This window comes from Syngnathus floridae, unplaced genomic scaffold (genome assembly GCF_059516105.1).
Source record: "Syngnathus floridae isolate MCC-2025c unplaced genomic scaffold, RoL_Sflo_1.0 HiC_scaffold_58, whole genome shotgun sequence".
Lineage (NCBI taxonomy): Eukaryota > Metazoa > Chordata > Actinopteri > Syngnathiformes > Syngnathidae > Syngnathus > Syngnathus floridae.
Genome location: NW_028284087.1, coordinates 59185 through 131273, shown reverse-complemented (window position 1 = coordinate 131273; position 72089 = coordinate 59185). Strand labels below are relative to the sequence as shown.

At 46.5% G+C, this 72089-nt stretch overlaps 2 protein-coding genes across 2 annotated transcripts; both read left to right on the top strand.

The window, feature by feature from the left end:
- Positions 1 to 41031: 41031 nt before the first annotated feature.
- Positions 41032 to 41776, top strand: LOC148378196 (janus kinase and microtubule-interacting protein 3-like). Its single transcript, XM_088367977.1, has 2 exons — positions 41032 to 41283; positions 41363 to 41776. The coding sequence occupies exons 1-2, from the start codon at positions 41071 to 41073 to the stop codon at positions 41477 to 41479; spliced, it is 330 nt and encodes a 109-aa protein (XP_088224103.1). The 5' UTR covers positions 41032 to 41070; the 3' UTR covers positions 41480 to 41776.
- A 19243-nt stretch (positions 41777 to 61019) lies between these two features.
- On the top strand, positions 61020 to 61764 carry LOC148378195 (janus kinase and microtubule-interacting protein 3-like). The gene is made up of 2 exons (XM_088367978.1): positions 61020 to 61271; positions 61351 to 61764. Exons 1-2 carry the CDS (start codon positions 61059 to 61061, stop codon positions 61465 to 61467), a joined length of 330 nt encoding a protein of 109 aa, XP_088224104.1. The 5' UTR covers positions 61020 to 61058; the 3' UTR covers positions 61468 to 61764.
- Positions 61765 to 72089: the final 10325 nt, after the last annotated feature.

Genomic DNA, 72089 nt, shown 5'->3' with positions numbered 1-72089 from the left:
GCCTGAGCTTCCGCAGGAAATACAGGCGGCGCTGAGCTTTCTTTGCCAGTGACGAGGTGTTCGCGGACCAGGAGAGGTCCTCACTGATGTGCACCCCCAGGAACTTGGTGCAGCTCACCCTCTCCACCACAGCACCGTCGATGATCAGCGGCAGGTGTGTCGTGTGACCCTTCCGGAAGTCCACAATGATTTCCTTGGTCTTACTGACGTTCAGCAGGAGGTTGTTGTCCCTGCACCACGTGGTCAGAAGGTCAACTTCCGACCTGTACCGAGTCTCGTCGCCCTTCGTGATGAGACCCACCAGAGTCGTGTCGTCAGCAAACTTCACTATCCGGTTGTCGCTGTAGGTACTGACGGGACAGAGAGTGGCCGCTGCGTATGCACGCGCCGCCATCTGGTCAACGGTTGTAAATGATTGTGTTGATTAAAAAAGAAAACTTGATGTAACTCTACTTTTAACTGCCGTTTCAGATAGATTTGGAATTGCATCACATCCAATTTTGCCTAGAGCGTACACGGTAAGTAACACTCGTTGTGTTTAAGGAGATTTACGTTTGTAATAGCAGAAGTGTAGCCGCGTTGCGTTGTACGTGTGAATGTTGGTCCGGGCGAAATGTTAATGTTTAATTTCATTCCTTTAGGTTCCACGGTGTTTGTTGGCTGCAAGTTTTCCACTGCAAGAAGAGGCTCATATCATTGACCAGGAGCGAGCTACAATGGTGAGTAGCCATAACATTTATGTTAAACACTTCCTATTTCATGTCTAACAGTACTTGATTTAACAAATAACCATAAATAAATACAGTGTGGGCACTGAAGTTAACATATGTGATTATACTGCCTAATCTGTCACCGAGTAGATTGTTGCAAAGTAATATAAGATCCAAAGTTGTAATTCAGAATAGTTTTCAAAAGAAGGCCATTAGAATTATATACAAGTCTGATTACCCTGAACAAGCTATTAATTAAATCACAAATTCTTCAATTCAAAGATTTGGTAGATTATCAGACAAATAATGTCTAACAGTAATTGATTTAACACATCACGATAAGTAGATTGAGTGTGGGCACTCTCAAGTTAACATATGTGATTATACTGCCTAATCTGTTACAGAGTATGTTGTTGCCAAGTAATGTAGAATAGATCCAAAGTAGTAATCCAGAATAGTTTTGAAGAGGCCATTAGAATGATAAACAAATCTGATTACCTTGAACATGATAACAAGCTAAGTGTTTAATATGTCCTATGAAGTCAAAATTGGGCACCATCATGTGGTGAAATTTGGAATTGCATCACATCCAATTTTGCCTGGGAACAAACAGATTAAATAAATCTTAGTTTTGAATAAGCCACTCCTTCTCAAACAAGTAAACTCTGCCCATTTCGCGCAGTAGATGTTCTGTTAATATCTAGTATTTATACAAAGTCATAATTTAAATTGCTTTCAACCTTCATTCATCGGTTCAACCAACATTACTCGCTCTTATTACCAACTTGTATTGATTTAACTAAGCGTTTAATACTTCCTATCAGGTCTCAAGGCAAGATTTGGCAAAATACAATTTCAGCAAATCCAATTTTGCCAGGGAACAAAAATAGATTAAATAAACTAAATAAGTCTTCTTCCCATTAAATAAATCAGAAAAGTCTGTCTTGTAACCAGTCCTCTTCAAACAAGTAAAGTCTGCCCATTTTGTGCCGTAGATTTTGTGTCTATGCCTAGTATTTAAACAAAATCATAATTTAAACGACTTCTTTCCTTCATTCACTTTGGAAATTTGGAATTGCAGCAAATCGAATTTTGGCAGGGAACAAAAATAGATCAATTAAACTAAATAAGTCTTCTTCCCATTAAATAAATTAAAAAAGTCTGTCTTGTAACCAGTCCTTTTCAAACAAGTAAAGTCTGCCCATTTTGTGCCGTCGATTTTGTGTTAATGCCTAGTATTTATACAAAATCATAATTTAAAGGACTTCATTCCTTCATTCACTTTGGAAATTTGGAATTGCAGCACATCAAATTTTGCCTGGGAAGAAAAGTAGATTAAATAAATTTAATAAGTCTTACTACTTCCCATTAAATAAATTAAATACGTCTTACTTGTTCCCACTCCTTTTCAAAACAGTAGTTTAAAACGAGGGCCCTTCACTCAATCTTTAACCTCAACCCCGCACGTTGTGTTGTATCTGTGAATGTTGGTTGTGGCCAAATGATAGTTTTCTTTCATTCGTTTAGGTTCCAAGAAAACTTGATGTAACTCTACTTTTAACTGCCGTTTCAGATAAGCGGGTATTACGTCGCAGTCATGTGCCGCGGATATGACGTAATTGCCCGAACCTCCGATTCAAATCTGTTGGCGCGATGGCCGTGAGCCACTGAGCAGCGACGATTATCAACAGAAATATCTTTATTTTCTGCTTGCAACTGGACCGTCTAGAGCGTACACGGTAAGTAACACTCATTGTGTTTAAGGAGATTTACGTTTGTAATAGCAGAAGTGTAGCCGCGTTGCGTTGTACGTGTGAAAATTGGTCGAGGCGAAATGTTAATGTTTAATTTCATTCCTTTAGGTTCCACGGTGTTTGTTGGCTGCAAGTTTTCCACTGCAAGAAGAGGCTCATATCATTGACCAGGAGCGAGCTACAATGGTGAGTAGCCATAACATTTATGTTAAACACTTCCTATTTCATGTCTAACAGTACTTGATTTAACAAATAACCATAAATAAATACAGTGTGGGCACTGAAGTTAACATATGTGATTATACTGCCTAATCTGTCACGGAGTAGATTGTTGCAAAGTAATATAAGATCCAAAGTTGTAATTCAGAATAGCTTTCAAAAGAAGGCCATTAGAATCACAAATTCTTCAATTCAAAGATTTGGTAGATTATCAGACAAATAATGTCTAACAGTAATTGATTTAACACATCACGATAAGTAGATTGAGTGTGGGCACTCTCAAGTTAACATATGTGATTATACTGCCTAATCTGTTACAGAGTATGTTGTTGCCAAGTAATGTAGAATAGATCCAAAGTAGTAATCCAGAATAGTTTTGAAGAGGCCATTAGAATGATAAACAAATCTGATTACCTTGAACATAATAACAAGCTAAGTGTTTAATATGTCCTATGAAGTCAAAATTGGGCACCATCATGTGGTGAAATTTGGAATTGCATCACATCCAATTTTGCCTGGGAACAAACAGATTAAATAAATCTTAGTTTTGAATAAGCCACTCCTTCTCAAACAAGTAAACTCTGCCCATTTCGCGCAGTAGATGTTCTGTTAATATCTAGTATTTATACAAAGTCATAATTTAAATTGCTTTCAACCTTCATTCATCGGTTCAACCAACATTACTCGCTCTTATTACCAACTTGTATTGATTTAACTAAGCGTTTAATACTTCCTATCAGGTCTCAAGGCAAGATTTGGCAAAATACAATTTCAGCAAATCCAATTTTGCCAGGGAACAAAAATAGATTAAATAAACTAAATAAGTCTTCTTCCCATTAAATAAATCAGAAAAGTCTGTCTTGTAACCAGTCCTCTTCAAACAAGTAAAGTCTGCCCATTTTGTGCCGTAGATTTTGTGTCTATGCCTAGTATTTAAACAAAATCATAATTTAAACGACTTCTTTCCTTCATTCACTTTGGAAATTTGGAATTGCAGCAAATCGAATTTTGGCAGGGAACAAAAATAGATCAATTAAACTAAATAAGTCTTCTTCCCATTAAATAAATTAAAAAAGTCTGTCTTGTAACCGGTCCTTTTCAAACAAGTAAAGTCTGCCCATTTTGTGCCGTCGATTTTGTGTTAATGCCTAGTATTTATACAAAATCATAATTTAAAGGACTTCATTCCTTCATTCACTTTGGAAATTTGGAATTGCAGCACATCAAATTTTGCCTGGGAAGAAAAGTAGATTAAATAAATTTAATAAGTCTTACTACTTCCCATTAAATAAATTAAATACGTCTTACTTGTTCCCACTCCTTTTCAAAAAAGTAGTTTAAAACGAGGTCCCTTCACTCAACCTTTAACCCTATTTATTCACCTTCTAGGCTAAGTGTTAAAGGCTAAGTGTTAAAGGCTAAGTGTTAAAGGCTAAGTGTTAAAGGCTAAGTGTTAGAGGCTAAGTGCCAGAGGCTAGGCGCCAGAGGCGAGTTTTTGTGGGCTGAAGTTTTAGTGGGGTTAGTGTGAATACAATCCAAAAGAATACAACAGAATACAATACAATAGAATATAATACATAGATTAAATTATATAGCTCTTACTACTTCCCATTAAATAAATTAAATACGTCTTACTTGTTCCCAATCCTTTTCAAAAAAGTAGTTTAAAACGAGGGCCCTTCACTCAACCTTTAACCTCAACCCCGCACGTCACATTGTGTTGTATCTGTGAATGTTGGTTGTGGCCAAATTATAGTTTTCTTTCATTCGTTTAGGTTCCACGGTGTTTGTTGGCTATGTTTTCCACTGTCAGAAGGATGAAAATACAAAGTACAACGCTTGGACGTGGGCGAAGGCGTCACCGGTGAGTCCTTCCTTCCTATTTATTTACCTTCTAGATGCTAGAGGCTAAGTGTTAGAGGCTAAGTGTTAGAGGCTAAGTGTTAAACACAATACGAACAACACAACGATACTGCACTGAACAACACGATACCGCACTGAGAAACACGATACCGCACTGAACAACACGATACCGCACTGAACAACACCATGCCGCACTGAACACCATGCCACACTGAACAACACCATCCCGCACTGAACAACACCATGCCGCACTAAACACCATGCCGCACTGAACAACACCATGCCTCACTGAACGACACCATGCCGCACTGAAAGACACCATGCCGCACTGAACGACACCATGCCGCACTGAAAGACACCATCCCGCACTGAACACCATGCCGCACTGAACAACACCATCCTGCACTGAACAACACCATCCCGCACTGAACAACACCATGCCGCACTGAACAACATTATGCCGCACTGAACATTATGCCGCACTGAACAACACCATGCCGCACTGAACAACACCATGCCGCACTGAACAACATTATGCCGCACTGAACAACACCATGCCGCACTGAACAACACCATGCCGCACTGAACAACACCATGCCGCACTGAACAACACCATGCCGCACTGAACAACATTATGCCGCACTGAACAACACCATGCCGCACTGAACAACACCATCCTGCACTGAACAACACCATTCCGCATTGAACACCATGCCGCACTGAACAACACCATCCCGCACTGAACAACACCATCCCGCACTGAACAACACCATGCCGCACTGAACAACATTATGCCGCACTGAACAACATTATGCCGCACTGAACAACACCATGCCGCACTGAACAACACCATGCCGCACTGAACAACACCATGCCGCACTGAACAACATTATAACGCACTGAACAACACCATCCCGCACTGAACAACACCATGCCGCACTAAACAACATTATGCCGCACTGAACAACATTATGCCGAAATGAACAATACCATGCCGCACTGAACAACACCATGCCGCACTGAACAACACCATGCCGCACTGAACAACACGATCCCGCATTGAACACCATCCCGCACTGAACAACACCATGCCGCACTGAACAACACCATGCCGCACTGAACAACACCATGCCGCACTGAACAACACCATGCCGCACTGAACAACACCATTCCGCACTGAACAACACCATGCCGCACTGAACAACATTATGCCGCACTGAACAACACCATGCCGCACTGAACAACACCATGCCGCACTGAACAACACCATGCCACACTGAACAACACCATGCCGCACTGAACAACACCATCCCGAACTGAACAACACCATGCCGCATTGAACAACACCATGCCGCACTGAACAACACCATGCTGCACTGAACAACATTATGCTGCACTGAACAACACGATCCTGCATTGAACAACACCATGCCGCACTGAACAACACCATCCTGCACTGAACAACACCATCCCGCACTGAACAACACCATCCCGCATTGAACAACACCATCCTGCACTGAACAACACCATGCTGCACTGAACAACATTATGCTGCACTGAACAACACGATCCTGCATTGAACAACACCATGCCGCACTGAACAACACCATCCTGCACTGAACAACACCATCCCGCACTGAACAACACCATGCCGCATTGAACAACACCATCCTGCACTGAACAACACCATGCCGCACTGAACAACACCATGCCGCACTGAACAACACCATTCCGCACTGAACAACACTATGCCGCACTGAACAACACCATCCTGCACTGAACAACACCATCCCGCACTGAACAACACCATACCGCATTGAACAACACCATCCTGCACTGAACAACACCATCCTCCACTGAACAACACCATGCCGCACTGAACAACACCATGCCGCACTGAACAACACCATGCCGCACTGAACAACACCATGCCGCACTGAACAACATTATGCCGCACTGAACAACATTATGTCGCACTGAACAACACCATGCCGCACTGAACAACACCATGCCGCACTGAACAACATTATGCCGCACTGAAAAACACCATGCCGCACTGAACAACACCATCCCGCACTGAACAACACCATGCCGCATTGAACAACACCATGCCGCACTGAACAACACCATGCTGCACTGAACAACATTATGCTGCACTGAACAACACGATCCTGCATTGAACAACACCATGCCGCACTGAACAACACCATCCTGCACTGAACAACACCATCCTGCACTGAACAACACCACCCCGCACTGAACAACACGATCCCGCATCTAACAACACCATCCCGCACTGAACAACACCATGCCGCACTGAACAACACCATTCCGCACTGAACAACACCATGCCGCACTGAACAACACCATGCCGCACTGAACAACACCATGCCGCACTGAACAACATTATGCCGCACTGAACAACACCATGCCGCACTGAACAACACCATCCCGCACTGAACAACACCATGCCGCATTGAACAACACCATGCCGCACTGAACAACACCATCCTGCACTGAACAACACCATGCCGCACTGAACAACACCATGCCGCACTGAACAACACGATCCCGCATTGAACAACACCATCCTGCACTGAACAACACCATGCCGCACTGAACAACACCATGCCGCACTGAACAACACCATTCCGCACTGAACAACACCATGCCGCACTGAACAACACCATCCTGCACTGAACAACACCATCCCGCACTGAACAACACCATGCCGCATTGAACAACACCATGCCGCACTGAACAACACCATCCTTCACTGAACAACACCATGCCGCACTGAACACCATGCCGCACTGAACAACACCATGCCGCACTGAACAACATTATGCCGCACTGAACAACATTATGCCGCACTAAACAACATTATGTCGCACTGAACAACACCATGCCGCACTGAACAACACCATGCTGCACTGAACAACATTATGCCGCACTGAAAAACACGATCCCGCATTGAACAACACCATCCCGCAGTGAACAACACCATGCCGCATTGAACAACACCATGCCGCACTGAACAACACCATGCTGCACTGAACAACATTATGCTGCACTGAACAACACGATCCTGCATTGAACAACACCATGCCGCACTGAACAACACCATCCTGCACTGAACAACACCTTTCCACACTGAACAACACCATGCCGCACTGAACAACATTATGCCGCACTGAACAACACCATGCCGCACTGAACAACACCATGCCGCACTGAACAACACCATGCCGCACTGAACAACACCATGCCGCAATGAACAACACCATCCCGCACTGAACAACACCATGCCGCATTGAACAACACCATGCCGCACTGAACAACACCATCCCGCACTGAACAACACCACCCCGCACTGAACAACACGATCCCGCATTGAACAACACCATCCCGGACTGAACAACACCATGCCGCACTGAACAACACCATTCCGCACTGAACAACACCATGCCGCACTGAACAACACCATGCCGCACTGAACAACACCATGCCGCACTGAACAACACCATGCCGCACTGAACAACATTATGCCGCACTGAACAACACCATGCCGCACTAAACAACACCATCCCGCACTGAACAACACCATGCCGCATTGAACAACACCATGCCGCACTGAACAACACCATCCTGCACTGAACAACACCATCCCGCACTGAACAACACCATGCCGCACTGAACAACATTATGGCGCACTGAACAACATTATGCCGCACTGAACAACACCATGCCGCACTGAACAACACCATGCCGCACTGAACAACATTATGCCGCACTGAACAACATTATGCCGCACTGAACAACACCATGCCGCACTGAACAACACCATGCCGTACTGAACAACACCATGCCGCACTGAACAACACGACGTCGCACTGAACAACACGACGCCGCACAGAACAACACGACGCCGCACAGAATAACACAATACCGCACAGAACAACACAATACCGCACAAACAGTTTTAGATAATATTACGTCGCAGTCATGTGACGCGGACATGACGTCAATAGGCGGAACTCACGGCAAAATTATAATCCGTGGGCGTGGCTTGCAACAGGAAGTAGGAAAGCGGCAATTCTGGCAAACAAGACACAGCGGTTAGTAACACGATGACTAACAAGGCAAATATTTTTGTTTTCAGCTTGCAACTTGACCGTCTAGAGCGTACAAGGTAATTACAACTGTTTTTTTTTTAGCCCTGAAAAGCGAGGGAGTGTGGCGTTTGGGAGGAATGTCGAACTCGGCGTCTGCTTCCAGCCACAGACGCCAAATTTCGACGATTATTTCGACTGGTCAACGGTTGTAAATTATTGCGTTGACTAAAAACTTTATTTAACTCTACTCTTAACTTTGCCGTTTCAGATATGCGGGTATTACACCGCGGAAATGACGTCAATAGGCTGAACTCTCGCCAAAATTCAAATCTGTGGGCGCAATGGCCTTGAGCGAGACACCGGATACAAACACGACGATTATCAACAGAAATATCTTTATTTTCTGCTTGCAAGTGGACCGTCTAGAGCGTACACGGTAAGTACAACTCATTGTGTTTAAAAAGATTTACGTTTGTGTAGTTTGCGTTGCGTTGTATCTGTGAATGTTGGTTGAGGCTAAATGTTAATGTTTAATTTCATTCCTTTAGGTTCCACGGTGTTTGTTGGCTGTATGTTTTCCACTGCAAGAAGAGGCTCGTATCATTGACCAGCAGGAGCTACAATGGTGAGTACCCCTTTCGTCTTCCATTTATGTTAAACACTTCCTATTTCATGTCTAACAGTACTCGATTTAACAAATAACCATAAATAAATACAGTGTGGGCAGTCACGTTAACATATGTGATTATCCTGCCTAATATGTTTATCACAAATATGTCACTAATCACTAATATGTTTATTTGTTTATCACAACACCTTTGGACCTTCAGCAATCGATTATTTCCCTTCATCTACATAGAGACAGAACGATGGTGTCTTAAACATCTCATTCATTTCACCAAATAACTTCACGCAGGTGGATAACGGCCGTCTCGGTCACGCTATGTTGCGTGATGCAGTTTTGAAGAACCAAATGCATTTATTCAATGAATAAGTCAAGCTAGTTCTATGTTTATGATGTTGTAAGTTACGGTACCGATTGAAGTTGAGTTCGAAGCCAGTGGAAAACAGCGCTGCGTTTGTGCTCTCCAGGTACAAATGTTGTGATCTCTGACTGACGACCGGGCGAGACTCGAGTAAGAGATGTCCAAACGAGCTCCGGCAGGGCGGGCCAAGGCGGAGCGAACGGACGCCCTTCAGGCCGCCAATGACGAGCTGAGAACCAAACTGATGGACGTCCAGTTAGAACTTCAGCAGGAGAAGAACAAGGTGAAAACCTCAACAGACAGACACTGCCTGCCTCCCTGCCTGCCTCCCTGCCTGCCTCCCTGCCTGCCTCCCTCCCTCCCAGTTTTCCCGATGTAGATTAGACATGCGTGTGCCATGACTGTGTCAGCCTACATCAACAAATGCACCGAGGACGTCAGCACCACTAAGAATATCATCACCCGGGGCAACCAACGACCCTGGATGACTGAGGAGGTACGTCAAACGCTACGAGCGCGGAACTCTGCCTTCAAGTCTGGCGACAAGGAGACACTGAGGACAGCGAGAGCCAACTTGAACCGTGCCATCAGGATAGCGAAGCGAGACCGCAGTCGAAAATTTCAGGATCGTTTCCACGACGTCAAAAACATCAGGAGTATGTGGCAAGGCATACGGGCGATTACAGACTACAACTCACCCTCCCCCCCCCCCGGTGGGTGTAGTTGATGTTGACTTTCTAAATGGTCTAAATAACTTCTTTGGGAGGTTCGAGGCACTAAACGGCACTCCAGCAGTTAAAACTGTCCCCCATCAGGAAGAGGAGGTACTCTGCCTTGACTCCGCCGATGTGTTGAAGACCCTGAGGAGAGTCAACCCCTGTAAGGCCCCTGGCCCCGACAACATTCCTGGGCGTGTGTTCAGGGAATGTGCAAGTCATCTGGCTGGGGTCATCACAGACATTTTTAACACCTCGCTGGGCCAAGCCACAGTGCCGGCGTGCTTTAAGACTGCCTCCATCATTCCGGTGCCGAAGAAACCTCAAATCACCTCATTTAATGATTACCGGCCTGTTGCACTGACTCCGGTTATGATGAAGTGCTTCGAAAGGCTGCTTAAAGGTCACATCGTTTCCAGACTCCCCCTATTATTTGACCCGTTCCAGTTTGCCGACCGGCAAAACCGCTCCACTCAGGACGCCATCTCCTCCGTTCTTCACCTGAGCCTGGCTCACCTGGAGGAGAAGAACACCCATGTGCGGAGGCTGTTCCTGGACTTCAGCTCAGCGTTTAACACCATCATCCCACAGCATCTGGTAGGAAAATTGGAACACCTGGGCTTCAACACCCCCCTTCGCAACTGGCTGCTAGACTTCCTCACCAACAGACCTCAGTCAGTCCGGGTCGGACAGAACACCTCTGATGTCATCACCCTCAGCACAGGCTCCCTTCAGGGCTGCGTCCTGAGCCCCCTGCTGTGCACCCTGATGACACACGACTGCGTCCTCAGGTTCACCACCAATCACATCGTGAAGTCAGCAGACGACACAACGGTGGTGGGGCTCATCAGAGACAACAACGACCTGGACTACAGAGAGGAGGTGGAGCAGCTGGTGGGCTGGTGCAGAGAAAACAGCCTGATCCTGAATGAGGAGAAGATGAAGGAGATCATCGTCGACTTCAGGAAAAAACAGCCTCACCACGCTCCACTGATCATCAACAGCTCAGCTGTGGAGGTGGTCAGCACCACCAAATTCCTGGGGGTCCACATCACAGAAGACCTCACCTGGACTATGAACACTACGGCACTGGTCAAGAGGGCACAGAAGCGCTTGTACTTCCTGCGGAGGATGAGGAGAGCCCACCTGCCCCCACCCATCATGAGGACGTTCTACAGGAGCACCATAGAGAGCATTCTGACAAGCTGTCTCTCTGTGTGGTGTGGAGGCTGCACCGCCTCCGATTGGAAGAACGTGAGGAGAGTGGTGAGGACAGCAGAGAGGATCATAGGGGCTCCTCTTCCCTCCATTCAGGACATTTCATCTCAGCGCTGCATGTCCCGTGCCCGTAACATCATCAATGACCCATCACACCCCCACCATGGACTGTTCTCCCTGCTGCCCTCTGGGAAGAGGTTTGCAGCATCCGCTGCAGGTCCACCAGGTTCTGCAACAGCTTTTTCCCTGCTGTCATCAGACTGTTGAACACTAGAACTGTTGAGCTCTAAACTGAACTCTGCATCACACATTCACAGAACTGTACTTTATGACACTACGGACCTCTATCTTGCACTATCTCGCACTACCAACTTTACTGAACTTGTATAAACCCTTTAAATAGAAGTTTAATACATGGTTTAGCATTCCTCTGCACACTCTTGAATACTGTTTTGCCTACTTGCACTATTGCATAATTATCACTGCTGCACTTATTTTTAATATATATATATATATATATATATAGTATATATGTATATATATATATATTCATAGGATATGTTACTTCTATTCAACTGCAATATCACTACTTTGTTGTAAGACGTATGCAACGGAATTTCGTTTTGTATGCACCATGTGCAGACAAGATGACAATAAAGTTTGTCTAAGTCTAAGTCTAAGTCATGTCAGGTCAGCTGTCTGGAGAGAGAGAGAAGTCAGGACCTGCGGGCGGAGCACCACCGTGCCACCGCCGCCATGACGGAACTCAAAAGCAAACTCCATGAGGAGAAGCAGAAAGAGTTAGCCATTACCAGGGAGACATTACTGCGGCAGCATGAAATGGAGCTGATGAGAGTGATCAAAATCAAAGATGGAGAGATCCAGCGACTGAATGCCTTGGTCCTCAGCCTGAGGGACGGCTCCATGGACAAGGTGATCCGCTCTATCCGTGTCTGACTATCCGCACGCCACGTCGGGCTTCGATGCGGCCGCTACCGTATTGTGTAGCTTGTCCCCAGTAAGCGTCGCGGCGCTCCGTTGCGGTCTCAACGGCCCGGTGTGGCGCAATGTCTGCTCAGGTGAGGAGGGGGGGCGCTTTGCTGGCGGAGGTGGAGGAGACGCGGCGGTGTCGGGAGACCGAGCGGTGTCGCCTCCACCAGGAGCGCGGAAGAAGCCCTGGCAGCGGCCCAGCAGGCCTGGCAGTCCCGAGCGGCCGAGCTCCGATCGGCTCATCACCAGCATCGGGAGGAGCTGAGCCGAACCAAGAGAGACTGCGAGAGGGAGATCCGCCGACTGGTAGGACTGATCAGATGCGCGGTGCGTGGCTATGTTCCCAATTTCGTTGTATACCTGCAGTGCAATGACACCTAAGGCATTCTATTCTATTCTATTTCACAAGAAGAAAATGTCCGGTTGCTCGCTTCGCTTTTGTCACAGCAAAGGTGTTCTAGTCGATTCAAGAAAAAAATTGGCCGGTTGCTCTCTTTGTTTTTGTCACAATTCTGGCAAATGAGTTTGCCCGCCTGCCTGAGCGCTCCCCGTTTGTACATCCAGACGGATGAGATCAAGCTGAAAGACAGAGCGGTTAGTGTTTTGGATGAAGCCCTGGGGCCGGCCACGTCCACCGCCTTCAGCTGCAGACTCAGGCTGCCGAGCAACAGATCGCTGCCCTGAGGGATTCCCAAAGGGCGGGCCTAAACTACCCTGGAAGTGGGGTCAACGCCGCTACTAGCAATCCTCTTTATTGCGTAAGCCACCTCATCACACACTTGCAGTACGCATGACTTAGTTCGTTGCTGGAGGAAGGTAGCACAAAAACAGTTTTGAACTTTGAACGAGTGCTTATGTGTGTGTGTTGCGGGGCGTTTTCAGTCTCAGGAGGATCGGGACACGCGACGGTTTCATCTGAAAATCGCTGAGCTCAGCGCAGTCATCAGGAAACTGGAGGATCGAAACGCCCTGCTTTCTGAAGAGCGCAATGAACTGGTAATTTATTGACGGCACGCTTGAAGGTTTGCGCTACGTTTGATGCGCGCCATCCAGCGAGGCACCCATTGCGCTTGCTTATTAGTTGAGCGGCGCGGCGAGTCGGTTGCCTGGTAGATGTCTTTTATTGGGAGCCAAAGCCACGATTCCGTTCAAACCGATGCAAAAGGAATGGATACGTTCTGGCCCGCGTGTTGTGCGTCTTTCACATCCCGCACTTCATGCTTGCAGCTAAAGCGACTGAGAGAAACAGAAAGCCAGTTTCTGCCACTCCTGTACAAAAACAAACGCCTGAGCAGGAAGAATGAAGAACTCTCGCTGGTGCTGTGTCGCCTTGAAAACAAAGTGCGCTTTGTCACCCAGGAGAACGAGGAGATGGCAAGCTTGGTAAGTCGACGCGGACAACGGCGGCGTGCCAACAGAGTCCACTGCATTTGTGTTCCACAGAGAAGGCCTAGTTCGCTCAATGACCTGGACCGCGGTTGCGGCCAGCAGGACGGTGAAATGGAGTTCCTTCAAGTTGTGGAGCAGCGGCACATCATCGACGACTTGTCCAAGGTCTTCAGGCAGGCGACTCGGTGCACGTACGGCAGCGCCGCGCTCGCTCGCTGTCGCCAGGAAACCTTTTCCGTCCAAAGCTTGGCCGGCGGCCGCCATCCAAAAAATTGGCCCCTTAAATTCCGACCTTTCAAGCAGGAGCATTGTGCGCACGCGTTTGAACACGCTTTAGACTTGTTTTGCCGTTTTCAGCAGCTCAAAGCTCCCGTTTTGTCAGCGCCTTTGCCACTCGCTGTGCGCTGAAAACGACGGACTTGCCCGGCTGCTCAGCCCGTCAACCATGAGCCGCGAGCGCGACGTCATTGTCCGTAGGCAGCTAGTGGCAAAATGCACCCTGTTAGAGTTGCGCTCGCTCCAACTTATTTTGCAAGAACCACACGGGAGACAAGTAAGTTCTTTTGGACACCTGCAGGTGGAGAGTCCATCCGTTGTACGAATGAAGTCTGACTCTCGGCTCCTGCACGAGCATTTTAATTAAGAGAAACAGGGTGGGTGTAAGAGTGGATTGAATAGAGGAAGCCCTTGACCTCTAGTCAAAACATAGCAAGGGGTGTTTTACAACTTTGTGTAGGAAGGGATAAGCGATAGGGATAAATAGGGGATAAATAATATTATTTATTACAGGTCGCAGTCAAAGTCAAAGCAACACAATGATACGATAAAGATAATCTGGAAAACCCTGACACACCCTGTAGTTGTCACTTTTGGAAAAGACGAGCGTCCCTCCAATCATCGCCGGTGACGTGTTTTTCAGGCTCTGGAGACAGGAGCTCATGTCAGAAATGTCATTGTGAGTCGCGTTTGTTTCTGCGCCGGAGCCGTTCGTTCCCTTTGCATCCAAAGAATCTCAAAGGCGGATTATTTGTGTCGACAGGAGAGAGATTTGCTGCTACGATACCGACGTCGAGAATCTCTGAGGAGGAACAAAGCGTGAGGTCCTGCAAGGTGAGTCTGTTTGTTTGCGGCTGCTTGGTGTTGCGCAAGATGAAATGGCCTTTTTCTCGCTATCGTTCCTCTCGTCGATTCATCGTGAGGTGTCGCTTCAGTTTGTTCAGAGAGATGTTTGCTTCCGCGCCCGCAGGTCATCGAAACATTTTACGGCTACGACGAAGACGTGTTGGTGGACTCGGACGGATCGTCCTTGTCTTTTCACACCGACAGAACCCCCGACACGGAACCCGAAGAGGTAGCCCGCCATTTCTGCCAGCGTATTGGCACCAAACATTCCTCTTCAGCCTGGAATCGGACTCGTCTTTGCGTCGCGGGTGCTTTGTCGCCGGTCTGACTGATTCTGGTACTAGTGCTGTGTTGCATTGGTGTGTGCATGAAGAGGCGGAGCTTCGCTACCGCCAGCTGACGCAAGAATATCAAGCGCTGCAACGAGCCTACGCTCTGCTAGCCCAGACCAGCGAAGGGGACTACGACGCCGAGAAGGAGATCAAGGTGGCGCCCCTTCCCGCAACCCCCGGCCGGGTCGCAGCCTCCCCGTTCTCACCCAGCCTCGGGTGTTCTCTGGTCTGAAAGGAGGAGGAGGAGCCTCCCTCCTCCTCCTTTCAGACCAGAGAAAAGCTGATGGTAGAAATGGGTCACTATCAAAGCAGAGTAGCAGATCTGGAGTCAGCGCTGAAGCAACAAGGACAGGTAAGCTCATCAATGAGCACACCTTTTTCTCAGACAAAATAGCTACATTCTTCAGTCACTCATCCGTCTGGCATTACTGGACCAACCCCCCCCCCCCCACCCCGAACGTGGCTGGGAAAATGCGGAGAAAAGCAAATGTCATTTTCCAGTCAACCAAAGAATTTGTGGATGAAAATGACACAACATTCCAAAGCTGTCCACGCGTTTGTCTCTTCTAGAATGTCAAGTGGGTGGAGGAGAAGCAGCTGCTGCGTCAGAGCAATCAGCAGTTGGCCGAAAAGGTGACGGAAAGAAAGGCGCTGGGCGGAGTCGCTTGGCGTCACACCTGTCGGGAAGCCCCGCAGATGAGGTCTGACTGTCTTTTCAGGTCAGGCGGATGGAGGCGGAAGAAGCGCGTCTGAAAGAGCACATCCAGGATATCCGAGACCAAAACGAACTGCTTGAGTTCCGCATCCTGGAGCTGGAGGTGGGAAGACTCGCACAAGCGTGTTGAGGCCAGAGATGTGACGGACGGACGGACGGACGGACGGATGCATGCCTCTGCCTTTCAGGAGAGGGAGTGGCGCTCCCCCGTCTTGAAGTTTCTGCAAGTCCGTTTCCCAGACGGCCTCAGCCCTTTGCAGATCTACTGCGAGGCCGAGGGCGTGAGCGTACGTAAGGCGTCCCTCGCAACCCTAACCTTAACCCGAGGTCCCAGAACACCTTACATTGCTCCTTGCGCCTTTCCCCCGGACATCGTCATCAGTGATCTGATGAAGAAGCTGGACATCCTGGGCTATAACGCCGTAAGTGTATGTCGAACTCCTTATGTTCGCACTCCACGAGACTCGGCGGCTCAAATGTGACTTTTGGAAGGCTTTGCGCTGAAAGAAGCTTGTTGACGCTGTGCCTTTGGGCTCTTGCAGAATCTCACCAACGAGGAGCAGGTGGTCGTGATTCACGCCAGGACCCTTCTCACCCTAGCCGAGAAGGTAACGCGCACGTCCACGCACGCTCTCGCATTCTGCTTATGTGACAGCAGCCTTTCCTCAGTGGTTAGAATACATCAAAGTGACCAAGTCAGCACTTCAACAGAAGATGTTGGACATTGAAAGTGAGAAGGTAGACAGACACGCGACATCAGCCAAGGGGAACTCCGGCAATGTGCCCCAACAATTCTGACCTTGAGCTGTGCTAGGATATGTTCTGCAAGCAGAAGGGCTACCTGGATGAAGAGTTGGACTTCAGGAAGTGTTCCATGGACCAGGCTCATAAGGTAAGCCGCCCTCAAATCTCCCGCCGGACCACTGATGGACGAGGATTGCGGCCCAGAGGATCCTGGAGCTGGAGGCCATGTTGTACGAGGCGCTACCGCAGCGGGACTGCCCCGCCACGGACGGCGAAAAAGCCAGCCACGCTGGCGTGAATGACGTGCTGACGGCGGATCAGAGAGAAGAGCTTAGGAGCGCCGTGGACCAATGGAAGCGAGCCCTGATGTGCGAGTTGAGGGAGCGCGACGCTTGCATCCTCCAAGAGAGAATGGATCTGCTGCACAGCGCGCAACAGGTAAGGGCCCAAAGCCAGCCCGGCACTTACTTGCACGCTTACTGGCTTTTGAATGCCACTTTCCATTTGTCCGTCCTAGAGGAACAAAGAGCTGAAAGAATTCATCGAAGCTCAGAAGAGACAAATCAAACAATTGGAGGAGAAGTTTCTGTTTCTCTTTCTATTCTTCTCCTTGGCCTTCATTCTGTGGCCCTAACACCAGCTGGTGAGTGAGCTCCAGCGGCACCGCACTCGACACCTCCGATACACTGCCAGCCGGTCTCAGACGTTGGCAGACGCTCCGATGCCAACGTATACCCCCCGCCACGGTGACAGAGGCACCGCGTCACACCGGCGCTCATCCAATCAGAAGGCAGGAAAAGCAAATTCACATGCAGGGCACTTTTGAACCAGAAGAGAGCGCCACAAAAAACGGTTGTTGCCCCAAACGCGCACTAAAAAGGGTCAGAATAACAAGAGTCCCACTGGCCAGCCGGGGCCACCCGTCCAGCTGTTTCTTCAGGGGGGAAAAAATTTGGAGTCACCGGTGAGTACATTTTGCATTTAGCTCTGATTTTCTGCTTCTGTCTTCAAGTGTGTGGCATCCTGCGATCAAAGATTCAGCCAACCCCAAAGCGGTTGACCTCAACGTCCCACCACCATGCCTACCAGAGCAGGTGACGTGATGCTTTGGACATCCTTCCGTCTCAGATGCCCAAAAGTACTCTTTGCCACATCTGCGGCAATACGGTGTCTTTTCAAAGGTGCAAATAAATCCAGCGTGGGCGGAACACGCACGTCTTCGGTTTTTCCCGCTTTGTTTGTGTGACAGCTGTTGTGAAAATTTTATACAAATAAAGTTGTATAGTACAGGTTTGGCCAAGCCGCAACTCCCGAACCGCATGCGGCTCTTTTATGTTCATATCAACATTTGTGTGTGTGTGTGTGTGTGTGTGTGTGTGGGGGGGGGGGGGGGTTGTGCGTGTTGGCTTCACTTGAGTTCAATTTGGTATTTTGGTCAAAAGCGCATGTGGTGAAATTCCACAAAGTAGGATGGGCAAACACATTTCTTTAAACTATGAGTGTCAATTGGGCTCTCGAAATGGCAGGGAAAAGATGCACAGCAAAACGAAAATACGTAGATGAACACAGGACGTTTTAATCAGAGTGGGAAAGTTTCTATTTTTTGTTGAACGTGATGGCAAACCATTCTGCCTGATATGTCAGACCTCAGCGCATTTCAAAGATTCAAATCTTCAGCGCCATGCACTTCAGCTCACTCCATGCTAACATTGATCAGGCGTCGAACCCGCATCATCATGCTTAAGAGGTGGCCATGCTAACCAGTGCGCCATTATGTCAACGCATAATAACTAAGTCTACTGGTCAAAACAGCGGTTACTATATGACGTCGCTACGTCGTGGTCACGTGACGCAGACAAGACGTCAATGGACGTGGGCAGAGTTAACTTGTTTAAAAGGGAGTAGGCAGAAGAAATATTTAATTTATTTAAATCTATTTTGAGTGCACACCATTATGCCAATGCATAACAACTGTAAATCTACTAAACAAAACAGCGGTTGCTATATGACATCTGCCACGTCGTGGTCACGTGACATACGTGACGTCGATGGGCGTAACTTTCGCCGGAATTCAAATCCGCGGGGAGAGTTAACTTGTTTAAAAGAGAGTGGGCAGAAGAATTATTTAATTTATTTAAATCTATTTGGTGTGTGCGCCATTATGTCAATGCATAACAACTGTAAGTCTACTAAACAAAACAGCGGTTGCTATATGACGTCTGCCACGTCGTGGTCACGTGACGCGGACGTGACGTCGACGCCTACTTTACATCCCACCGATCACAGGACCCCTCGGCTGCATAACCGTGCACCCTTCCCAACCAATCGGATTTGCTATACGCGAAAACGACGCCAATGGAAAGAGCTTCCGCCCAAATTTAAATCCGTGGGCGTGGCTCGCAGCAGGAAGTAGGAAAATGGCGGCGATGTTGACAAAGACACGGCGGATGGTAACATACGACTAACAAGAGAAATATTTTTATTTTCTGCTTGCAACTGGACCGTCCAGAGCGTACACGGTAAGTACAACTCATCGTTTTTAAAAAGAAGTACTTTTGTTGCCCTGAAAAGCGAGTGAGCGTGGCGTTTGTGGGGGACGTCGAATTTCGACGATTCTTTCTGGTCAACGGTTGTAAATGATTGTGTTGATTAAAAAAGAAAACTTGATGTAACTCTACTTTTAACTGCCGTTTCAGATAGATTTGGAATTGCATCACATCCAATTTTGCCTAGAGCGTACACGGTAAGTAACACTCGTTGTGTTTAAGGAGATTTACGTTTGTAATAGCAGAAGTGTAGCCGCGTTGCGTTGTACGTGTGAATGTTGGTCCGGGCGAAATGTTAATGTTTAATTTCATTCCTTTAGGTTCCACGGTGTTTGTTGGCTGCAAGTTTTCCACTGCAAGAAGAGGCTCATATCATTGACCAGGAGCGAGCTACAATGGTGAGTAGCCATAACATTTATGTTAAACACTTCCTATTTCATGTCTAACAGTACTTGATTTAACAAATAACCATAAATAAATACAGTGTGGGCACTGAAGTTAACATATGTGATTATACTGCCTAATCTGTCACCGAGTAGATTGTTGCAAAGTAATATAAGATCCAAAGTTGTAATTCAGAATAGTTTTCAAAAGAAGGCCATTAGAATTATATACAAGTCTGATTACCCTGAACAAGCTATTAATTAAATCACAAATTCTTCAATTCAAAGATTTGGTAGATTATCAGACAAATAATGTCTAACAGTAATTGATTTAACACATCACGATAAGTAGATTGAGTGTGGGCACTCTCAAGTTAACATATGTGATTATACTGCCTAATCTGTTACAGAGTATGTTGTTGCCAAGTAATGTAGAATAGATCCAAAGTAGTAATCCAGAATAGTTTTGAAGAGGCCATTAGAATGATAAACAAATCTGATTACCTTGAACATGATAACAAGCTAAGTGTTTAATATGTCCTATGAAGTCAAAATTGGGCACCATCATGTGGTGAAATTTGGAATTGCATCACATCCAATTTTGCCTGGGAACAAACAGATTAAATAAATCTTAGTTTTGAATAAGCCACTCCTTCTCAAACAAGTAAACTCTGCCCATTTCGCGCAGTAGATGTTCTGTTAATATCTAGTATTTATACAAAGTCATAATTTAAATTGCTTTCAACCTTCATTCATCGGTTCAACCAACATTACTCGCTCTTATTACCAACTTGTATTGATTTAACTAAGCGTTTAATACTTCCTATCAGGTCTCAAGGCAAGATTTGGCAAAATACAATTTCAGCAAATCCAATTTTGCCAGGGAACAAAAATAGATTAAATAAACTAAATAAGTCTTCTTCCCATTAAATAAATCAGAAAAGTCTGTCTTGTAACCAGTCCTCTTCAAACAAGTAAAGTCTGCCCATTTTGTGCCGTAGATTTTGTGTCTATGCCTAGTATTTAAACAAAATCATAATTTAAACGACTTCTTTCCTTCATTCACTTTGGAAATTTGGAATTGCAGCAAATCGAATTTTGCCAGGGAACAAAAATAGATCAATTAAACTAAATAAGTCTTCTTCCCATTAAATAAATTAAAAAAGTCTGTCTTGTAACCAGTCCTTTTCAAACAAGTAAAGTCTGCCCATTTTGTGCCGTCGATTTTGTGTTAATGCCTAGTATTTATACAAAATCATAATTTAAAGGACTTCATTCCTTCATTCACTTTGGAAATTTGGAATTGCAGCACATCAAATTTTGCCTGGGAAGAAAAGTAGATTAAATAAATTTAATAAGTCTTACTACTTCCCATTAAATAAATTAAATACGTCTTACTTGTTCCCACTCCTTTTCAAAACAGTAGTTTAAAACGAGGGCCCTTCACTCAATCTTTAACCTCAACCCCGCACGTTGTGTTGTATCTGTGAATGTTGGTTGTGGCCAAATGATAGTTTTCTTTCATTCGTTTAGGTTCCAAGAAAACTTGATGTAACTCTACTTTTAACTGCCGTTTCAGATAAGCGGGTATTACGTCGCAGTCATGTGCCGCGGATATGACGTAATTGCCCGAACCTCCGATTCAAATCTGTTGGCGCGATGGCCGTGAGCCACTGAGCAGCGACGATTATCAACAGAAATATCTTTATTTTCTGCTTGCAACTGGACCGTCTAGAGCGTACACGGTAAGTAACACTCATTGTGTTTAAGGAGATTTACGTTTGTAATAGCAGAAGTGTAGCCGCGTTGCGTTGTACGTGTGAAAATTGGTCGAGGCGAAATGTTAATGTTTAATTTCATTCCTTTAGGTTCCACGGTGTTTGTTGGCTGCAAGTTTTCCACTGCAAGAAGAGGCTCATATCATTGACCAGGAGCGAGCTACAATGGTGAGTAGCCATAACATTTATGTTAAACACTTCCTATTTCATGTCTAACAGTACTTGATTTAACAAATAACCATAAATAAATACAGTGTGGGCACTGAAGTTAACATATGTGATTATACTGCCTAATCTGTCACGGAGTAGATTGTTGCAAAGTAATATAAGATCCAAAGTTGTAATTCAGAATAGTTTTCAAAAGAAGGCCATTAGAATTATATACAAGTCTGATTACCCTTAACATAACAACAAGCTATTAATTAAATCACAAATTCTTCAATTCAAAGATTTGGTAGATTATCAGACAAATAATGTCTAACAGTAATTGATTTAACACATCACGATAAGTAGATTGAGTGTGGGCACTCTCAAGTTAACATATGTGATTATACTGCCTAATCTGTTACAGAGTATGTTGTTGCCAAGTAATGTAGAATAGATCCAAAGTAGTAATCCAGAATAGTTTTGAAGAGGCCATTAGAATGATAAACAAATCTGATTACCTTGAACATGATAACAAGCTAAGTGTTTAATATGTCCTATGAAGTCAAAATTGGGCACCATCATGTGGTGAAATTTGGAATTGCATCACATCCAATTTTGCCTGGGAACAAACAGATTAAATAAATCTTAGTTTTGAATAAGCCACTCCTTCTCAAACAAGTAAACTCTGCCCATTTCGCGCAGTAGATGTTCTGTTAATATCTAGTATTTATACAAAGTCATAATTTAAATTGCTTTCAACCTTCATTCATCGGTTCAACCAACATTACTCGCTCTTATTACCAACTTGTATTGATTTAACTAAGCGTTTAATACTTCCTATCAGGTCTCAAGGCAAGATTTGGCAAAATACAATTTCAGCAAATCCAATTTTGCCAGGGAACAAAAATAGATTAAATAAACTAAATAAGTCTTCTTCCCATTAAATAAATCAGAAAAGTCTGTCTTGTAACCAGTCCTCTTCAAACAAGTAAAGTCTGCCCATTTTGTGCCGTAGATTTTGTGTCTATGCCTAGTATTTAAACAAAATCATAATTTAAACGACTTCTTTCCTTCATTCACTTTGGAAATTTGGAATTGCAGCAAATCGAATTTTGGCAGGGAACAAAAATAGATCAATTAAACTAAATAAGTCTTCTTCCCATTAAATAAATTAAAAAAGTCTGTCTTGTAACCAGTCCTTTTCAAACAAGTAAAGTCTGCCCATTTTGTGCCGTCGATTTTGTGTTAATGCCTAGTATTTATACAAAATCATAATTTAAAGGACTTCATTCCTTCATTCACTTTGGAAATTTGGAATTGCAGCACATCAAATTTTGCCTGGGAAGAAAAGTAGATTAAATAAATTTAATAAGTCTTACTACTTCCCATTAAATAAATTAAATACGTCTTACTTGTTCCCACTCCTTTTCAAAACAGTAGTTTAAAACGAGGGCCCTTCACTCAATCTTTAACCTCAACCCCGCACGTTGTGTTGTATCTGTGAATGTTGGTTGTGGCCAAATGATAGTTTTCTTTCATTCGTTTAGGTTCCAAGAAAACTTGATGTAACTCTACTTTTAACTGCCGTTTCAGATAAGCGGGTATTACGTCGCAGTCATGTGCCGCGGATATGACGTAATTGCCCGAACCTCCGATTCAAATCTGTTGGCGCGATGGCCGTGAGCCACTGAGCAGCGACGATTATCAACAGAAATATCTTTATTTTCTGCTTGCAACTGGACCGTCTAGAGCGTACACGGTAAGTAACACTCATTGTGTTTAAGGAGATTTACGTTTGTAATAGCAGAAGTGTAGCCGCGTTGCGTTGTACGTGTGAAAATTGGTCGAGGCGAAATGTTAATGTTTAATTTCATTCCTTTAGGTTCCACGGTGTTTGTTGGCTGCAAGTTTTCCACTGCAAGAAGAGGCTCATATCATTGACCAGGAGCGAGCTACAATGGTGAGTAGCCATAACATTTATGTTAAACACTTCCTATTTCATGTCTAACAGTACTTGATTTAACAAATAACCATAAATAAATACAGTGTGGGCACTGAAGTTAACATATGTGATTATACTGCCTAATCTGTCACGGAGTAGATTGTTGCAAAGTAATATAAGATCCAAAGTTGTAATTCAGAATAGTTTTCAAAAGAAGGCCATTAGAATTATATACAAGTCTGATTACCCTTAACATAACAACAAGCTATTAATTAAATCACAAATTCTTCAATTCAAAGATTTGGTAGATTATCAGACAAATAATGTCTAACAGTAATTGATTTAACACATCACGATAAGTAGATTGAGTGTGGGCACTCTCAAGTTAACATATGTGATTATACTGCCTAATCTGTTACAGAGTATGTTGTTGCCAAGTAATGTAGAATAGATCCAAAGTAGTAATCCAGAATAGTTTTGAAGAGGCCATTAGAATGATAAACAAATCTGATTACCTTGAACATAATAACAAGCTAAGTGTTTAATATGTCCTATGAAGTCAAAATTGGGCACCATCATGTGGTGAAATTTGGAATTGCATCACATCCAATTTTGCCTGGGAACAAACAGATTAAATAAATCTTAGTTTTGAATAAGCCACTCCTTCTCAAACAAGTAAACTCTGCCCATTTCGCGCAGTAGATGTTCTGTTAATATCTAGTATTTATACAAAGTCATAATTTAAATTGCTTTCAACCTTCATTCATCGGTTCAACCAACATTACTCGCTCTTATTACCAACTTGTATTGATTTAACTAAGCGTTTAATACTTCCTATCAGGTCTCAAGGCAAGATTTGGCAAAATACAATTTCAGCAAATCCAATTTTGCCAGGGAACAAAAATAGATTAAATAAACTAAATAAGTCTTCTTCCCATTAAATAAATCAGAAAAGTCTGTCTTGTAACCAGTCCTCTTCAAACAAGTAAAGTCTGCCCATTTTGTGCCGTAGATTTTGTGTCTATGCCTAGTATTTAAACAAAATCATAATTTAAACGACTTCTTTCCTTCATTCACTTTGGAAATTTGGAATTGCAGCAAATCGAATTTTGCCAGGGAACAAAAATAGATCAATTAAACTAAATAAGTCTTCTTCCCATTAAATAAATTAAAAAAGTCTGTCTTGTAACCAGTCCTTTTCAAACAAGTAAAGTCTGCCCATTTTGTGCCGTCGATTTTGTGTTAATGCCTAGTATTTATACAAAATCATAATTTAAAGGACTTCATTCCTTCATTCACTTTGGAAATTTGGAATTGCAGCACATCAAATTTTGCCTGGGAAGAAAAGTAGATTAAATAAATTTAATAAGTCTTACTACTTCCCATTAAATAAATTAAATACGTCTTACTTGTTCCCACTCCTTTTCAAAACAGTAGTTTAAAACGAGGGCCCTTCACTCAATCTTTAACCTCAACCCCGCACGTTGTGTTGTATCTGTGAATGTTGGTTGTGGCCAAATGATAGTTTTCTTTCATTCGTTTAGGTTCCAAGAAAACTTGATGTAACTCTACTTTTAACTGCCGTTTCAGATAAGCGGGTATTACGTCGCAGTCATGTGCCGCGGATATGACGTAATTGCCCGAACCTCCGATTCAAATCTGTTGGCGCGATGGCCGTGAGCCACTGAGCAGCGACGATTATCAACAGAAATATCTTTATTTTCTGCTTGCAACTGGACCGTCTAGAGCGTACACGGTAAGTAACACTCATTGTGTTTAAGGAGATTTACGTTTGTAATAGCAGAAGTGTAGCCACGTTGCGTTGTACGTGTGAAAATTGGTCGAGGCGAAATGTTAATGTTTAATTTCATTCCTTTAGGTTCCACGGTGTTTGTTGGCTGCAAGTTTTCCACTGCAAGAAGAGGCTCGTATCATTGACCAGGAGCGAGCTACAATGGTGAGTAGCCATAACATTTATGTTAAACACTTCCTATTTCATGTCTAACAGTACTTGATTTAACAAATAACCATAAATAAATACAGTGTGGGCACTGAAGTTAACATATGTGATTATACTGCCTAATCTGTCACGGAGTAGATTGTTGCAAAGTAATATAAGATCCAAAGTTGTAATTCAGAATAGTTTTCAAAAGAAGGCCATTAGAATTATATACAAGTCTGATTACCCTTAACATAACAACAAGCTATTAATTAAATCACAAATTCTTCAATTCAAAGATTTGGTAGATTATCAGACAAATAATGTCTAACAGTAATTGATTTAACACATCACGATAAGTAGATTGAGTGTGGGCACTCTCAAGTTAACATATGTGATTATACTGCCTAATCTGTTACAGAGTATGTTGTTGCCAAGTAATGTAGAATAGATCCAAAGTAGTAATCCAGAATAGTTTTGAAGAGGCCATTAGAATGATAAACAAATCTGATTACCTTGAACATGATAACAAGCTAAGTGTTTAATATGTCCTATGAAGTCAAAATTGGGCACCATCATGTGGTGAAATTTGGAATTGCATCACATCCAATTTTGCCTGGGAACAAACAGATTAAATAAATCTTAGTTTTGAATAAGCCACTCCTTCTCAAACAAGTAAACTCTGCCCATTTCGCGCAGTAGATGTTCTGTTAATATCTAGTATTTATACAAAGTCATAATTTAAATTGCTTTCAACCTTCATTCATCGGTTCAACCAACATTACTCGCTCTTATTACCAACTTGTATTGATTTAACTAAGCGTTTAATACTTCCTATCAGGTCTCAAGGCAAGATTTGGCAAAATACAATTTCAGCAAATCCAATTTTGCCAGGGAACAAAAATAGATTAAATAAACTAAATAAGTCTTCTTCCCATTAAATAAATCAGAAAAGTCTGTCTTGTAACCAGTCCTCTTCAAACAAGTAAAGTCTGCCCATTTTGTGCCGTAGATTTTGTGTCTATGCCTAGTATTTAAACAAAATCATAATTTAAACGACTTCTTTCCTTCATTCACTTTGGAAATTTGGAATTGCAGCAAATTGAATTTTGCCAGGGAACAAAAATAGATCAATTAAACTAAATAAGTCTTCTTCCCATTAAATAAATTAAAAAAGTCTGTCTTGTAACCAGTCCTTTTCAAACAAGTAAAGTCTGCCCATTTTGTGCCGTCGATTTTGTGTTAATGCCTAGTATTTATACAAAATCATAATTTAAAGGACTTCATTCCTTCATTCACTTTGGAAATTTGGAATTGCAGCACATCAAATTTTGCCTGGGAAGAAAAGTAGATTAAATAAATTTAATAAGTCTTACTACTTCCCATTAAATAAATTAAATACGTCTTACTTGTTCCCACTCCTTTTCAAAAAAGTAGTTTAAAACGAGGTCCCTTCACTCAACCTTTAACCCTATTTATTCACCTTCTAGGCTAAGTGTTAAAGGCTAAGTGTTAAAGGCTAAGTGTTAAAGGCTAAGTGTTAAAGGCTAAGTGTTAGAGGCTAAGTGCCAGAGGCTAGGCGCCAGAGGCGAGTTTTTGTGGGCTGAAGTTTTAGTGGGGTTAGTGTGAATACAATCCAAAAGAATACAACAGAATACAATACAATAGAATATAATACATAGATTAAATTATATAGCTCTTACTACTTCCCATTAAATAAATCAAATACGTCTTACTTGTTCCCAATCCTTTTCAAAAAAGTAGTTTAAAACGAGGGCCCTTCACTCAACCTTTAACCTCAACCCCGCACGTCACATTGTGTTGTATCTGTGAATGTTGGTTGTGGCCAAATGATAGTTTTCTTTCATTCGTTTAGGTTCCACGGTGTTTGTTGGCTATGTTTTCCACTGTCAGAAGGATGAAAATACAAAGTACAACGCTTGGACGTGGGCGAAGGCGTCACCGGTGAGTCCTTCCTTCCTATTTATTTACCTTCTAGATGCTAGAGGCTAAGTGTTAGAGGCTAAGTGTTAAACACAATACGAACAACACAACGATACTGCACTGAACAACACGATACCGCACTGAGAAACACGATACCGCACTGAACAACACGATACCGCACTGAACAACACCATGCCGCACTGAACACCATGCCACACTGAACAACACCATCCCGCACTGAACAACACCATGCCGCACTAAACAACACCATGCCGCACTGAACAACACCATGCCTCACTGAACGACACCATGCCGCACTGAAAGACACCATGCCGCACTGAACGACACCATGCCGCACTGAAAGACACCATCCCGCACTGAACACCATGCCGCACTGAACAACACCATCCTGCACTGAACAACACCAAGCCGCACTGAACAACATTATGCCGCACTGAACAACACCATGCCGCACTGAACAACACCATGCCGCACTGAACAACATTATGCCGCACTGAACATTATGCCGCACTGAACAACACCATGCCGCACTGAACAACACCAAGCCGCACTGAACAACATTATGCCGCACTGAACAACACCATGCCGCACTGAACAACACCATGCCGCACTGAACAACACCATGCCGCACTGAACAACACCATGCCGCACTGAACAACATTATGCCGCACTGAACAACACCATGCCGCACTGAACAACACCATCCTGCACTGAACAACACCATTCCGCATTGAAATCCATGCCGCACTGAACAACACCATGCCGCACTGAACAACATTATGCCGCACTGAACATTATGCCGCACTGAACAACACCATGCCGCACTGAACAACACCATGCCGCACTGAACAACATTATGCCGCACTGAACAACATTATGCCGCACTGAACAACACCATGCCGCACTGAACAACACCATGCCGCACTGAACAACACCATGCCGCACTGAACAACACCATGCCGCACTGAACAACATTATGCCGCACTGAACAACACCATGCCGCACTGAACAACACCATCCTGCACTGAACAACACCATTCCGCATTGAACACCATGCCGCACTGAACAACACCATCCCGCACTGAACAACACCATCCCGCACTGAACAACACCATGCCGCACTGAACAACATTATGCCGCACTGAACAACATTATGCCGCACTGAACAACACCATGCCGCACTGAACAACACCATGCCGCACTGAACAACAGCATGCCGCACTGAATGCCATTATAACGCACTGAACAACACCATCCCGCACTGAACAACACCATGCCGCACTAAACAACATTATGCCGCACTGAACAACATTATGCCGAAATGAACAACACCATGCCGCACTGAACAACACCATGCCGCACTGAACAACACCATGCCGCACTGAACAACACGATCCCGCATTGAACACCATCCCGCACTGAACAACACCATGCCGCACTGAACAACACCATGCCGCACTGAACAACACCATGCCGCACTGAACAACACCATGCCGCACTGAACAACACCATTCCGCACTGAACAACACCATGCCGCACTGAACAACATTATGCTGCACTGAACAACACCATGCCGCACTGAACAACACCATGCCGCACTGAACAACACCATGCCACACTGAACAACACCATGCCGCACTGAACAACACCATCCCGAACTGAACAACACCATGCCGCATTGAACAACACCATCCTGCACTGAACAACACCATCCTGCACTGAACAACACCATCCCGCACTGAACAACACCATCCTGCACTGAACAACACCATGCCGCACTGAACAACACCATGCCGCACTGAACAACACCATTCCGCACTGAACAACACCATGCCGCACTGAACAACACCATCCTGCACTGAACAACACCATCCCGCACTGAACAACACCATGCCGCATTGAACAACACCATCCTGCACTGAACAACACCATCCTGCACTGAACAACACCATGCCGCACTGAACAACACCATGCCGCACTGAACAACACCATGCCGCACTGAACAACACCATGCCGCACTGAACAACAATATGCCGCACTGAACAACATTATGTCGCACTGAACAACACCATGCCGCACTGAACAACACCATGCCGCACTGAACAACATTATGCCGCACTGAAAAACACCATGCCGCACTGAACAACACCATCCCGCACTGAACAACACCATGCCGCATTGAACAACACCATGCCGCACTGAACAACACCATGCTGCACTGAACAACATTATGCTGCACTGAACAACACGATCCTGCATTGAACAACACCATGCCGCACTGAACAACACCATCCTGCACTGAACAACACCATCCCGCACTGAACAACACCATCCCGCATTGAACAACACCATCCTGCACTGAACAACACCATGCTGCACTGAACAACATTATGCTGCACTGAACAACACGATCCTGCATTGAACAACACCATGCCGCACTGAACAACACCATCCTGCACTGAACAACACCATCCCGCACTGAACAACACCATCCCGCATTGAACAACACCATCCTGCACTGAACAACACCATGCCGCACTGAACAACACCATGCCGCACTGAACAACACCATTCCGCACTGAACAACACTATGCCGCACTGAACAACACCATCCTGCACTGAACAACACCATCCCGCACTGAACAACACCATGCCGCATTGAACAACACCATCCTGCACTGAACAACACCATCCTGCACTGAACAACACCATGCCGCACTGAACAACACCATGCCGCACTGAACAACACCATGCCGCACTGAACAACACCATGCCGCACTGAACAACATTATGCCGCACTGAACAACATTATGCCGCACTGAACAACACCATGCCGCACTGAACAACACCATGCCGCACTGAACAACACCATGCCGCACTGAACAACACCATGCCGCACTGAACAACATTATGCCGCACTGAACAACACCATGCCGCACTGAACAACACCATCCTGCACTGAACAACACCATGCTGCACTGAACAACATTATGCCGCATTGAACAACACCATGCCGCACTGAACAACACCATGCTGCACTGAACAACATTATGCTGCACTGAACAACACGATCCTGCATTGAACAACACCATGCCGCACTGAACAACACCATCCTGCACTGAACAACACCACCCTGCACTGAACAACACCACCCCGCACTGAACAACACGATCCCGCATCTAACAACACCATCCCGCACTGAACAACACCATGCCGCACTGAACAACACCATTCCGCACTGAACAACACCATGCCGCACTGAACAACACCATGCCGCACTGAACAACACCATGCCGCACTGAACAACACCATGCCGCACTGAACAACATTATGCCGCACTGAACAACACCATGCCGCACTGAACAACACCATCCCGCACTGAACAACACCATGCCGCATTGAACAACACCATGCCGCACTGAACAACACCATCCTGCACTGAACAACACCATGCCGCACTGAACAACACCATGCCGCACTGAACAACACGATCCCGCATTGAACAACACCATCCTGCACTGAACAACACCATGCCGCACTGAACAACACCATGCCGCACTGAACAACACCATTCCGCACTGAACAACACCATGCCGCACTGAACAACACCATCCTGCACTGAACAACACCATCCCGCACTGAACAACACCATGCCGCATTGAACAACACCATGCCGCACTGAACAACACCATCCTGCACTGAACAACACCATGCCGCACTGAACAACACCATGCCGCACTGAACAACACCATGCCGCACTGAACAACATTATGCCGCACTGAACAACATTATGCCGCACTAAACAACATTATGTCGCACTGAACAACACCATGCCGCACTGAACAACACCATGCTGCACTGAACAACATTATGCCGCACTGAAAAACACGATCCCGCATTGAACAACACCATCCCGCAGTGAACAACACCATGCCGCATTGAACAACACCATGCCGCACTGAACAACACCATGCTGCACTGAACAACATTATGCTGCACTGAACAACACGATCCTGCATTGAACAACACCATGCCGCACTGAACAACACCATCCTGCACTGAACAACACCTTTCCACACTGAACAACACCATGCCGCACTGAACAACATTATGCCGCACTGAACAACACCATGCCGCACTGAACAACACCATGCCGCACTGAACAACACCATGCCGCACTGAACAACACCATGCCGCAATGAACAACACCATCCCGCACTGAACAACACCATGCCGCATTGAACAACACCATGCCGCACTGAACAACACCATCCTGCACTGAACAACACCACCCCGCACTGAGCAACACGATCCCGCATTGAACAACACCATCCCGGACTGAACAACACCATGCCGCACTGAACAACACCATTCCGCACTGAACAACACCATGCCGCACTGAACAACACCATGCCGCACTGAACAACACCATGCCGCACTGAACAACACCATGCCGCACTGAACAACATTATGCCGCACTGAACAACACCATGCCGCACTGAACAACACCATCCCGCACTGAACAACACCATGCCGCATTGAACAACACCATGCCGCACTGAACAACACCATCCTGCACTGAACAACACCATCCCGCACTGAACAACACCATGCCGCACTGAACAACATTATGGCGCACTGAACAACATTATGACGCACTGAACAACACTATGCCGCACTGAACAACACCATGCCGCACTGAACAACACCATGCCGCACTGAACAACATTATGCCGCACTGAACAACATTATGCCGCACTGAACAACACCATGCCGCACTGAACAACACCATGCCGTACTGAACAACACCATGCCGCACTGAACAACACGACGTCGCACTGAACAACACGACGCCGCACAGAACAACACGACGCCGCACAGAATAACACAATACCGCACAGAACAACACAATACCGCACAAACAGTTTTAGATAATATTACGTCGCAGTCATGTGACGCGGACATGACGTCAATAGGCGGAACTCACGGCAAAATTATAATCCGTGGGCGTGGCTTGCAACAGGAAGTAGGAAAGCGGCAATTCTGGCAAACAAGACACAGCGGTTAGTAACACGATGACTAACAAGGCAAATATTTTTGTTTTCAGCTTGCAACTTGACCGTCTAGAGCGTACAAGGTAATTACAACTGTTTTTTTTTTAGCCCTGAAAAGCGAGGGAGTGTGGCGTTTGGGAGGAATGTCGAACTCGGCGTCTGCTTCCAGCCACAGACGCCAAATTTCGACGATTATTTCGACTGGTCAACGGTTGTAAATTATTGCGTTGACTAAAAACTTTATTTAACTCTACTCTTAACTTTGCCGTTTCAGATATGCGGGTATTACACCGCGGAAATGACGTCAATAGGCTGAACTCTCGCCAAAATTCAAATCTGTGGGCGCAATGGCCTTGAGCGAGACACCGGATACAAACACGACGATTATCAACAGAAATATCTTTATTTTCTGCTTGCAAGTGGACCGTCTAGAGCGTACACGGTAAGTACAACTCATTGTGTTTAAAAAGATTTACGTTTGTGTAGTTTGCGTTGCGTTGTATCTGTGAATGTTGGTTGAGGCTAAATGTTAATGTTTAATTTCATTCCTTTAGGTTCCACGGTGTTTGTTGGCTGTATGTTTTCCACTGCAAGAAGAGGCTCGTATCATTGACCAGCAGGAGCTACAATGGTGAGTACCCCTTTCGTCTTCCATTTATGTTAAACACTTCCTATTTCATGTCTAACAGTACTCGATTTAACAAATAACCATAAATAAATACAGTGTGGGCAGTCACGTTAACATATGTGATTATCCTGCCTAATATGTTTATCACAAATATGTCACTAATCACTAATATGTTTATTTGTTTATCACAACACCTTTGGACCTTCAGCAATCGATTATTTCCCTTCATCTACATAGAGACAGAACGATGGTGTCTTAAACATCTCATTCATTTCACCAAATAACTTCACGCAGGTGGATAACGGCCGTCTCGGTCACGCTATGTTGCGTGATGCAGTTTTGAAGAACCAAATGCATTTATTCAATGAATAAGTCAAGCTAGTTCTATGTTTATGATGTTGTAAGTTACGGTACCGATTGAAGTTGAGTTCGAAGCCAGTGGAAAACAGCGCTGCGTTTGTGCTCTCCAGGTACAAATGTTGTGATCTCTGACTGACGACCGGGCGAGACTCGAGTAAGAGATGTCCAAACGAGCTCCGGCAGGGCGGGCCAAGGCGGAGCGAACGGACGCCCTTCAGGCCGCCAATGACGAGCTGAGAACCAAACTGATGGACGTCCAGTTAGAACTTCAGCAGGAGAAGAACAAGGTGAAAACCTCAACAGACAGACACTGCCTGCCTCCCTGCCTGCCTCCCTGCCTGCCTCCCTGCCTGCCTCCCTCCCTCCCAGTTTTCCCGATGTAGATTAGACATGCGTGTGCCATGACTGTGTCAGCCTACATCAACAAATGCACCGAGGACGTCAGCACCACTAAGAATATCATCACCCGGGGCAACCAACGACCCTGGATGACTGAGGAGGTACGTCAAACGCTACGAGCGCGGAACTCTGCCTTCAAGTCTGGCGACAAGGAGACACTGAGGACAGCGAGAGCCAACTTGAACCGTGCCATCAGGATAGCGAAGCGAGACCGCAGTCGAAAATTTCAGGATCGTTTCCACGACGTCAAAAACATCAGGAGTATGTGGCAAGGCATACGGGCGATTACAGACTACAACTCACCCTCCCCCCCCCCGGTGGGTGTAGTTGATGTTGACTTTCTAAATGGTCTAAATAACTTCTTTGGGAGGTTCGAGGCACTAAACGGCACTCCAGCAGTTAAAACTGTCCCCCATCAGGAAGAGGAGGTACTCTGCCTTGACTCCGCCGATGTGTTGAAGACCCTGAGGAGAGTCAACCCCTGTAAGGCCCCTGGCCCCGACAACATTCCTGGGCGTGTGTTCAGGGAATGTGCAAGTCATCTGGCTGGGGTCATCACAGACATTTTTAACACCTCGCTGGGCCAAGCCACAGTGCCGGCGTGCTTTAAGACTGCCTCCATCATTCCGGTGCCGAAGAAACCTCAAATCACCTCATTTAATGATTACCGGCCTGTTGCACTGACTCCGGTTATGATGAAGTGCTTCGAAAGGCTGCTTAAAGGTCACATCGTTTCCAGACTCCCCCTATTATTTGACCCGTTCCAGTTTGCCGACCGGCAAAACCGCTCCACTCAGGACGCCATCTCCTCCGTTCTTCACCTGAGCCTGGCTCACCTGGAGGAGAAGAACACCCATGTGCGGAGGCTGTTCCTGGACTTCAGCTCAGCGTTTAACACCATCATCCCACAGCATCTGGTAGGAAAATTGGAACACCTGGGCTTCAACACCCCCCTTCGCAACTGGCTGCTAGACTTCCTCACCAACAGACCTCAGTCAGTCCGGGTCGGACAGAACACCTCTGATGTCATCACCCTCAGCACAGGCTCCCTTCAGGGCTGCGTCCTGAGCCCCCTGCTGTGCACCCTGATGACACACGACTGCGTCCTCAGGTTCACCACCAATCACATCGTGAAGTCAGCAGACGACACAACGGTGGTGGGGCTCATCAGAGACAACAACGACCTGGACTACAGAGAGGAGGTGGAGCAGCTGGTGGGCTGGTGCAGAGAAAACAGCCTGATCCTGAATGAGGAGAAGATGAAGGAGATCATCGTCGACTTCAGGAAAAAACAGCCTCACCACGCTCCACTGATCATCAACAGCTCAGCTGTGGAGGTGGTCAGCACCACCAAATTCCTGGGGGTCCACATCACAGAAGACCTCACCTGGACTATGAACACTACGGCACTGGTCAAGAGGGCACAGAAGCGCTTGTACTTCCTGCGGAGGATGAGGAGAGCCCACCTGCCCCCACCCATCATGAGGACGTTCTACAGGAGCACCATAGAGAGCATTCTGACAAGCTGTCTCTCTGTGTGGTGTGGAGGCTGCACCGCCTCCGATTGGAAGAACGTGAGGAGAGTGGTGAGGACAGCAGAGAGGATCATAGGGGCTCCTCTTCCCTCCATTCAGGACATTTCATCTCAGCGCTGCATGTCCCGTGCCCGTAACATCATCAATGACCCATCACACCCCCACCATGGACTGTTCTCCCTGCTGCCCTCTGGGAAGAGGTTTGCAGCATCCGCTGCAGGTCCACCAGGTTCTGCAACAGCTTTTTCCCTGCTGTCATCAGACTGTTGAACACTAGAACTGTTGAGCTCTAAACTGAACTCTGCATCACACATTCACAGAACTGTACTTTATGACACTACGGACCTCTATCTTGCACTATCTCGCACTACCAACTTTACTGAACTTGTATAAACCCTTTAAATAGAAGTTTAATACATGGTTTAGCATTCCTCTGCACACTCTTGAATACTGTTTTGCCTACTTGCACTATTGCATAATTATCACTGCTGCACTTATTTTTAATATATATATATATATATATATATAGTATATATGTATATATATATATATTCATAGGATATGTTACTTCTATTCAACTGCAATATCACTACTTTGTTGTAAGACGTATGCAACGGAATTTCGTTTTGTATGCACCATGTGCAGACAAGATGACAATAAAGTTTGTCTAAGTCTAAGTCTAAGTCATGTCAGGTCAGCTGTCTGGAGAGAGAGAGAAGTCAGGACCTGCGGGCGGAGCACCACCGTGCCACCGCCGCCATGACGGAACTCAAAAGCAAACTCCATGAGGAGAAGCAGAAAGAGTTAGCCATTACCAGGGAGACATTACTGCGGCAGCATGAAATGGAGCTGATGAGAGTGATCAAAATCAAAGATGGAGAGATCCAGCGACTGAATGCCTTGGTCCTCAGCCTGAGGGACGGCTCCATGGACAAGGTGATCCGCTCTATCCGTGTCTGACTATCCGCACGCCACGTCGGGCTTCGATGCGGCCGCTACCGTATTGTGTAGCTTGTCCCCAGTAAGCGTCGCGGCGCTCCGTTGCGGTCTCAACGGCCCGGTGTGGCGCAATGTCTGCTCAGGTGAGGAGGGGGGGCGCTTTGCTGGCGGAGGTGGAGGAGACGCGGCGGTGTCGGGAGACCGAGCGGTGTCGCCTCCACCAGGAGCGCGGAAGAAGCCCTGGCAGCGGCCCAGCAGGCCTGGCAGTCCCGAGCGGCCGAGCTCCGATCGGCTCATCACCAGCATCGGGAGGAGCTGAGCCGAACCAAGAGAGACTGCGAGAGGGAGATCCGCCGACTGGTAGGACTGATCAGATGCGCGGTGCGTGGCTATGTTCCCAATTTCGTTGTATACCTGCAGTGCAATGACACCTAAGGCATTCTATTCTATTCTATTTCACAAGAAGAAAATGTCCGGTTGCTCGCTTCGCTTTTGTCACAGCAAAGGTGTTCTAGTCGATTCAAGAAAAAAATTGGCCGGTTGCTCTCTTTGTTTTTGTCACAATTCTGGCAAATGAGTTTGCCCGCCTGCCTGAGCGCTCCCCGTTTGTACATCCAGACGGATGAGATCAAGCTGAAAGACAGAGCGGTTAGTGTTTTGGATGAAGCCCTGGGGCCGGCCACGTCCACCGCCTTCAGCTGCAGACTCAGGCTGCCGAGCAGCAGATCGCTGCCCTGAGGGATTCCCAAAGGGCGGGCCTAAACTACCCTGGAAGTGGGGTCAACGCCGCTACTAGCAATCCTCTTTATTGCGTAAGCCACCTCATCACACACTTGCAGTACGCATGACTTAGTTCGTTGCTGGAGGAAGGTAGCACAAAAACAGTTTTGAACTTTGAACGAGTGCTTGTGTGTGTGTGTTGCGGGGCGTTTTCAGTCTCAGGAGGATCGGGACACGCGACGGTTTCATCTGAAAATCGCTGAGCTCAGCGCAGTCATCAGGAAACTGGAGGATCGAAACGCCCTGCTTTCTGAAGAGCGCAATGAACTGGTAATTTATTGACGGCACGCTTGAAGGTTTGCGCTACGTTTGATGCGCGCCATCCAGCGAGGCACCCATTGCGCTTGCTTATTAGTTGAGCGGCGCGGCGAGTCGGTTGCCTGGTAGATGTCTTTTATTGGGAGCCAAAGCCACGATTCCGTTCAAACCGATGCAAAAGGAATGGATACGTTCTGGCCCGCGTGTTGTGCGTCTTTCACATCCCGCACTTCATGCTTGCAGCTAAAGCGACTGAGAGAAACAGAAAGCCAGTTTCTGCCACTCCTGTACAAAAACAAACGCCTGAGCAGGAAGAATGAAGAACTCTCGCTGGTGCTGTGTCGCCTTGAAAACAAAGTGCGCTTTGTCACCCAGGAGAACGAGGAGATGGCAAGCTTGGTAAGTCGACGCGGACAACGGCGGCGTGCCAACAGAGTCCACTGCATTTGTGTTCCACAGAGAAGGCCTAGTTCGCTCAATGACCTGGACCGCGGTTGCGGCCAGCAGGACGGTGAAATGGAGTTCCTTCAAGTTGTGGAGCAGCGGCACATCATCGACGACTTGTCCAAGGTCTTCAGGCAGGCGACTCGGTGCACGTACGGCAGCGCCGCGCTCGCTCGCTGTCGCCAGGAAACCTTTTCCGTCCAAAGCTTGGCCGGCGGCCGCCATCCAAAAAATTGGCCCCTTAAATTCCGACCTTTCAAGCAGGAGCATTGTGCGCACGCGTTTGAACACGCTTTAGACTTGTTTTGCCGTTTTCAGCAGCTCAAAGCTCCCGTTTTGTCAGCGCCTTTGCCACTCGCTGTGCGCTGAAAACGACGGACTTGCCCGGCCGCTCAGCCCGTGAACCATGAGCCGCGAGCGCGACGTCATTGTCCGTAGGCAGCTAGTGGCAAAATGCACCCTGTTAGAGTTGCGCTCGCTCCAACTTATTTTGCAAGAACCACACGGGAGACAAGTAAGTTCTTTTGGACACCTGCAGGTGGAGAGTCCATCCGTTGTACGAATGAAGTCTGACTCTCGGCTCCTGCACGAGCATTTTAATTAAGAGAAACAGGGTGGGTGTAAGAGTGGATTGAATAGAGGAAGCCCTTGACCTCTAGTCAAAACATAGCAAGGGGTGTTTTACAACTTTGTGTAGGAAGGGATAAGCGATAGGGATAAATAGGGGATAAATAATATTATTTATTACAGGTCGCAGTCAAAGTCAAAGCAACACAATGATACGATAAAGATAATCTGGAAAACCCTGACACACCCTGTAGTTGTCACTTTTGGAAAAGACGAGCGTCCCTCCAATCATCGCCGGTGACGTGTTTTTCAGGCTCTGGAGACAGGAGCTCATGTCAGAAATGTCATTGTGAGTCGCGTTTGTTTCTGCGCCGGAGCCGTTCGTTCCCTTTGCATCCAAAGAATCTCAAAGGCGGATTATTTGTGTCGACAGGAGAGAGATTTGCTGCTACGATACCGACGTCGAGAATCTCTGAGGAGGAACAAAGCGTGAGGTCCTGCAAGGTGAGTCTGTTTGTTTGCGGCTGCTTGGTGTTGCGCAAGATGAAATGGCCTTTTTCTCGCTATCGTTCCTCTCGTCGATTCATCGTGAGGTGTCGCTTCAGTTTGTTCAGAGAGATGTTTGCTTCCGCGCCCGCAGGTCATCGAAACATTTTACGGCTACGACGAAGACGTGTTGGTGGACTCGGACGGATCGTCCTTGTCTTTTCACACCGACAGAACCCCCGACACGGAACCCGAAGAGGTAGCCCGCCATTTCTGCCAGCGTATTGGCACCAAACATTCCTCTTCAGCCTGGAATCGGACTCGTCTTTGCGTCGCGGGTGCTTTGTCGCCGGTCTGACTGATTCTGGTACTAGTGCTGTGTTGCATTGGTGTGTGCATGAAGAGGCGGAGCTTCGCTACCGCCAGCTGACGCAAGAATATCAAGCGCTGCAACGAGCCTACGCTCTGCTAGCCCAGACCAGCGAAGGGGACTACGACGCCGAGAAGGAGATCAAGGTGGCGCCCCTTCCCGCAACCCCCGGCCGGGTCGCAGCCTCCCCGTTCTCACCCAGCCTCGGGTGTTCTCTGGTCTGAAAGGAGGAGGAGGAGCCTCCCTCCTCCTCCTTTCAGACCAGAGAAAAGCTGATGGTAGAAATGGGTCACTATCAAAGCAGAGTAGCAGATCTGGAGTCAGCGCTGAAGCAACAAGGACAGGTAAGCTCATCAATGAGCACACCTTTTTCTCAGACAAAATAGCTACATTCTTCAGTCACTCATCCGTCTGGCATTACTGGACCAACCCCCCCCCCCCCCACCCCGAACGTGGCTGGGAAAATGCGGAGAAAAGCAAATGTCATTTTCCAGTCAACCAAAGAATTTGTGGATGAAAATGACACAACATTCCAAAGCTGTCCACGCGTTTGTCTCTTCTAGAATGTCAAGTGGGTGGAGGAGAAGCAGCTGCTGCGTCAGAGCAATCAGCAGTTGGCCGAAAAGGTGACGGAAAGAAAGGCGCTGGGCGGAGTCGCTTGGCGTCACACCTGTCGGGAAGCCCCGCAGATGAGGTCTGACTGTCTTTTCAGGTCAGGCGGATGGAGGCGGAAGAAGCGCGTCTGAAAGAGCACATCCAGGATATCCGAGACCAAAACGAACTGCTTGAGTTCCGCATCCTGGAGCTGGAGGTGGGAAGACTCGCACAAGCGTGTTGAGGCCAGAGATGTGACGGACGGACGGACGGACGGACGGATGCATGCCTCTGCCTTTCAGGAGAGGGAGTGGCGCTCCCCCGTCTTGAAGTTTCTGCAAGTCCGTTTCCCAGACGGCCTCAGCCCTTTGCAGATCTACTGCGAGGCCGAGGGCGTGAGCGTACGTAAGGCGTCCCTCGCAACCCTAACCTTAACCCGAGGTCCCAGAACACCTTACATTGCTCCTTGCGCCTTTCCCCCGGACATCGTCATCAGTGATCTGATGAAGAAGCTGGACATCCTGGGCTATAACGCCGTAAGTGTATGTCGAACTCCTTATGTTCGCACTCCACGAGACTCGGCGGCTCAAATGTGACTTTTGGAAGGCTTTGCGCTGAAAGAAGCTTGTTGACGCTGTGCCTTTGGGCTCTTGCAGAATCTCACCAACGAGGAGCAGGTGGTCGTGATTCACGCCAGGACCCTTCTCACCCTAGCCGAGAAGGTAACGCGCACGTCCACGCACGCTCTCGCATTCTGCTTATGTGACAGCAGCCTTTCCTCAGTGGTTAGAATACATCAAAGTGACCAAGTCAGCACTTCAACAGAAGATGTTGGACATTGAAAGTGAGAAGGTAGACAGACACGCGACATCAGCCAAGGGGAACTCCGGCAATGTGCCCCAACAATTCTGACCTTGAGCTGTGCTAGGATATGTTCTGCAAGCAGAAGGGCTACCTGGATGAAGAGTTGGACTTCAGGAAGTGTTCCATGGACCAGGCTCATAAGGTAAGCCGCCCTCAAATCTCCCGCCGGACCACTGATGGACGAGGATTGCGGCCCAGAGGATCCTGGAGCTGGAGGCCATGTTGTACGAGGCGCTACCGCAGCGGGACTGCCCCGCCACGGACGGCGAAAAAGCCAGCCACGCTGGCGTGAATGACGTGCTGACGGCGGATCAGAGAGAAGAGCTTAGGAGCGCCGTGGACCAATGGAAGCGAGCCCTGATGTGCGAGTTGAGGGAGCGCGACGCTTGCATCCTCCAAGAGAGAATGGATCTGCTGCACAGCGCGCAACAGGTAAGGGCCCAAAGCCAGCCCGGCACTTACTTGCACGCTTACTGGCTTTTGAATGCCACTTTCCATTTGTCCGTCCTAGAGGAACAAAGAGCTGAAAGAATTCATCGAAGCTCAGAAGAGACAAATCAAACAATTGGAGGAGAAGTTTCTGTTTCTCTTTCTATTCTTCTCCTTGGCCTTCATTCTGTGGCCCTAACACAAGCTGGTGAGTGAGCTCCAGCGGCACCGCACTCGACACCTCCGATACACTGCCAGCCGGTCTCAGACGTTGGCAGACGCTCCGATGCCAACGTATACCCCCCGCCACGGTGACAGAGGCACCGCGTCACACCGGCGCTCATCCAATCAGAAGGCAGGAAAAGCAAATTCACATGCAGGGCACTTTTGAACCAGAAGAGAGCGCCACAAAAAACGGTTGTTGCCCCAAACGCGCACTAAAAAGGGTCAGAATAACAAGAGTCCCACTGGCCAGCCGGGGCCACCCGTCCAGCTGTTTCTTCAGGGGGGAAAAAATTTGGAGTCACCGGTGAGTACATTTTGCATTTAGCTCTGATTTTCTGCTTCTGTCTTCAAGTGTGTGGCATCCTGCGATCAAAGATTCAGCCAACCCCAAAGCGGTTGACCTCAACGTCCCACCACCATGCCTACCAGAGCAGGTGACGTGATGCTTTGGACATCCTTCCGTCTCAGATGCCCAAAAGTACTCTTTGCCACATCTGCGGCAATACGGTGTCTTTTCAAAGGTGCAAATAAATCCAGCGTGGGCGGAACACGCACGTCTTCGGTTTTTCCCGCTTTGTTTGTGTGACAGCTGTTGTGAAAATTTTATACAAATAAAGTTGTATAGTACAGGTTTGGCCAAGCCGCAACTCCCGAACCGCATGCGGCTCTTTTATGTTCATATCAACATTTGTGTGTGTGTGTGTGTGTGTGGGGGGGGGGGGGGGGGGGGGGGGGGTTGTGCGTGTTGGCTTCACTTGAGTTCAATTTGGTATTTTGGTCAAAAGCGCATGTGGTGAAATTCCACAAAGTAGGATGGGCAAACACATTTCTTTAAACTATGAGTGTCAATTGGGCTCTCGAAATGGCAGGGAAAAGATGCACAGCAAAACGAAAATACGTAGATGAACACAGGACGTTTTAATCAGAGTGGGAAAGTTTCTATTTTTTGTTGAACGTGATGGCAAACCATTCTGCCTGATATGTCATACCTCAGCGCATTTCAAAGATTCAAATCTTCAGCGCCATGCACTTCAGCTCACTCCATGCTAACATTGATCAGGCGTCGAACCCGCATCATCATGCTTAAGAGGTGGCCATGCTAACCAGTGCGCCATTATGTCAACGCATAATAACTAAGTCTACTGGTCAAAACAGCGGTTACTATATGACGTCGCTACGTCGTGGTCACGTGACGCAGACAAGACGTCAATGGACGTGGGCAGAGTTAACTTGTTTAAAAGGGAGTAGGCAGAAGAAATATTTAATTTATTTAAATCTATTTTGAGTGCACACCATTATGCCAATGCATAACAACTGTAAATCTACTAAACAAAACAGCGGTTGCTATATGACATCTGCCACGTCGTGGTCACGTGACATACGTGACGTCGATGGGCGTAACTTTCGCCGGAATTCAAATCCGCGGGGAGAGTTAACTTGTTTAAAAGAGAGTGGGCAGAAGAATTATTTAATTTATTTAAATCTATTTGGTGTGTGCGCCATTATGTCAATGCATAACAACTGTAAGTCTACTAAACAAAACAGCGGTTGCTATATGACGTCTGCCACGTCGTGGTCACGTGACGCGGACGTGACGTCGACGCCTACTTTACATCCCACCGATCACAGGACCCCTCGGCTGCATAACCGTGCACCCTTCCCAACCAATCGGATTTGCTATACGCGAAAACGACGCCAATGGAAAGAGCTTCCGCCCAAATTTAAATCCGTGGGCGTGGCTTGCAGCAGGAAGTAGGAAAATGGCGGCGATGTTGACAAAGACACGGCGGATGGTAACATACGACTAACAAGAGAAATATTTTTATTTTCTGCTTGCAACTGGACCGTCCAGAGCGTACACGGTAAGTACAACTCATCGTTTTTAAAAAGAAGTACTTTTGTTGCCCTGAAAAGCGAGTGAGCGTGGCGTTTGTGGGGGACGTCGAATTTCGACGATTCTTTCTGGTCAACGGTTGTAAATGATTGTGTTGATTAAAAAAGAAAACTTGATGTAACTCTACTTTTAACTGCCGTTTCAGATAGATTTGGAATTGCATCACATCCAATTTTGCCTAGAGCGTACACGGTAAGTAACACTCGTTGTGTTTAAGGAGATTTACGTTTGTAATAGCAGAAGTGTAGCCGCGTTGCGTTGTACGTGTGAATGTTGGTCCGGGCGAAATGTTAATGTTTAATTTCATTCCTTTAGGTTCCACGGTGTTTGTTGGCTGCAAGTTTTCCACTGCAAGAAGAGGCTCATATCATTGACCAGGAGCGAGCTACAATGGTGAGTAGCCATAACATTTATGTTAAACACTTCCTATTTCATGTCTAACAGTACTTGATTTAACAAATAACCATAAATAAATACAGTGTGGGCACTGAAGTTAACATATGTGATTATACTGCCTAATCTGTCACCGAGTAGATTGTTGCAAAGTAATATAAGATCCAAAGTTGTAATTCAGAATAGTTTTCAAAAGAAGGCCATTAGAATTATATACAAGTCTGATTACCCTGAACAAGCTATTAATTAAATCACAAATTCTTCAATTCAAAGATTTGGTAGATTATCAGACAAATAATGTCTAACAGTAATTGATTTAACACATCACGATAAGTAGATTGAGTGTGGGCACTCTCAAGTTAACATATGTGATTATACTGCCTAATCTGTTACAGAGTATGTTGTTGCCAAGTAATGTAGAATAGATCCAAAGTAGTAATCCAGAATAGTTTTGAAGAGCCCATTAGAATGATAAACAAATCTGATTACCTTGAACATAATAACAAGCTAAGTGTTTAATATGTCCTAGGAAGTCAAAATTGGGCACCATCATGTGGTGAAATTTGGAATTGCATCACATCCAATTTTGCCTGGGAACAAACAGATTAAATAAATCTTAGTTTTGAATAAGCCACTCCTTCTCAAACAAGTAAACTCTGCCCATTTCGCGCAGTAGATGTTCTGTTAATATCTAGTATTTATACAAAGTCATAATTTAAATTGCTTTCAACCTTCATTCATCGGTTCAACCAACATTACTCGCTCTTATTACCAACTTGTATTGATTTAACTAAGCGTTTAATACTTCCTATCAGGTCTCAAGGCAAGATTTGGCAAAATACAATTTCAGCAAATCCAATTTTGCCAGGGAACAAAAATAGATTAAATAAACTAAATAAGTCTTCTTCCCATTAAATAAATCAGAAAAGTCTGTCTTGTAACCAGTCCTCTTCAAACAAGTAAAGTCTGCCCATTTTGTGCCGTAGATTTTGTGTCTATGCCTAGTATTTAAACAAAATCATAATTTAAACGACTTCTTTCCTTCATTCACTTTGGAAATTTGGAATTGCAGCAAATCGAATTTTGGCAGGGAACAAAAATAGATCAATTAAACTAAATAAGTCTTCTTCCCATTAAATAAATTAAAAAAGTCTGTCTTGTAACCAGTCCTTTTCAAACAAGTAAAGTCTGCCCATTTTGTGCCGTCGATTTTGTGTTAATGCCTAGTATTTATACAAAATCATAATTTAAAGGACTTCATTCCTTCATTCACTTTGGAAATTTGGAATTGCAGCACATCAAATTTTGCCTGGGAAGAAAAGTAGATTAAATAAATTTAATAAGTCTTACTACTTCCCATTAAATAAATTAAATACGTCTTACTTGTTCCCACTCCTTTTCAAAACAGTAGTTTAAAACGAGGGCCCTTCACTCAATCTTTAACCTCAACCCCGCACGTTGTGTTGTATCTGTGAATGTTGGTTGTGGCCAAATGATAGTTTTCTTTCATTCGTTTAGGTTCCAAGAAAACTTGATGTAACTCTACTTTTAACTGCCGTTTCAGATAAGCGGGTATTACGTCGCAGTCATGTGCCGCGGATATGACGTAATTGCCCGAACCTCCGATTCAAATCTGTTGGCGCGATGGCCGTGAGCCACTGAGCAGCGACGATTATCAACAGAAATATCTTTATTTTCTGCTTGCAACTGGACCGTCTAGAGCGTACACGGTAAGTAACACTCATTGTGTTTAAGGAGATTTACGTTTGTAATAGCAGAAGTGTAGCCACGTTGCGTTGTACGTGTGAAAATTGGTCGAGGCGAAATGTTAATGTTTAATTTCATTCCTTTAGGTTCCACGGTGTTTGTTGGCTGCAAGTTTTCCACTGCAAGAAGAGGCTCGTATCATTGACCAGGAGCGAGCTACAATGGTGAGTAGCCATAACATTTATGTTAAACACTTCCTATTTCATGTCTAACAGTACTTGATTTAACAAATAACCATAAATAAATACAGTGTGGGCACTGAAGTTAACATATGTGATTATACTGCCTAATCTGTCACGGAGTAGATTGTTGCAAAGTAATATAAGATCCAAAGTTGTAATTCAGAATAGTTTTCAAAAGAAGGCCATTAGAATTATATACAAGTCTGATTACCCTTAACATAACAACAAGCTATTAATTAAATCACAAATTCTTCAATTCAAAGATTTGGTAGATTATCAGACAAATAATGTCTAACAGTAATTGATTTAACACATCACGATAAGTAGATTGAGTGTGGGCACTCTCAAGTTAACAGATATGATTATACTGCCTAATCTGTTACAGAGTATGTTGTTGCCAAGTAATGTAGAATAGATCCAAAGTAGTAATCCAGAATAGTTTTGAAGAGGCCATTAGAATAATAAACAAATCTGATTACCTTGAACATAATAACAAGCTAAGTGTTTAATATGTCCTATGAAGTCAAAATTGGGCACCATCATGTGGTGAAATTTGGAATTGCATCACATCCAATTTTGCCTGGGAACAAACAGATTAAATAAATCTTAGTTTTGAATAAGCCACTCCTTCTCAAACAAGTAAACTCTGCCCATTTCGCGCAGTAGATGTTCTGTTAATATCTAGTATTTATACAAAGTCATAATTTAAATTGCTTTCAACCTTCATTCATCGGTTCAACCAACATTACTCGCTCTTATTACCAACTTGTATTGATTTAACTAAGCGTTTAATACTTCCTATCAGGTCTCAAGGCAAGATTTGGCAAAATACAATTTCAGCAAATCCAATTTTGCCAGGGAACAAAAATAGATTAAATAAACTAAATAAGTCTTCTTCCCATTAAATAAATCAGAAAAGTCTGTCTTGTAACCAGTCCTCTTCAAACAAGTAAAGTCTGCCCATTTTGTGCCGTAGATTTTGTGTCTATGCCTAGTATTTAAACAAAATCATAATTTAAACGACTTCTTTCCTTCATTCACTTTGGAAATTTGGAATTGCAGCAAATCGAATTTTGCCAGGGAACAAAAATAGATCAATTAAACTAAATAAGTCTTCTTCCCATTAAATAAATTAAAAAAGTCTGTCTTGTAACCAGTCCTTTTCAAACAAGTAAAGTCTGCCCATTTTGTGCCGTCGATTTTGTGTTAATGCCTAGTATTTATACAAAATCATAATTTAAAGGACTTCATTCCATCATTCACTTTGGAAATTTGGAATTGCAGCACATCAAATTTTGCCTGGGAAGAAAAGTAGATTAAATAAATTTAATAAGTCTTACTACTTCCCATTAAATAAATTAAATACGTCTTACTTGTTCCCACTCCTTTTCAAAAAAGTAGTTTAAAACGAGGTCCCTTCACTCAACCTTTAACCCTATTTATTCACCTTCTAGGCTAAGTGTTAAAGGCTAAGTGTTAAAGGCTAAGTGTTAAAGGCTAAGTGTTAAAGGCTAAGTGTTAGAGGCTAAGTGCCAGAGGCTAGGCGCCAGAGGCGAGTTTTTGTGGGCTGAAGTTTTAGTGGGGTTAGTGTGAATACAATCCAAAAGAATACAACAGAATACAATACAATAGAATATAATACATAGATTAAATTATATAGCTCTTACTACTTCCCATTAAATAAATCAAATACGTCTTACTTGTTCCCAATCCTTTTCAAAAAAGTAGTTTAAAACGAGGGCCCTTCACTCAACCTTTAACCTCAACCCCGCACGTCACATTGTGTTGTATCTGTGAATGTTGGTTGTGGCCAAATGATAGTTTTCTTTCATTCGTTTAGGTTCCACGGTGTTTGTTGGCTATGTTTTCCACTGTCAGAAGGATGAAAATACAAAGTACAACGCTTGGACGTGGGCGAAGGCGTCACCGGTGAGTCCTTCCTTCCTATTTATTTACCTTCTAGATGCTAGAGGCTAAGTGTTAGAGGCTAAGTGTTAGAGGCTAAGTGTTAAACACAATACGAACAACACAACGATACTGCACTGAACAACACGATACCGCACTGAGAAACACGATACCGCACTGAACAACACGATACCGCACTGAACAACACCATGCCGCACTGAACACCATGCCACACTGAACAACACCATCCCGCACTGAACAACACCATGCCGCACTAAACAACACCATGCCGCACTGAACAACACCATGCCTCACTGAACGACACCATGCCGCACTGAAAGACACCATGCCGCACTGAACGACACCATGCCGCACTGAAAGACACCATCCCGCACTGAACACCATGCCGCACTGAACAACACCATCCTGCACTGAACAACACCATCCCGCACTGAACAACACCATGCCGCACTGAACAACATTATGCCGCACTGAACATTATGCCGCACTGAACAACACCATGCCGCACTGAACAACACCAAGCCGCACTGAACAACATTATGCCGCACTGAACAACACCATGCCGCACTGAACAACACCATGCCGCACTGAACAACACCATGCCGCACTGAACAACACCATGCCGCACTGAACAACATTATGCCGCACTGAACAACACCATGCCGCACTGAACAACACCATCCTGCACTGAACAACACCATTCCGCATTGAAATCCATGCCGCACTGAACAACACCATGCCGCACTGAACAACATTATGCCGCACTGAACATTATGCCGCACTGAACAACACCATGCCGCACTGAACAACACCATGCCGCACTGAACAACATTATGCCGCACTGAACAACACCATGCCGCACTGAACAACACCATGCCGCACTGAACAACACCATGCCGCACTGAACAACACCATGCCGCACTGAACAACATTATGCCGCACTGAACAACACCATGCCGCACTGAACAACACCATCCTGCACTGAACAACACCATTCCGCATTGAACACCATGCCGCACTGAACAACACCATCCCGCACTGAACAACACCATCCCGCACTGAACAACACCATGCCGCACTGAACAACATTATGCCGCACTGAACAACATTATGCCGCACTGAACAACACCATGCCGCACTGAACAACACCATGCCGCACTGAACAACAGCATGCCGCACTGAACAACATTATAACGCACTGAACAACACCATCCCGCACTGAACAACACCATGCCGCACTAAACAACATTATGCCGCACTGAACAACATTATGCCGAAATGAACAACACCATGCCGCACTGAACAACACCATGCCGCACTGAACAACACCATGCCGCACTGAACAACACGATCCCGCATTGAACACCATCCCGCACTGAACAACACCATGCCGCACTGAACAACACCATGCCGCACTGAACAACACCATGCCGCACTGAACAACACCATGCCGCACTGAACAACACCATTCCGCACTGAACAACACCATGCCGCACTGAACAACATTATGCTGCACTGAACAACACCATGCCGCACTGAACAACACCATGCCGCACTGAACAACACCATGCCACACTGAACAACACCATGCCGCACTGAACAACACCATCCCGAACTGAACAACACCATGCCGCATTGAACAACACCATCCTGCACTGAACAACACCATCCTGCACTGAACAACACCATCCCGCACTGAACAACACCATCCTGCACTGAACAACACCATGCCGCACTGAACAACACCATGCCGCACTGAACAACACCATTCCGCACTGAACAACACCATGCCGCACTGAACAACACCATCCTGCACTGAACAACACCATCCCGCACTGAACAACACCATGCCGCATTGAACAACACCATCCTGCACTGAACAACACCATCCTGCACTGAACAACACCATGCCGCACTGAACAACACCATGCCGCACTGAACAACACCATGCCGCACTGAACAACACCATGCCGCACTGAACAACATTATGCCGCACTGAACAACATTATGTCGCACTGAACAACACCATGCCGCACTGAACAACACCATGCCGCACTGAACAACATTATGCCGCACTGAAAAACACCATGCCGCACTGAACAACACCATCCCGCACTGAACAACACCATGCCGCATTGAACAACACCATGCCGCACTGAACAACACCATGCTGCACTGAACAACATTATGCTGCACTGAACAACACGATCCTGCATTGAACAACACCATGCCGCACTGAACAACACCATCCTGCACTGAACAACACCATCCCGCACTGAACAACACCATCCCGCATTGAACAACACCATCCTGCACTGAACAACACCATGCTGCACTGAACAACATTATGCTGCACTGAACAACACGATCCTGCATTGAACAACACCATGCCGCACTGAACAACACCATCCTGCACTGAACAACACCATCCCGCACTGAACAACACCATCCCGCATTGAACAACACCATCCTGCACTGAACAACACCATGCCGCACTGAACAACACCATGCCGCACTGAACAACACCATTCCGCACTGAACAACACTATGCCGCACTGAACAACACCATCCTGCACTGAACAACACCATCCCGCACTGAACAACACCATGCCGCATTGAACAACACCATCCTGCACTGAACAACACCATCCTGCACTGAACAACACCATGCCGCACTGAACAACACCATGCCGCACTGAACAACACCATGCCGCACTGAACAACACCATGCCGTACTGAACAACATTATGCCGCACTGAACAACATTATGCCGCACTGAACAACACCATGCCGCACTGAACAACACCATGCCGCACTGAACAACACCATGCCGCACTGAACAACACCATGCCGCACTGAACAACATTATGCCGCACTGAACAACACCATGCCGCACTGAACAACACCATCCTGCACTGAACAACACCATGCTGCACTGAACAACATTATGCCGCACTGAAAAACACCATGCCGCACTGAACAACACCATCCCGCACTGAACAACACCATGCCGCATTGAACAACACCATGCCGCACTGAACAACACCATGCTGCACTGAACAACATTATGCTGCACTGAACAACACGATCCTGCATTGAACAACACCATGCCGCACTGAACAACACCATCCTGCACTGAACAACACCATCCTGCACTGAACAACACCACCCCGCACTGAACAACACGATCCCGCATCTAACAACACCATCCCGCACTGAACAACACCATGCCGCACTGAACAACACCATTCCGCACTGAACAACACCATGCCGCACTGAACAACACCATGCCGCACTGAACAACACCATGCCGCACTGAACAACACCATGCCGCACTGAACAACATTATGCCGCACTGAACAACACCATGCCGCACTGAACAACACCATCCCGCACTGAACAACACCATGCCGCATTGAACAACACCATGCCGCACTGAACAACACCATCCTGCACTGAACAACACCATGCCGCACTGAACAACACCATGCCGCACTGAACAACACGATCCCGCATTGAACAACACCATCCTGCACTGAACAACACCATGCCGCACTGAACAACACCATGCCGCACTGAACAACACCATTCCGCACTGAACAACACCATGCCGCACTGAACAACACCATCCTGCACTGAACAACACCATCCCGCACTGAACAACACCATGCCGCATTGAACAACACCATGCCGCACTGAACAACACCATCCTGCACTGAACAACACCATGCCGCACTGAACAACACCATGCCGCACTGAACAACACCATGCCGCACTGAACAACATTATGCCGCACTGAACAACATTATGCCGCACTAAACAACATTATGTCGCACTGAACAACACCATGCCGCACTGAACAACACCATGCTGCACTGAACAACATTATGCCGCACTGAAAAACACGATCCCGCATTGAACAACACCATCCCGCAGTGAACAACACCATGCCGCATTGAACAACACCATGCCGCACTGAACAACACCATGCTGCACTGAACAACATTATGCTGCACTGAACAACACCATGCCGCACTGAACAACACCATGCCGCACTGAACAACACCATGCCGCACTGAACAACACCATGCCGCAATGAACAACACCATCCCGCACTGAACAACACCATGCCGCATTGAACAACACCATGCCGCACTGAACAACACCATCCCGCACTGAACAACACCACCCCGCACTGAGCAACACGATCCCGCATTGGACAACACCATCCCGGACTGAACAACACCATGCCGCACTGAACAACACCATTCCGCACTGAACAACACCATGCCGCACTGAACAACACCATGCCGCACTGAACAACACCATGCCGCACTGAACAACACCATGCCGCACTGAACAACATTATGCCGCACTGAACAACACCATGCCGCACTGAACAACACCATCCCGCACTGAACAACACCATGCCGCATTGAACACCATGCCGCACTGAACAACACCATCCTGCACTGAACAACACCATCCCGCACTGAACAACACCATGCCGCACTGAACAACATTATGGCGCACTGAACAACATTATGCCGCACTGAACAACACTATGCCGCACTGAACAACACCATGCCGCACTGAACAACACCATGCCGCACTGAACAACATTATGCCGCACTGAACAACATTATGCCGCACTGAACAACACCATGCCGCACTGAACAACACCATGCCGTACTGAACAACACCATGCCGCACTGAACAACACGACGTCGCACTGAACAACACGACGCCGCACAGAACAACACGACGCCGCACAGAATAACACAATACCGCACAGAACAACACAATACCGCACAAACAGTTTTAGATAATATTACGTCGCAGTCATGTGACGCGGACATGACGTCAATAGGCGGAACTCACGGCAAAATTATAATCCGTGGGCGTGGCTTGCAACAGGAAGTAGGAAAGCGGCAATTCTGGCAAACAAGACACAGCGGTTAGTAACACGATGACTAACAAGGCAAATATTTTTGTTTTCAGCTTGCAACTTGACCGTCTAGAGCGTACAAGGTAATTACAACTGTTTTTTTTTTAGCCCTGAAAAGCGAGGGAGTGTGGCGTTTGGGAGGAATGTCGAACTCGGCGTCTGCTTCCAGCCACAGACGCCAAATTTCGACGATTATTTCGACTGGTCAACGGTTGTAAATTATTGCGTTGACTAAAAACTTTATTTAACTCTACTCTTAACTTTGCCGTTTCAGATATGCGGGTATTACACCGCGGAAATGACGTCAATAGGCTGAACTCTCGCCAAAATTCAAATCTGTGGGCGCAATGGCCTTGAGCGAGACACCGGATACAAACACGACGATTATCAACAGAAATATCTTTATTTTCTGCTTGCAAGTGGACCGTCTAGAGCGTACACGGTAAGTACAACTCATTGTGTTTAAAAAGATTTACGTTTGTGTAGTTTGCGTTGCGTTGTATCTGTGAATGTTGGTTGAGGCTAAATGTTAATGTTTAATTTCATTCCTTTAGGTTCCACGGTGTTTGTTGGCTGTATGTTTTCCACTGCAAGAAGAGGCTCGTATCATTGACCAGCAGGAGCTACAATGGTGAGTACCCCTTTCGTCTTCCATTTATGTTAAACACTTCCTATTTCATGTCTAACAGTACTCGATTTAACAAATAACCATAAATAAATACAGTGTGGGCAGTCACGTTAACATATGTGATTATCCTGCCTAATATGTTTATCACAAATATGTCACTAATCACTAATATGTTTATTTGTTTATCACAACACCTTTGGACCTTCAGCAATCGATTATTTCCCTTCATCTACATAGAGACAGAACGATGGTGTCTTAAACATCTCATTCATTTCACCAAATAACTTCACGCAGGTGGATAACGGCCGTCTCGGTCACGCTATGTTGCGTGATGCAGTTTTGAAGAACCAAATGCATTTATTCAATGAATAAGTCAAGCTAGTTCTATGTTTATGATGTTGTAAGTTACGGTACCGATTGAAGTTGAGTTCGAAGCCAGTGGAAAACAGCGCTGCGTTTGTGCTCTCCAGGTACAAATGTTGTGATCTCTGACTGACGACCGGGCGAGACTCGAGTAAGAGATGTCCAAACGAGCTCCGGCAGGGCGGGCCAAGGCGGAGCGAACGGACGCCCTTCAGGCCGCCAATGACGAGCTGAGAACCAAACTGATGGACGTCCAGTTAGAACTTCAGCAGGAGAAGAACAAGGTGAAAACCTCAACAGACAGACACTGCCTGCCTCCCTGCCTGCCTCCCTGCCTGCCTCCCTGCCTGCCTCCCTCCCTCCCAGTTTTCCCGATGTAGATTAGACATGCGTGTGCCATGACTGTGTCAGCCTACATCAACAAATGCACCGAGGACGTCAGCACCACTAAGAATATCATCACCCGGGGCAACCAACGACCCTGGATGACTGAGGAGGTACGTCAAACGCTACGAGCGCGGAACTCTGCCTTCAAGTCTGGCGACAAGGAGACACTGAGGACAGCGAGAGCCAACTTGAACCGTGCCATCAGGATAGCGAAGCGAGACCGCAGTCGAAAATTTCAGGATCGTTTCCACGACGTCAAAAACATCAGGAGTATGTGGCAAGGCATACGGGCGATTACAGACTACAACTCACCCTCCCCCCCCCCGGTGGGTGTAGTTGATGTTGACTTTCTAAATGGTCTAAATAACTTCTTTGGGAGGTTCGAGGCACTAAACGGCACTCCAGCAGTTAAAACTGTCCCCCATCAGGAAGAGGAGGTACTCTGCCTTGACTCCGCCGATGTGTTGAAGACCCTGAGGAGAGTCAACCCCTGTAAGGCCCCTGGCCCCGACAACATTCCTGGGCGTGTGTTCAGGGAATGTGCAAGTCATCTGGCTGGGGTCATCACAGACATTTTTAACACCTCGCTGGGCCAAGCCACAGTGCCGGCGTGCTTTAAGACTGCCTCCATCATTCCGGTGCCGAAGAAACCTCAAATCACCTCATTTAATGATTACCGGCCTGTTGCACTGACTCCGGTTATGATGAAGTGCTTCGAAAGGCTGCTTAAAGGTCACATCGTTTCCAGACTCCCCCTATTATTTGACCCGTTCCAGTTTGCCGACCGGCAAAACCGCTCCACTCAGGACGCCATCTCCTCCGTTCTTCACCTGAGCCTGGCTCACCTGGAGGAGAAGAACACCCATGTGCGGAGGCTGTTCCTGGACTTCAGCTCAGCGTTTAACACCATCATCCCACAGCATCTGGTAGGAAAATTGGAACACCTGGGCTTCAACACCCCCCTTCGCAACTGGCTGCTAGACTTCCTCACCAACAGACCTCAGTCAGTCCGGGTCGGACAGAACACCTCTGATGTCATCACCCTCAGCACAGGCTCCCTTCAGGGCTGCGTCCTGAGCCCCCTGCTGTGCACCCTGATGACACACGACTGCGTCCTCAGGTTCACCACCAATCACATCGTGAAGTCAGCAGACGACACAACGGTGGTGGGGCTCATCAGAGACAACAACGACCTGGACTACAGAGAGGAGGTGGAGCAGCTGGTGGGCTGGTGCAGAGAAAACAGCCTGATCCTGAATGAGGAGAAGATGAAGGAGATCATCGTCGACTTCAGGAAAAAACAGCCTCACCACGCTCCACTGATCATCAACAGCTCAGCTGTGGAGGTGGTCAGCACCACCAAATTCCTGGGGGTCCACATCACAGAAGACCTCACCTGGACTATGAACACTACGGCACTGGTCAAGAGGGCACAGAAGCGCTTGTACTTCCTGCGGAGGATGAGGAGAGCCCACCTGCCCCCACCCATCATGAGGACGTTCTACAGGAGCACCATAGAGAGCATTCTGACAAGCTGTCTCTCTGTGTGGTGTGGAGGCTGCACCGCCTCCGATTGGAAGAACGTGAGGAGAGTGGTGAGGACAGCAGAGAGGATCATAGGGGCTCCTCTTCCCTCCATTCAGGACATTTCATCTCAGCGCTGCATGTCCCGTGCCCGTAACATCATCAATGACCCATCACACCCCCACCATGGACTGTTCTCCCTGCTGCCCTCTGGGAAGAGGTTTGCAGCATCCGCTGCAGGTCCACCAGGTTCTGCAACAGCTTTTTCCCTGCTGTCATCAGACTGTTGAACACTAGAACTGTTGAGCTCTAAACTGAACTCTGCATCACACATTCACAGAACTGTACTTTATGACACTACGGACCTCTATCTTGCACTATCTCGCACTACCAACTTTACTGAACTTGTATAAACCCTTTAAATAGAAGTTTAATACATGGTTTAGCATTCCTCTGCACACTCTTGAATACTGTTTTGCCTACTTGCACTATTGCATAATTATCACTGCTGCACTTATTTTTAATATATATATATATATATATATATAGTATATATGTATATATATATATATTCATAGGATATGTTACTTCTATTCAACTGCAATATCACTACTTTGTTGTAAGACGTATGCAACGGAATTTCGTTTTGTATGCACCATGTGCAGACAAGATGACAATAAAGTTTGTCTAAGTCTAAGTCTAAGTCATGTCAGGTCAGCTGTCTGGAGAGAGAGAGAAGTCAGGACCTGCGGGCGGAGCACCACCGTGCCACCGCCGCCATGACGGAACTCAAAAGCAAACTCCATGAGGAGAAGCAGAAAGAGTTAGCCATTACCAGGGAGACATTACTGCGGCAGCATGAAATGGAGCTGATGAGAGTGATCAAAATCAAAGATGGAGAGATCCAGCGACTGAATGCCTTGGTCCTCAGCCTGAGGGACGGCTCCATGGACAAGGTGATCCGCTCTATCCGTGTCTGACTATCCGCACGCCACGTCGGGCTTCGATGCGGCCGCTACCGTATTGTGTAGCTTGTCCCCAGTAAGCGTCGCGGCGCTCCGTTGCGGTCTCAACGGCCCGGTGTGGCGCAATGTCTGCTCAGGTGAGGAGGGGGGGCGCTTTGCTGGCGGAGGTGGAGGAGACGCGGCGGTGTCGGGAGACCGAGCGGTGTCGCCTCCACCAGGAGCGCGGAAGAAGCCCTGGCAGCGGCCCAGCAGGCCTGGCAGTCCCGAGCGGCCGAGCTCCGATCGGCTCATCACCAGCATCGGGAGGAGCTGAGCCGAACCAAGAGAGACTGCGAGAGGGAGATCCGCCGACTGGTAGGACTGATCAGATGCGCGGTGCGTGGCTATGTTCCCAATTTCGTTGTATACCTGCAGTGCAATGACACCTAAGGCATTCTATTCTATTCTATTTCACAAGAAGAAAATGTCCGGTTGCTCGCTTCGCTTTTGTCACAGCAAAGGTGTTCTAGTCGATTCAAGAAAAAAATTGGCCGGTTGCTCTCTTTGTTTTTGTCACAATTCTGGCAAATGAGTTTGCCCGCCTGCCTGAGCGCTCCCCGTTTGTACATCCAGACGGATGAGATCAAGCTGAAAGACAGAGCGGTTAGTGTTTTGGATGAAGCCCTGGGGCCGGCCACGTCCACCGCCTTCAGCTGCAGACTCAGGCTGCCGAGCAGCAGATCGCTGCCCTGAGGGATTCCCAAAGGGCGGGCCTAAACTACCCTGGAAGTGGGGTCAACGCCGCTACTAGCAATCCTCTTTATTGCGTAAGCCACCTCATCACACACTTGCAGTACGCATGACTTAGTTCGTTGCTGGAGGAAGGTAGCACAAAAACAGTTTTGAACTTTGAACGAGTGCTTGTGTGTGTGTGTTGCGGGGCGTTTTCAGTCTCAGGAGGATCGGGACACGCGACGGTTTCATCTGAAAATCGCTGAGCTCAGCGCAGTCATCAGGAAACTGGAGGATCGAAACGCCCTGCTTTCTGAAGAGCGCAATGAACTGGTAATTTATTGACGGCACGCTTGAAGGTTTGCGCTACGTTTGATGCGCGCCATCCAGCGAGGCACCCATTGCGCTTGCTTATTAGTTGAGCGGCGCGGCGAGTCGGTTGCCTGGTAGATGTCTTTTATTGGGAGCCAAAGCCACGATTCCGTTCAAACCGATGCAAAAGGAATGGATACGTTCTGGCCCGCGTGTTGTGCGTCTTTCACATCCCGCACTTCATGCTTGCAGCTAAAGCGACTGAGAGAAACAGAAAGCCAGTTTCTGCCACTCCTGTACAAAAACAAACGCCTGAGCAGGAAGAATGAAGAACTCTCGCTGGTGCTGTGTCGCCTTGAAAACAAAGTGCGCTTTGTCACCCAGGAGAACGAGGAGATGGCAAGCTTGGTAAGTCGACGCGGACAACGGCGGCGTGCCAACAGAGTCCACTGCATTTGTGTTCCACAGAGAAGGCCTAGTTCGCTCAATGACCTGGACCGCGGTTGCGGCCAGCAGGACGGTGAAATGGAGTTCCTTCAAGTTGTGGAGCAGCGGCACATCATCGACGACTTGTCCAAGGTCTTCAGGCAGGCGACTCGGTGCACGTACGGCAGCGCCGCGCTCGCTCGCTGTCGCCAGGAAACCTTTTCCGTCCAAAGCTTGGCCGGCGGCCGCCATCCAAAAAATTGGCCCCTTAAATTCCGACCTTTCAAGCAGGAGCATTGTGCGCACGCGTTTGAACACGCTTTAGACTTGTTTTGCCGTTTTCAGCAGCTCAAAGCTCCCGTTTTGTCAGCGCCTTTGCCACTCGCTGTGCGCTGAAAACGACGGACTTGCCCGGCCGCTCAGCCCGTGAACCATGAGCCGCGAGCGCGACGTCATTGTCCGTAGGCAGCTAGTGGCAAAATGCACCCTGTTAGAGTTGCGCTCGCTCCAACTTATTTTGCAAGAACCACACGGGAGACAAGTAAGTTCTTTTGGACACCTGCAGGTGGAGAGTCCATCCGTTGTACGAATGAAGTCTGACTCTCGGCTCCTGCACGAGCATTTTAATTAAGAGAAACAGGGTGGGTGTAAGAGTGGATTGAATAGAGGAAGCCCTTGACCTCTAGTCAAAACATAGCAAGGGGTGTTTTACAACTTTGTGTAGGAAGGGATAAGCGATAGGGATAAATAGGGGATAAATAATATTATTTATTACAGGTCGCAGTCAAAGTCAAAGCAACACAATGATACGATAAAGATAATCTGGAAAACCCTGACACACCCTGTAGTTGTCACTTTTGGAAAAGACGAGCGTCCCTCCAATCATCGCCGGTGACGTGTTTTTCAGGCTCTGGAGACAGGAGCTCATGTCAGAAATGTCATTGTGAGTCGCGTTTGTTTCTGCGCCGGAGCCGTTCGTTCCCTTTGCATCCAAAGAATCTCAAAGGCGGATTATTTGTGTCGACAGGAGAGAGATTTGCTGCTACGATACCGACGTCGAGAATCTCTGAGGAGGAACAAAGCGTGAGGTCCTGCAAGGTGAGTCTGTTTGTTTGCGGCTGCTTGGTGTTGCGCAAGATGAAATGGCCTTTTTCTCGCTATCGTTCCTCTCGTCGATTCATCGTGAGGTGTCGCTTCAGTTTGTTCAGAGAGATGTTTGCTTCCGCGCCCGCAGGTCATCGAAACATTTTACGGCTACGACGAAGACGTGTTGGTGGACTCGGACGGATCGTCCTTGTCTTTTCACACCGACAGAACCCCCGACACGGAACCCGAAGAGGTAGCCCGCCATTTCTGCCAGCGTATTGGCACCAAACATTCCTCTTCAGCCTGGAATCGGACTCGTCTTTGCGTCGCGGGTGCTTTGTCGCCGGTCTGACTGATTCTGGTACTAGTGCTGTGTTGCATTGGTGTGTGCATGAAGAGGCGGAGCTTCGCTACCGCCAGCTGACGCAAGAATATCAAGCGCTGCAACGAGCCTACGCTCTGCTAGCCCAGACCAGCGAAGGGGACTACGACGCCGAGAAGGAGATCAAGGTGGCGCCCCTTCCCGCAACCCCCGGCCGGGTCGCAGCCTCCCCGTTCTCACCCAGCCTCGGGTGTTCTCTGGTCTGAAAGGAGGAGGAGGAGCCTCCCTCCTCCTCCTTTCAGACCAGAGAAAAGCTGATGGTAGAAATGGGTCACTATCAAAGCAGAGTAGCAGATCTGGAGTCAGCGCTGAAGCAACAAGGACAGGTAAGCTCATCAATGAGCACACCTTTTTCTCAGACAAAATAGCTACATTCTTCAGTCACTCATCCGTCTGGCATTACTGGACCAACCCCCCCCCCCCCCACCCCGAACGTGGCTGGGAAAATGCGGAGAAAAGCAAATGTCATTTTCCAGTCAACCAAAGAATTTGTGGATGAAAATGACACAACATTCCAAAGCTGTCCACGCGTTTGTCTCTTCTAGAATGTCAAGTGGGTGGAGGAGAAGCAGCTGCTGCGTCAGAGCAATCAGCAGTTGGCCGAAAAGGTGACGGAAAGAAAGGCGCTGGGCGGAGTCGCTTGGCGTCACACCTGTCGGGAAGCCCCGCAGATGAGGTCTGACTGTCTTTTCAGGTCAGGCGGATGGAGGCGGAAGAAGCGCGTCTGAAAGAGCACATCCAGGATATCCGAGACCAAAACGAACTGCTTGAGTTCCGCATCCTGGAGCTGGAGGTGGGAAGACTCGCACAAGCGTGTTGAGGCCAGAGATGTGACGGACGGACGGACGGACGGACGGATGCATGCCTCTGCCTTTCAGGAGAGGGAGTGGCGCTCCCCCGTCTTGAAGTTTCTGCAAGTCCGTTTCCCAGACGGCCTCAGCCCTTTGCAGATCTACTGCGAGGCCGAGGGCGTGAGCGTACGTAAGGCGTCCCTCGCAACCCTAACCTTAACCCGAGGTCCCAGAACACCTTACATTGCTCCTTGCGCCTTTCCCCCGGACATCGTCATCAGTGATCTGATGAAGAAGCTGGACATCCTGGGCTATAACGCCGTAAGTGTATGTCGAACTCCTTATGTTCGCACTCCACGAGACTCGGCGGCTCAAATGTGACTTTTGGAAGGCTTTGCGCTGAAAGAAGCTTGTTGACGCTGTGCCTTTGGGCTCTTGCAGAATCTCACCAACGAGGAGCAGGTGGTCGTGATTCACGCCAGGACCCTTCTCACCCTAGCCGAGAAGGTAACGCGCACGTCCACGCACGCTCTCGCATTCTGCTTATGTGACAGCAGCCTTTCCTCAGTGGTTAGAATACATCAAAGTGACCAAGTCAGCACTTCAACAGAAGATGTTGGACATTGAAAGTGAGAAGGTAGACAGACACGCGACATCAGCCAAGGGGAACTCCGGCAATGTGCCCCAACAATTCTGACCTTGAGCTGTGCTAGGATATGTTCTGCAAGCAGAAGGGCTACCTGGATGAAGAGTTGGACTTCAGGAAGTGTTCCATGGACCAGGCTCATAAGGTAAGCCGCCCTCAAATCTCCCGCCGGACCACTGATGGACGAGGATTGCGGCCCAGAGGATCCTGGAGCTGGAGGCCATGTTGTACGAGGCGCTACCGCAGCGGGACTGCCCCGCCACGGACGGCGAAAAAGCCAGCCACGCTGGCGTGAATGACGTGCTGACGGCGGATCAGAGAGAAGAGCTTAGGAGCGCCGTGGACCAATGGAAGCGAGCCCTGATGTGCGAGTTGAGGGAGCGCGACGCTTGCATCCTCCAAGAGAGAATGGATCTGCTGCACAGCGCGCAACAGGTAAGGGCCCAAAGCCAGCCCGGCACTTACTTGCACGCTTACTGGCTTTTGAATGCCACTTTCCATTTGTCCGTCCTAGAGGAACAAAGAGCTGAAAGAATTCATCGAAGCTCAGAAGAGACAAATCAAACAATTGGAGGAGAAGTTTCTGTTTCTCTTTCTATTCTTCTCCTTGGCCTTCATTCTGTGGCCCTAACACAAGCTGGTGAGTGAGCTCCAGCGGCACCGCACTCGACACCTCCGATACACTGCCAGCCGGTCTCAGACGTTGGCAGACGCTCCGATGCCAACGTATACCCCCCGCCACGGTGACAGAGGCACCGCGTCACACCGGCGCTCATCCAATCAGAAGGCAGGAAAAGCAAATTCACATGCAGGGCACTTTTGAACCAGAAGAGAGCGCCACAAAAAACGGTTGTTGCCCCAAACGCGCACTAAAAAGGGTCAGAATAACAAGAGTCCCACTGGCCAGCCGGGGCCACCCGTCCAGCTGTTTCTTCAGGGGGGAAAAAATTTGGAGTCACCGGTGAGTACATTTTGCATTTAGCTCTGATTTTCTGCTTCTGTCTTCAAGTGTGTGGCATCCTGCGATCAAAGATTCAGCCAACCCCAAAGCGGTTGACCTCAACGTCCCACCACCATGCCTACCAGAGCAGGTGACGTGATGCTTTGGACATCCTTCCGTCTCAGATGCCCAAAAGTACTCTTTGCCACATCTGCGGCAATACGGTGTCTTTTCAAAGGTGCAAATAAATCCAGCGTGGGCGGAACACGCACGTCTTCGGTTTTTCCCGCTTTGTTTGTGTGACAGCTGTTGTGAAAATTTTATACAAATAAAGTTGTATAGTACAGGTTTGGCCAAGCCGCAACTCCCGAACCGCATGCGGCTCTTTTATGTTCATATCAACATTTGTGTGTGTGTGTGTGTGTGTGTGGGGGGGGGGGGGGGGGGGGGGGGGGTTGTGCGTGTTGGCTTCACTTGAGTTCAATTTGGTATTTTGGTCAAAAGCGCATGTGGTGAAATTCCACAAAGTAGGATGGGCAAACACATTTCTTTAAACTATGAGTGTCAATTGGGCTCTCGAAATGGCAGGGAAAAGATGCACAGCAAAACGAAAATACGTAGATGAACACAGGACGTTTTAATCAGAGTGGGAAAGTTTCTATTTTTTGTTGAACGTGATGGCAAACCATTCTGCCTGATATGTCATACCTCAGCGCATTTCAAAGATTCAAATCTTCAGCGCCATGCACTTCAGCTCACTCCATGCTAACATTGATCAGGCGTCGAACCCGCATCATCATGCTTAAGAGGTGGCCATGCTAACCAGTGCGCCATTATGTCAACGCATAATAACTAAGTCTACTGGTCAAAACAGCGGTTACTATATGACGTCGCTACGTCGTGGTCACGTGACGCAGACAAGACGTCAATGGACGTGGGCAGAGTTAACTTGTTTAAAAGGGAGTAGGCAGAAGAAATATTTAATTTATTTAAATCTATTTTGAGTGCACACCATTATGCCAATGCATAACAACTGTAAATCTACTAAACAAAACAGCGGTTGCTATATGACATCTGCCACGTCGTGGTCACGTGACATACGTGACGTCGATGGGCGTAACTTTCGCCGGAATTCAAATCCGCGGGGAGAGTTAACTTGTTTAAAAGAGAGTGGGCAGAAGAATTATTTAATTTATTTAAATCTATTTGGTGTGTGCGCCATTATGTCAATGCATAACAACTGTAAGTCTACTAAACAAAACAGCGGTTGCTATATGACGTCTGCCACGTCGTGGTCACGTGACGCGGACGTGACGTCGACGCCTACTTTACATCCCACCGATCACAGGACCCCTCGGCTGCATAACCGTGCACCCTTCCCAACCAATCGGATTTGCTATACGCGAAAACGACGCCAATGGAAAGAGCTTCCGCCCAAATTTAAATCCGTGGGCGTGGCTTGCAGCAGGAAGTAGGAAAATGGCGGCGATGTTGACAAAGACACGGCGGATGGTAACATACGACTAACAAGAGAAATATTTTTATTTTCTGCTTGCAACTGGACCGTCCAGAGCGTACACGGTAAGTACAACTCATCGTTTTTAAAAAGAAGTACTTTTGTTGCCCTGAAAAGCGAGTGAGCGTGGCGTTTGTGGGGGACGTCGAATTTCGACGATTCTTTCTGGTCAACGGTTGTAAATGATTGTGTTGATTAAAAAAGAAAACTTGATGTAACTCTACTTTTAACTGCCGTTTCAGATAGATTTGGAATTGCATCACATCCAATTTTGCCTAGAGCGTACACGGTAAGTAACACTCGTTGTGTTTAAGGAGATTTACGTTTGTAATAGCAGAAGTGTAGCCGCGTTGCGTTGTACGTGTGAATGTTGGTCCGGGCGAAATGTTAATGTTTAATTTCATTCCTTTAGGTTCCACGGTGTTTGTTGGCTGCAAGTTTTCCACTGCAAGAAGAGGCTCATATCATTGACCAGGAGCGAGCTACAATGGTGAGTAGCCATAACATTTATGTTAAACACTTCCTATTTCATGTCTAACAGTACTTGATTTAACAAATAACCATAAATAAATACAGTGTGGGCACTGAAGTTAACATATGTGATTATACTGCCTAATCTGTCACCGAGTAGATTGTTGCAAAGTAATATAAGATCCAAAGTTGTAATTCAGAATAGTTTTCAAAAGAAGGCCATTAGAATTATATACAAGTCTGATTACCCTGAACAAGCTATTAATTAAATCACAAATTCTTCAATTCAAAGATTTGGTAGATTATCAGACAAATAATGTCTAACAGTAATTGATTTAACACATCACGATAAGTAGATTGAGTGTGGGCACTCTCAAGTTAACATATGTGATTATACTGCCTAATCTGTTACAGAGTATGTTGTTGCCAAGTAATGTAGAATAGATCCAAAGTAGTAATCCAGAATAGTTTTGAAGAGGCCATTAGAATGATAAACAAATCTGATTACCTTGAACATGATAACAAGCTAAGTGTTTAATATGTCCTATGAAGTCAAAATTGGGCACCATCATGTGGTGAAATTTGGAATTGCATCACATCCAATTTTGCCTGGGAACAAACAGATTAAATAAATCTTAGTTTTGAATAAGCCACTCCTTCTCAAACAAGTAAACTCTGCCCATTTCGCGCAGTAGATGTTCTGTTAATATCTAGTATTTATACAAAGTCATAATTTAAATTGCTTTCAACCTTCATTCATCGGTTCAACCAACATTACTCGCTCTTATTACCAACTTGTATTGATTTAACTAAGCGTTTAATACTTCCTATCAGGTCTCAAGGCAAGATTTGGCAAAATACAATTTCAGCAAATCCAATTTTGCCAGGGAACAAAAATAGATTAAATAAACTAAATAAGTCTTCTTCCCATTAAATAAATCAGAAAAGTCTGTCTTGTAACCAGTCCTCTTCAAACAAGTAAAGTCTGCCCATTTTGTGCCGTAGATTTTGTGTCTATGCCTAGTATTTAAACAAAATCATAATTTAAACGACTTCTTTCCTTCATTCACTTTGGAAATTTGGAATTGCAGCAAATCGAATTTTGGCAGGGAACAAAAATAGATCAATTAAACTAAATAAGTCTTCTTCCCATTAAATAAATTAAAAAAGTCTGTCTTGTAACCAGTCCTTTTCAAACAAGTAAAGTCTGCCCATTTTGTGCCGTCGATTTTGTGTTAATGCCTAGTATTTATACAAAATCATAATTTAAAGGACTTCATTCCTTCATTCACTTTGGAAATTTGGAATTGCAGCACATCAAATTTTGCCTGGGAAGAAAAGTAGATTAAATAAATTTAATAAGTCTTACTACTTCCCATTAAATAAATTAAATACGTCTTACTTGTTCCCACTCCTTTTCAAAACAGTAGTTTAAAACGAGGGCCCTTCACTCAATCTTTAACCTCAACCCCGCACGTTGTGTTGTATCTGTGAATGTTGGTTGTGGCCAAATGATAGTTTTCTTTCATTCGTTTAGGTTCCAAGAAAACTTGATGTAACTCTACTTTTAACTGCCGTTTCAGATAAGCGGGTATTACGTCGCAGTCATGTGCCGCGGATATGACGTAATTGCCCGAACCTCCGATTCAAATCTGTTGGCGCGATGGCCGTGAGCCACTGAGCAGCGACGATTATCAACAGAAATATCTTTATTTTCTGCTTGCAACTGGACCGTCTAGAGCGTACACGGTAAGTAACACTCATTGTGTTTAAGGAGATTTACGTTTGTAAAAGCAGAAGTGTAGCCGCGTTGCGTTGTACGTGTGAAAATTGGTCGAGGCGAAATGTTAATGTTTAATTTCATTCCTTTAGGTTCCACGGTGTTTGTTGGCTGCAAGTTTTCCACTGCAAGAAGAGGCTCATATCATTGACCAGGAGCGAGCTACAATGGTGAGTAGCCATAACATTTATGTTAAACACTTCCTATTTCATGTCTAACAGTACTTGATTTAACAAATAACCATAAATAAATACAGTGTGGGCACTGAAGTTAACATATGTGATTATACTGCCTAATCTGTCACGGAGTAGATTGTTGCAAAGTAATATAAGATCCAAAGTTGTAATTCAGAATAGCTTTCAAAAGAAGGCCATTAGAATCACAAATTCTTCAATTCAAAGATTTGGTAGATTATCAGACAAATAATGTCTAACAGTAATTGATTTAACACATCACGATAAGTAGATTGAGTGTGGGCACTCTCAAGTTAACATATGTGATTATACTGCCTAATCTGTTACAGAGTATGTTGTTGCCAAGTAATGTAGAATAGATCCAAAGTAGTAATCCAGAATAGTTTTGAAGAGGCCATTAGAATGATAAACAAATCTGATTACCTTGAACATAATAACAAGCTAAGTGTTTAATATGTCCTATGAAGTCAAAATTGGGCACCATCATGTGGTGAAATTTGGAATTGCATCACATCCAATTTTGCCTGGGAACAAACAGATTAAATAAATCTTAGTTTTGAATAAGCCACTCCTTCTCAAACAAGTAAACTCTGCCCATTTCGCGCAGTAGATGTTCTGTTAATATCTAGTATTTATACAAAGTCATAATTTAAATTGCTTTCAACCTTCATTCATCGGTTCAACCAACATTACTCGCTCTTATTACCAACTTGTATTGATTTAACTAAGCGTTTAATACTTCCTATCAGGTCTCAAGGCAAGATTTGGCAAAATACAATTTCAGCAAATCCAATTTTGCCAGGGAACAAAAATAGATTAAATAAACTAAATAAGTCTTCTTCCCATTAAATAAATCAGAAAAGTCTGTCTTGTAACCAGTCCTCTTCAAACAAGTAAAGTCTGCCCATTTTGTGCCGTAGATTTTGTGTCTATGCCTAGTATTTAAACAAAATCATAATTTAAACGACTTCTTTCCTTCATTCACTTTGGAAATTTGGAATTGCAGCAAATCGAATTTTGGCAGGGAACAAAAATAGATCAATTAAACTAAATAAGTCTTCTTCCCATTAAATAAATTAAAAAAGTCTGTCTTGTAACCGGTCCTTTTCAAACAAGTAAAGTCTGCCCATTTTGTGCCGTCGATTTTGTGTTAATGCCTAGTATTTATACAAAATCATAATTTAAAGGACTTCATTCCTTCATTCACTTTGGAAATTTGGAATTGCAGCACATCAAATTTTGCCTGGGAAGAAAAGTAGATTAAATAAATTTAATAAGTCTTACTACTTCCCATTAAATAAATTAAATACGTCTTACTTGTTCCCACTCCTTTTCAAAAAAGTAGTTTAAAACGAGGTCCCTTCACTCAACCTTTAACCCTATTTATTCACCTTCTAGGCTAAGTGTTAAAGGCTAAGTGTTAAAGGCTAAGTGTTAAAGGCTAAGTGTTAGAGGCTAAGTGCCAGAGGCTAGGCGCCAGAGGCGAGTTTTTGTGGGCTGAAGTTTTAGTGGGGTTAGTGTGAATACAATCCAAAAGAATACAACAGAATACAATACAATAGAATATAATACATAGATTAAATTATATAGCTCTTACTACTTCCCATTAAATAAATTAAATACGTCTTACTTGTTCCCAATCCTTTTCAAAAAAGTAGTTTAAAACGAGGGCCCTTCACTCAACCTTTAACCTCAACCCCGCACGTCACATTGTGTTGTATCTGTGAATGTTGGTTGTGGCCAAATGATAGTTTTCTTTCATTCGTTTAGGTTCCACGGTGTTTGTTGGCTATGTTTTCCACTGTCAGAAGGATGAAAATACAAAGTACAACGCTTGGACGTGGGCGAAGGCGTCACCGGTGAGTCCTTCCTTCCTATTTATTTACCTTCTAGATGCTAGAGGCTAAGTGTTAGAGGCTAAGTGTTAGAGGCTAAGTGTTAAACACAATACGAACAACACTGCACTGAACAACACGATACCGCACTGAGAAACACGATACCGCACTGAACAACACGATACCGCACTGAACAACACCATGCCGCACTGAACACCATGCCACACTGAACAACACCATCCCGCACTGAACAACACCATGCCGCACTAAACAACACCATGCCGCACTGAACAACACCATGCCTCACTGAACGACACCATGCCGCACTGAAAGACACCATGCCGCACTGAACGACACCATGCCGCACTGAAAGACACCATCCCGCACTGAACACCATGCCGCACTGAACAACACCATCCTGCACTGAACAACACCATCCCGCACTGAACAACACCATGCCGCACTGAACAACATTATGCCGCACTGAACATTATGCCGCACTGAACAACACCATGCCGCACTGAACAACACCATGCCGCACTGAACAACATTATGCCGCACTGAACAACACCATGCCGCACTGAACAACACCATGCCGCACTGAACAACACCATGCCGCACTGAACAACACCATGCCGCACTGAACAACATTATGCCGCACTGAACAACACCATGCCGCACTGAACAACACCATCCTGCACTGAACAACACCATTCCGCATTGAACACCATGCCGCACTGAACAACACCATCCCGCACTGAACAACACCATCCCGCACTGAACAACACCATGCCGCACTGAACAACATTATGCCGCACTGAACAACATTATGCCGCACTGAACAACACCATGCCGCACTGAACAACACCATGCCGCACTGAACAACACCATGCCGCACTGAACAACATTATAACGCACTGAACAACACCATCCCGCACTGAACAACACCATGCCGCACTAAACAACATTATGCCGCACTGAACAACATTATGCCGAAATGAACAATACCATGCCGCACTGAACAACACCATGCCGCACTGAACAACACCATGCCGCACTGAACAACACGATCCCGCACTGAACAACACCATGCCGCACTGAACAACACCATGCCGCACTGAACAACACCATGCCGCACTGAACAACACCATGCCGCACTGAACAACACCATGCCGCACTGAACAACACCATTCCGCACTGAACAACACCATGCCGCACTGAACAACATTATGCTGCACTGAACAACACCATGCCGCACTGAACAACACCATGCCGCACTGAACAACACCATGCCGCACTGAACAACACCATGCCGCACTGAACAACACCATCCCGAACTGAACAACACCATGCCGCATTGAACAACACCATGCCGCACTGAACAACACCATCCCGCACTGAACAACACCATCCCGCACTGAACAACACCATCCTGCACTGAACAACACCATGCCGCACTGAACAACACCATGCCGCACTGAACAACACCATTCCGCACTGAACAACACCATGCCGCACTGAACAGCACCATCCTGCACTGAACAACACCATCCCGCACTGAACAACACCATGCCGCATTGAACAACACCATCCTGCACTGAACAACACCATCCTGCACTGAACAACACCATGCCGCACTGAACAACACCATGCCGCACTGAACAACACCATGCCGCACTGAACAACACCATGCCGCACTGAACAACATTATGCCGCACTGAACAACATTATGTCGCACTGAACAACACCATGCCGCACTGAACAACACCATGCCGCACTGAACAACATTATGCCGCACTGAAAAACACCATGCCGCACTGAAAAACACCATCCCGCACTGAACAACACCATGCCGCATTGAACAACACCATGCCGCACTGAACAACACCATGCTGCACTGAACAACATTATGCTGCACTGAACAACACGATCCTGCATTGAACAACACCATGCCGCACTGAACAACACCATCCTGCACTGAACAACACCATCCCGCACTGAACAACACCATCCCGCATTGAACAACACCATCCTGCACTGAACAACACCATGCTGCACTGAACAACATTATGCTGCACTGAACAACACGATCCTGCATTGAACAACACCATGCCGCACTGAACAACACCATCCTGCACTGAACAACACCATCCCGCACTGAACAACACCATGCCGCATTGAACAACACCATCCTGCACTGAACAACACCATGCCGCACTGAACAACACCATGCCGCACTGAACAACACCATGCCGCACTGAACAACACTATGCCGCACTGAACAACACCATCCTGCACTGAACAACACCATCCCGCACTGAACAACACCATACCGCATTGAACAACACCATCCTGCACTGAACAACACCATCCTGCACTGAACAACACCATGCCGCACTGAACAACACCATGCCGCACTGAACAACACCATGCCGCACTGAACAACACCATGCCGCACTGAACAACATTATGCCGCACTGAACAACATTATGTCGCACTGAACAACACCATGCCGCACTGAACAACACCATGCCGCACTGAACAACATTATGCCGCACTGAAAAACACCATGCCGCACTGAACAACACCATCCCGCACTGAACAACACCATGCCGCATTGAACAACACCATGCCGCACTGAACAACACCATGCTGCACTGAACAACATTATGCTGCACTGAACAACACGATCCTGCATTGAACAACACCATGCCGCACTGAACAACACCATCCTGCACTGAACAACACCATCCTGCACTGAACAACACCACCCCGCACTGAACAACACGATCCCGCATCTAACAACACCATCCCGCACTGAACAACACCATGCCGCACTGAACAACACCATTCCGCACTGAACAACACCATGCCGCACTGAACAACACCATGCCGCACTGAACAACACCATGCCGCACTGAACAACACCATGCCGCACTGAACAACATTATGCCGCACTGAACAACACCATGCCGCACTGAACAACACCATCCCGCACTGAACAACACCATGCCGCATTGAACAACACCATGCCGCACTGAACAACACCATCCTGCACTGAACAACACCATGCCGCACTGAACAACACCATGCCGCACTGAACAACACGATCCCGCATTGAACAACACCATCCTGCACTGAACAACACCATGCCGCACTGAACAACACCATGCCGCACTGAACAACACCATTCCGCACTGAACAACACCATGCCGCACTGAACAACACCATCCTGCACTGAACAACACCATCACGCACTGAACAACACCATGCCGCATTGAACAACACCATGCCGCACTGAACAACACCATCCTTCACTGAACAACACCATGCCGCACTGAACAACACCATGCCGCACTGAACAACACCATGCCGCACTGAACAACATTATGCCGCACTGAACATTATGCCGCACTAAACAACATTATGTCGCACTGAACAACACCATGCCGCACTGAACAACACCATGCTGCACTGAACAACATTATGCCGCACTGAAAAACACGATCCCGCATTGAACAACACCATCCCGCAGTGAACAACACCATGCCGCATTGAACAACACCATGCCGCACTGAACAACACCATGCTGCACTGAACAACATTATGCTGCACTGAACAACACGATCCTGCATTGAACAACACCATGCCGCACTGAACAACACCATCCTGCACTGAACAACACCTTTCCACACTGAACAACACCATGCCGCACTGAACAACATTATGCCGCACTGAACAACACCATGCCGCACTGAACAACACCATGCCGCACTGAACAACACCATGCCGCACTGAACAACACCATGCCGCAATGAACAACACCATCCCGCACTGAACAACACCATGCCGCATTGAACAACACCATGCCGCACTGAACAACACCATCCCGCACTGAACAACACCACCCCGCACTGAACAACACGATCCCGCATTGAACAACACCATCCCGGACTGAACAACACCATGCCGCACTGAACAACACCATTCCGCACTGAACAACACCATGCCGCACTGAACAACACCATGCCGCACTGAACAACACCATGCCGCACTGAACAACACCATGCCGCACTGAACAACATTATGCCGCACTGAACAACACCATGCCGCACTAAACAACACCATCCCGCACTGAACAACACCATGCCGCATTGAACAACACCATGCCGCACTGAACAACACCATCCTGCACTGAACAACACCATCCCGCACTGAACAACACCATGCCGCACTGAACAACATTATGGCGCACTGAACAACATTATGCCGCACTGAACAACACCATGCCGCACTGAACAACACCATGCCGCACTGAACAACATTATGCCGCACTGAACAACATTATGCCGCACTGAACAACACCATGCCGCACTGAACAACACCATGCCGTACTGAACAACACCATGCCGCACTGAACAACACGACGTCGCACTGAACAACACGACGCCGCACAGAACAACACGACGCCGCACAGAATAACACAATACCGCACAGAACAACACAATACCGCACAA

Excerpts from the sequence above, each read along its gene's own strand:
- LOC148378195 (XM_088367978.1), top strand. The coding sequence starts at position 61,059 with ATGTTGTACGAGGCGCTACCGCAGCGGGACTGCCCCGCCACGGACGGC. Across the intron at positions 61,272-61,350 it reads TGCTGCACAGCGCGCAACAG|AGGAACAAAGAGCTGAAAGA; the intron begins GTAAGGGCCCAA and ends TGTCCGTCCTAG.
- LOC148378196 (XM_088367977.1), top strand. The coding sequence starts at position 41,071 with ATGTTGTACGAGGCGCTACCGCAGCGGGACTGCCCCGCCACGGACGGC. Across the intron at positions 41,284-41,362 it reads TGCTGCACAGCGCGCAACAG|AGGAACAAAGAGCTGAAAGA; the intron begins GTAAGGGCCCAA and ends TGTCCGTCCTAG.